The 72089-nt window shown below is 40.2% G+C and overlaps 4 protein-coding genes across 6 annotated transcripts; all 4 read right to left on the bottom strand.

Annotated features, from left to right (window-relative positions):
* Window positions 1-13501: 13501 nt before the first annotated feature.
* LOC133403223 (uncharacterized oxidoreductase YjmC-like) lies at window positions 13502-25172 on the bottom strand. Its single transcript, XM_061677927.1, has 11 exons — window positions 25041-25172; window positions 20958-21106; window positions 20280-20468; window positions 19355-19416; window positions 19223-19276; window positions 19048-19146; window positions 18617-18752; window positions 17917-18035; window positions 17361-17456; window positions 15369-15479; window positions 13502-14125 (listed from the first exon to the last, which is right to left on the bottom strand). The coding sequence occupies exons 1-11, from the start codon at window positions 25046-25048 to the stop codon at window positions 14060-14062; spliced, it is 1089 nt and encodes a 362-aa protein (XP_061533911.1). The 5' UTR covers window positions 25049-25172; the 3' UTR covers window positions 13502-14059.
* A 2642-nt stretch (window positions 25173-27814) lies between these two features.
* Window positions 27815-35996, bottom strand: ifitm5 (interferon induced transmembrane protein 5). 3 transcript variants are annotated; one of them, XM_061677924.1, is made up of 6 exons: window positions 35977-35996; window positions 35604-35672; window positions 34472-34545; window positions 33143-33173; window positions 32764-33018; window positions 27815-30671 (listed from the first exon to the last, which is right to left on the bottom strand). In XM_061677924.1, exons 4-6 carry the CDS (start codon window positions 33149-33151, stop codon window positions 30450-30452), a joined length of 486 nt encoding a protein of 161 aa, XP_061533908.1. In that variant the 5' UTR covers window positions 33152-33173; window positions 34472-34545; window positions 35604-35672; window positions 35977-35996; the 3' UTR covers window positions 27815-30449. The 3 variants fall into 3 exon arrangements, with proteins under 3 accessions (XP_061533908.1, XP_061533909.1, XP_061533910.1); XM_061677925.1 differs by lacking the exons at window positions 33143-33173; window positions 35977-35996 and having other exon boundaries at window positions 35604-35962; XM_061677926.1 differs by lacking the exons at window positions 33143-33173; window positions 34472-34545; window positions 35977-35996 and having other exon boundaries at window positions 35604-35962.
* A 1488-nt stretch (window positions 35997-37484) lies between these two features.
* cat (catalase) lies at window positions 37485-51548 on the bottom strand. Its single transcript, XM_061677923.1, has 13 exons — window positions 51375-51548; window positions 49953-50124; window positions 48160-48270; window positions 45123-45253; window positions 44282-44386; window positions 42788-42913; window positions 42398-42589; window positions 41769-41921; window positions 41165-41303; window positions 40301-40431; window positions 39605-39712; window positions 38306-38389; window positions 37485-38152 (listed from the first exon to the last, which is right to left on the bottom strand). The coding sequence occupies exons 1-13, from the start codon at window positions 51438-51440 to the stop codon at window positions 38090-38092; spliced, it is 1581 nt and encodes a 526-aa protein (XP_061533907.1). The 5' UTR covers window positions 51441-51548; the 3' UTR covers window positions 37485-38089.
* A 1409-nt stretch (window positions 51549-52957) lies between these two features.
* Window positions 52958-69844, bottom strand: syt12 (synaptotagmin XII). Its single transcript, XM_061677922.1, has 8 exons — window positions 69451-69844; window positions 61808-61868; window positions 60672-60865; window positions 59498-59896; window positions 57102-57317; window positions 55779-55899; window positions 55030-55163; window positions 52958-54947 (listed from the first exon to the last, which is right to left on the bottom strand). Exons 2-8 carry the CDS (start codon window positions 61851-61853, stop codon window positions 54774-54776), a joined length of 1284 nt encoding a protein of 427 aa, XP_061533906.1. The 5' UTR covers window positions 61854-61868; window positions 69451-69844; the 3' UTR covers window positions 52958-54773.
* Window positions 69845-72089: the final 2245 nt, after the last annotated feature.

Below are 72089 nucleotides of genomic sequence, written 5' to 3'. Positions count from 1 at the left end.
GCCCCAGATTACTAGTCTTCTCTGGATTTATTGCAAGTAAAAGCAAATTATTATTTTCTTTTTTTAAGATTCTGTTTGCTACATTCACACATGCTGGAAATATTCCTATCAAATAAAAGTGATCCTTGTTTTCATGCAGATATACTGTAGTACGTGTAAAGCTTTCCAAGAATCTACGTTTTTCCCCTCACTCTGGGGTGCGCTCCTGACCCCAGTTTGACCAGACTTTAAGGACAAAAGAACTCTGCTTCAGCTCCATCACCCACCCGCCGCCTCCCCTCAAATTGGACTCATTTTAAACTCCCTCAGACTCCCCCCGCCGCCATACTACCAAACACTCACAACAACACCCCCATCTTCCAAGTGCACCCCCAGTGTGGTTAAAAAAATGCCATTAGTTCACAGACAAATCATTGTGTAAAAGCGCCGTGCCAAATCATATCTTCAAAATTAAGCCATTAAGCCATCTAAATAAAATTGAATCTAATTCAGGTTTACATTCAAATAACTTCGCTATTACAATCATGGTTTTTATGTATTCAGGAAAAATGTTTGGCTGCCTTATAAAAAGATGGCAAATTTTTTTATTTTAAAACATGCAAAATTAGGGCGTAGTAAAGTTAGCGTGCCAAGCTAGCGACTTCTGTAAGCCAAGCGCTCCAAACAATGCTTTGCAATTTGGGAGCATTTTAAGAGGTTTATAAAAGAGAATATTTATGTTATCATATTTTTGTAGATGTTTTTAAAATCTAAATGTGGTTTTAAAAAAAAAAAAAAAAAGAGCAGTGACACACAATCACACTTAGCTAATGTCTGCTTATGCCAGCTAGTCGCCTAAACGCCTCGCCGAAATAAACTTTTTTTCAGTTTATATCAAATATAGAAATGACAGCATGGGGGAAGCAGATAACACACCCGAATCCAGCGTAATCTTAGCTAACGTCTGCTAATGGTAGCTAATTTACTGAAGAATGCCTCACAAACAATCATACATTTTTAAGGACTTATCTTGTCTTTCACTCTTTCCACGTGGAAAAAGAGCTGCGGTTTAGTTGTCCCCAGTGCACGGCGTGCTAACAAAAGCTAATGTTACCAAACATCAACTAATGTCATCTTAATACCTAAACCATGTTACACAAACATGATTTTTTTTTCTTTTTAAACTGCTTTAACAGGCTTAAGATTTTTGTTTCAGATGTAAAGGGTGAGCATAGCAACATGAGAGCATGCGCTTAGCCTTGTCACCAAGCATATTAGCTTGTTAGCGCCGAGTCAAAAAGACAAAATTATACAATGAAGTACACTGACTGTTCTAGATAAGCGGGGGGAAATAGTATCTAAAATACAATAATAAATATTTTTGTCCTTTTATTTTTTTTTTTTTTTGTAACTCGAAACTGTCGCTGATACTTTTCTAATCATAATTAATTGAATAAATGGCTGACTGAGCGATGCAGAGGATCCGTTTTGAACTGAACTAAACTAAAAACTATCATTTTGTTTTCGAACCCTCCATCTCTTGCAGTTTGCAAAACAAATTTCATTTTGTGAAATGCGCCAAAATGAATAAATGTGTTATATTTCTTGGCTAAACCTCCTGTAATTAGTCATAAACATTATGTAGGTTTAAATAAGAGGTGGCCTTTTTCATATTATGCTGTACGAGAGACACATTTTCCAATTGGTTGGACCCAAATGTTCCAAGGAAGAAAGCTTTAGCCACGTCCCATCATTTATTAATAGGCTTGGACATTAAAAAAACAAAACAAAAAAAACACTGCCTGTGTGGGGGAGCATGTGTTTAAATGGATCACTTTTGGCGGTGATGTCATTGGCCCGCCCCATTCGCCCCCAAAACACACTGACATAAACACACCCTGTGTTTCCTTGGTAGCACTGACCAGCTGTCTCTCCTGCTGCTCTCAGCTGATGGAGCACTGAGATGCAGTTGGGGTGGGGGGATGGCGGGGGTCCGACAGCTGAGCAGATGCAGAAAGCCTTGGTGGGTTTGCCGAGGAGGAGCTTTTTCCCCAGCCACCCCGCAGCCGTGCAGCTGCCCCGCCACCAGCTGTCAACGGCGACCACGGCAAACGTCTATCTGCCCCACTCCAGACCAAAATCATCTCAGCGCTAACATGCCTTAAAAGCACCTGCCCCCCAACCCCACCCAGCAACCCCCTTGAACTATGACCCCGGGAGGTGACAAAGAAGTGATATGTTTGTAAATAGATAGTGATCAGCACATTGAGATGGAAATACACAACACAATATGATATGTTGTAAGAAAGAAGGTCAAGACACCAGCTATTTAGACTGTGATGTCATCACAGATATCAACAAGAACACATAGACACAGGAAGAGAAGACCTCCGCCGAGGTTTAAACTTCTTTTACATGCGCTTACCATACATCACAGGTGTCAAACTGGTGGCCCGGGGGCCAGATCCGGCCCGCCACATCATTTTATGTGGCCCGCAAAAGCAAATCAAAATGGCTCATTGTGTTCTGGTGTAATACCATTGAGATATTTGCAAGCATTTTTTTGTTGCCAATCCCCCTTTGAAAATAAATGTAATAGTTGAAAAATATGTTTTTTATAGGCTTCTGATTTCAAAACTGGCTATTCATCAATGTGTTGTGTGAACTGTATGTAATTACAGTATAGGTCTTTTATTTATATGGGTTCACAGTTGTAGCGGCCCTCCGAGAGAAGTCATAACTACGATGTGGCCCGTGACAAAAATGAGTTTGACACCCCTGCCATACATTAATGACACGTAATTATTATATTATCAGAAGGTAAGCATATTGTCTGTTTTATTCAAGATTTCTTTTACCTCCTGTAAACATTTCTTTTTAAACCTCACTTGAATTAAAAGTATTATATTATGAATGTACAGAAGGTAAGGATGTTGTCCGTTTTATTATATTTATTATTATTTACCTCCTGTAAAGAATATTTGTTTTACCACTAAACTATGATGTTTTTCATGATGTAATTATATTTTTAGTTAAGGGAAATACACCCATTGCTCTGTGCAGTCATTGTTTTTATTTTGACATTTTGAGTTTCAGTTAAAATGTTCCCACTGTGCAATATTTGTAGAAATACATCTTGTATTATTTGTATTTATTGGAAATTATAATATACGTAATTAATTATTACTTATTTAATATTAAGGTGTCATTTAAACAGAACAGGTGTCATTTAAACAACTTTTATCAGTATTTTTTCTTTTTTCGTATTCATTAATTCTTTTTTTTTATTTTAATTTGGAAACGTCTTATTTTGGATAGATGTTTCTTTGTTGGAGGTAATTAAAATATGGTGCCGACTGTCATTGCATTAGCATTGGTTTGCCAGCAGCAGCACAGTTGATTATCCATCCATCCATCCATCGTCTGTACCGCTTTATCCTCACATACATATAGCGTTTTTTTTTGTTTTTTTTTTAAAGTGTGCATTCTTAACATTGCCCACAAAATTAATGGATTAACACAAATACAAACTATTAGACTACGACAATGGATTTAAACCAAATAAAATTATATATGTGCTTCTCTGAAAAAGAAAAAAGTGTCAAGATTGAACCTCCCCCCCCCCCCGAGAATTTCTTGGAAACAAATGTCAAAATATACAATATATCATTTACGGAGGGCCACTGGTGGCTTACAGTTAAATGGTGGTTGCCACAGCTCGGAAGCGAAACAATGAAGACCACTCCACACAATGCTAAATGCATAATGACGCGTCCCTTTACTGGATGGTAGTTGACGCATCATCGGCATTCATTGAAAACTCCCAGGACTTACTGTCGTCTTTTTTTGTGCCTTGTACTGTGTGCCAGCTACTCTATACTACTACAATCCATCCATCCATCCATTTTCTGAGCCGCTTCTCCTCACTAGGGTCGCGTGCGCGCTGGAGCCTATCCCAGCTATCATCGGGCAGGAGGCGGGGTACACCCTGAACTGGTTGCCAGCACATACAAACAAACAACCATTCGCACTCACAGTCACACCTAGGGGCAATTTAGAGTCTTCAATTAACCTACCATGCATGTTTTTGGGATGTGGGAGAAAACCAGAGTGCCCTGAGAAAACCCACGCAGCCATGGGGAGAACATGCAAACTCCGCACAGGCGGGGCTGGGGATTGAGCCCTGGACCTCAGAACTGTGAGGCAGACGCTCTGACCAGTCGTCCACCGTGCCGCCTACTTCAATCCATCTGCAACTATTGGTCTGTCTATAAAAAAAATACAGTATGTTTTAACATACAGTATACAGAAAATCTTACATTATTTGTCGAATTTACTCTGCTTTTCAAATAAAACCACCTACACAGAAGTAACATCGGATTTGTGTTGCCACTTACAGGTGCTTCATCAAACATTATAGTGCATTGTTACCGTCGGTCCTATGTCCAAATTTGGTCCATTTTGTATTTTTTTCCGCAAATCAATGCTATTGACCAATCTAAATGATTAAAAATATCTTGCTCTCTTTGAGCATGTAGTGTTAATGGCTCAACAAACATTCTATTTATTTATTTATTTTTCCCCTGTTAAGTGATGGTTTTGGAGATGTGAGGATTCTGGTCAATGCAAGCGATATGGTAATATTTACAGCATTATAAATGTATTTTAACAGCAATTAAAATTATGTTTAAAATCTGGTATACATACAAATATTGACGCTCTGTCAGACTGGAGGATTCTGTTTCTTTGTGTGGGTGAGGGGAGAGGAAATGTGATTAAGTGACCAAGTGAGAGGAGAATATTGTGTGTGGGCGTGCGTGTGTGTGTGTGGGATGGAGGGCGGGGGAGAGTTTGGGGGTCCCAGATGGATCATGGATGGGAAGTGGCTGGGACCCAGCAGCGAGCCAGAGGGAAACTGTGGGCTGCTAAAACAGATGTCCACCTGACACCCAATTATGTTAGACTATGTAAAGTAAGGTTTATCAGCGATTGTGGCACATTCCAAATGCTACATCATACCATCCAATAAGTTGGACAGTTTTTTAAACCAATCCCCCCCGCTGTTGACGATCGGTCCTCTAGGGGCAAAAAGATAAATGAATCCTCAGTAGAGCAAAAAAGCATACTCATTTGCATGAAGTCTACCTGTATTCAAATGCACTGTAGTATTGAGTTATAGTCCAGCCAGACATGAATTTAAAAGAATTTCTTTTCAGGCCCTTTTATACTGTAGTCATGAGCACATTCCTAACACTGTGACCTGACCTAACCTGCAATGTGACTATTTCGCACAAGTACAGTAGATTGCGATGACGATCCCCAAACGTTAAATTGTGCTGCCCTAGCGTGTACTTCGCTCTAGCAGTTAGCAGTGATTAGCTAATATAAAAATACTAGCAGCAGTGCTTTAATCCTCTTTGACAGCAATCGAGTGGTTGTTTTGGCTCAGAGTGTTCCCAGAGTCTGCCTGGGCCCTCAATAGATAATTTTCAGATGGGCTCAGTTGTACCCGTCCATCAGAGAGGTCCCCCGACACTGTACACCACCATTCTCTCTATCACGCCGAAAGGTGAACTACCGTATCCCCATCCCTCCCCTTTACCTGCTGCCGTCGTCACGCATCAGCAGTCCAGTGACTCCCAACTACAAAAAGACGGGAGCAGCTGGCCATACTGGACACACACACACTGCATACAGTGTCACCTTGTTAGTGTGTTTACTGGTGGTCCCAACTGACACTTATCCTCTCTACTGTAGAGCGCTCTTCAAAGCAGAATGGATCGTGAAGGAAGGCTTTGCTAGGGCCAAATGTGAATGTTTCCACTGCCTTCCTTTTAGTGTGCATACATACTGTATGTTGTGTGTGTGAAAGAAAGTGTATGCGTGTGGGAATGTCCGTGTGTATGCGAGTGTGTGTCCATTTGTTGGCTGTGTGGGTGGCATCGGGTTTGTTTTGCTTGGTTTTGGTGCGTAAAGCCCTCTGTGCTGTATTTTAATGTATGAAAAGTGCTAAATAAATAATGTCTGATTGATTGATTGCTTGCTACATCTTGTAACGTTCTACTGTAGTTCAACTATTTTCTTTTGTAAATGTATCCATGCAGACATGCTTAACACTAGGCCACTGGAGTGCCTGTTTCAAACAAGTCAATGTTTTCATGTGTGCCTATTTTTTCAAAATGTGAATCGTCAATATACAATAAAAGTAAGCCGTCACTATTGAATATTTTTAGAATCGATTACTTCATCGATTAATCGACTATCCATCCATCCTTCCATTTTCTGAGCCGTTTCTCCTCACTAGGGTCGCGGGCGTGCTGGAGCCAATCCCAGCTGCCATCGGGCAGGTGGCGGGGTACACCATGAACTGGTTGCCAGCCAATCGCAGGGCACATACAACAAACAACCATTCACACTCACATTCACACCTACAGGCAATTTAGAGTCACCAATTCATGCATGTTTTTGGGATGTGGGAGGAAACCGGAGTGCCCGGAGAAAACCCACGCAGGCACGGGGAGAACATGCAAACTCCACACAGGCAGGGTCGGGGATTGAACCCCGCTCCTCAGAACTGTGAGGCTGACGCTCTAACCAGTCGTCCACCGTGCCGCCGATTAATCAACTAATCAGATAAAAAATATTTTGCATTAAATTTTTTCGTGGCAGCACGGTGAGCGACTAGTTAGCACATCTGCCTCACAGTTCTGAGGACCGGGGGTTCAAATCCCGGCCCGCCTGTGTGAAGTTTGCATGTTCTCCCCGTGCCTGCGTGGGTTTTCTCCGGGCACTCCGGTTTCCTCCCACATCCCAAAAACATGCATGGTAGGTTGACTGAAGACTCTAAATCAGCCGTAGGTGCGACTGTGAGTGCGAATGGTTGTTTGTTTATATGTGCCCTGCGATTGGCTGGCGACCAGTTCAGGGTGTACCCCGCCTCTCGCCCGAAGATGGCTGGGATAGGCTCCAGCGTGCCTGCCCTAGTGAGGATAAAGCGGAACGGTAGATTAATAAATGTTTTCGTGAAATCATTTTTTTCAACTGCTGTTTACTAACTAATTGTTGTTTATTCTGTATTGTTTAATTATTAAACAAAACCAAATTAACAAAAATTAAGCAATATCACAGAGAGGGGGTGGTGCTCAAGTCACCAACCTTTTTGAAACAGGCTACTAGTTTGATATACAGTATACTCTTCTGGGGCTGCCTCGGGTTCAACTACGTGTTAATTAATGGTTATTCATACTACGGCTGCAAATAAGGATTCTATTTTGATATATTAAAGTGAATATACATTTTTCCATAAATTGATTATGATTCAGGTACTGGTTTGATCCGCAACGTCAGAAAATAGGCAAAAATGTTGATCACTGTTTTCCAAAGTAAAAGCAGACATTTGCAAATTTCAAATTTTTATTTAACACAAAGATAAGAGAGTATTTTCTGTTGAGAGACTGAAATCAGGATTTAGACAATTTTGAGCTAATCAGTGGCTCTAAACGATTAATTGATTATCAAAATAAATAGTTGTCATTTGATCTGATAATCGATTGATTGTTGATGAATCACCTAATCGTAGCACCTCTAAAAAGAACATTGTTAGAAATATAAAATACAAACCTAGGGGGGGAAGGGAATGAAAGCCTTTGATTTATTGTCAATACTTTAATCACATTAGCAATCAAATCAATGAGCACTGCCTTTGTCATTCGCGTCTCAGGCTGCACCAATTTATTTTAAAGAAATTGTATTGATGCAATTGATTTGCGCTAGCCCCGGGAGCACAACAAGCGATTTTAGCAGCTGCTCAGAAAATGGCGGATTGATTTTCGTTTTCGTCACTCGCCACCTGACCGGTGGCTTGAAAACCCGCAACACGCCACCGGGGTCGATCAATAATGGCGCCCAAACAAGTCACGATCAGTTTGTCGCCCGCGTCGTAGCCGTCGCCCCGTTTACAGGACTGATTCCCTAGAGTGCCGTCGAGGGGATCGGGGCATCGGGGCATCGTGGCGCAAAGTCGCAACAGAGTGATGCCCAGCCACGCTTCTGTTTGACAGATCACACAACACTCAAGAGACAGAAGTTGGGGGGGGAATATATATACTCACACTCTGTACTCGAGTAGAATTACAAATGCGTAAAAAAACATTGTGGGTCAAATTAGAAGTACAGTGGTGCTTTAAGATACAAGTTCAATTTTTTCCGGGACGGCTAGAGGATCATTAGCTCGCTAGCTATACATATACTGTATACTGCTGAAATCCATTCACAACATACCGTAACGCACTCATATACTGAAATACAGTTGTATTCAATTGTGTGAGCGTTTCATTAGTGTAGGTAAAGGCATTTTATTCCTTTCAGTTGTGTGTCTGAATTACGTCCCCGCCGGCCTCTCATCGGTGGCCGCGCAGCTGTGAAAGTGTCATTAAGACCTCACAGGCAGACAAAGGCCAAGCAACTCCTCAGCTGAGTTCTCACGCGTTGGCGTGAGAACGCGTGACATGCAGAGGTGTGCAAAGCCCACACAGGAAATGAATTTTGACAGTTTGACCAAAGGGACCTCGCACCAAAGCACCTGGACAGACGAAAAGCGCACACGTAAGGTCCTCCTCACACATATTAGAAACTTTATTACGGGACTTTCACAATGGCGGGAAAAGCAGCTTTTGGTTTTAAAATAATAATAATAATAAAACAGAAAATAAAAATAAACACTTCTCAAGGGCATTCCAATGAGTAGTTAAGCGGTTCCCAAGGAACAATGTTTGGTAATCTGAGTGTAAAAAGGGACTCTGAGCGCCTTAAAATGAATCATGTGATTCGTCACAGGCGATGACAAACCAAACGCATCGTTGAATTTCCAGAAACAAACTGTTACATGCCTATAATTGTAAAATAAATACATATTTGAATCTGTCAAACTTTCTGATTTTAATTTTCAGTTCATATATATTTTTTAATTGATTTTAATTGATGATTTAAAAAAAATACAACTTTGAACTACCTTGTATTTTAAGGTGCCCTATGAAGAAAATATTCACATCTGTAGTCATTTTTTTTAGGTTTCAATATATATGCATTATTTAAAAAAATATCTTATCTAATAACACATACTGTATAGTCTGTATCCCTCAAAAGTTTCATATAAAATGACTTTTTTTGATTGGCCATAGATGCTTTTTGTTTATTTACGCCCTAAACCTAACCTGCCATCCATGCATGAAACAGGAAGTAGCCTGCTAGCAAACAAACAAGGACAAACTTTGAAATTTTAGAACAAGGCATACCAGATGCTTTGTTGCATCTCTTTTTTTGTTTTGTTTTTTTGTTCACAGAGACATTTCCAGGTATGGAAGCAAAGAAAAACAACAACAACAACAACAACAACAACAAAAAGAGTCAAAGCAAAATATGTGGACTTTGTGGGGCGACAACAGCTGGGTGGAACCAACCAGCAAATCGCTCCACTTCATTAAAGACCCAGCAGGGGAGCTCCGCCTACCCACAAGCACCCCCCCCCACCCACCCAGCTAACCTCCCTCCTGCAACGCTTTCCATTAGTCCTCCTTCTGAGCTGTCATTTTACTCGCAAATATCCATCCATCCTTATGTGTGGATATTCCTAATTCTTGGTAAAAGCGGGAAGCTCCATAAGCTGCTTTGATCTGATCATTAAGACATCAATGTGGAAAAGTGTTGCTGTGGAGCAGCCTATAATCCGATCCCCCGCTGCCATGACGACATGACCGTATCAACCTGATTGTGCCTAGTCATAATTTTAATTAATTTAGTTAAGTTATTTCCGTGTGTCTTTTCATTATACAATGGTCAACCAAGAGCGGCTAAAGAAATGTTAAATGTTAAATAATTTTTATTTTATTTGCATACTATAATTTTTATAAATGTAGAAAATAAATAAACATGGTATTTACACACCATACTTTAATTGTTACTCTTTGTATTATTTTATTTACTATTTATGTTTGATGTTTTAATGTTTTAATTATTCATTTTACATATTTATCAAATAAGACTATATAGTGTTTTTTTAATTTCCAAAACATTTTTTGTATACTCTTTGTATGTTTTATTTATATAATTTATACTGTAATTATGTTCATAAAATCTCATTTTATTTTCATCTTATTTCATTCCGTTTGATTTCATTCCAAATTATTGTAAATATTTACAACTATGCATGGAAATAAATCTTAATCTTTTTGATAAAATGATATTCCAGTTCATATTATTTTGTTATTTTTTACTCAACTTCAAGTTCAACTTTTGTCTTGTCAGTCTATATAATATTCTCCCAAAAGTCTTGGGCATCATTCAGATTATTATTATTTTTATTTATTGTTTGCAAAAGTGAAACGAGCGTTTATGTTCTTCTTGGTCAGCAGTGGTTTTGGCCTTGGAAGTCTGCCATGGAAGCCATTTTTGCCCAGTCTCTTCGTTGTTGTTGTGTCATGAACACTGACCTTAACTGAGGCAAGGGAGGCCTGCAGTCCTTTCGATGTTGTCCAAGGTTTCTCTGTGACTTCCTGGATGAGTCGTCGCTGTGCTCTTGGGGTAAATTTTGTAGGCATTCCACTACTGGGAAGGTTGACCACTGTTTCCATGTTTTCTTCATTTGAGGATAATGCCTCTCACCGTGGTTTACAGGAGTCCTGAATCTTTATAAATTACTTTTGTAACCCTTTTTCAGACTGATAGATGTCAATTACTTTATTTCTCATCTGTTCTTGAATTTCTTTCTGGATCGTGGCACTTTGTTTTATCTTTTTCAGATCTTTTGGCCGACTTCGTTTCGTCAAATTGGTCCTCTTTAAGTGATTTCTTGATTGAACAGGTCCGGAGGTAATCAGGCTTGGGTGTGGTCAGTGAAAATGAACTCAGCTTTCCAAAAAAAGTGATTAGCCACAGTTAAGTCATGATTTAACAAGAGGGGCAATTACTTTTTTCACACAGTGTCGTGTAGCTTTGAATTTTGTTTTTCTTCACAAATAAAATCATGTTATCCTTGTGTGAGAGAAGGGGACATATACTTTTTCACAACACTGTATAAATGCAAACCTAAATTATCCTGCAGGTCGAACCCAGTTTTCATTATTTTCATGAGAAGACTTAGGCCGGCCGGCACGGTGGGCGACTGGTTAGCACATCTGCCTCAGAGTTCGAGGGACCGGGGTTCAAATCTCAGCCCCGCCTGTGTGGAGTTTGCATGTTCTCCCCGTGCCTGGGTGGGTTTTCTCCAAGTACTCCGGTTTCCTCCCACATCCCAAAAACATGCATGGTAGGTTAATTGACGACTCTAAATTGCCCGTAGGTGCGAATGTGAGTGCGAATGGTTGTTTGTTTGTATGTGCCCTGCGATTGGCTGGCGACCAGTTCAGAGTGTACCCCGCCTCCCGCCCGAAGATAGCTGGGATAGGCTCCAACAGACCCTAGTGAGGAGAAGCGGTAAAGAAAATGGATAGATTTTGGCCCCAAAATAAACATTGCCCCAGTCATTCTATGCCCCGCCCCTTTTGGCATCCCTGGCCCCATCAGCAATGTTCAATCACTTCATGATTGGGTCACTCAGTGAGTGATGACCAGTCACCCCTCAGCGTCACAAAAGAAAACACCTGTTAGAATCTTCTTAATCCCCAGCAGCAGCCCTGTTCTCGGGCCCCCCAAATCTTAATCCATAAAGGGAGCACGGGGCCAAGACCCGCACAGATTAGACCACCCCCACCCCAACACTCATATTTCGACTGGGATTTCAGTCGGCCCCTTAATCCTTGGACTCGGTGGAGGGCCACATATCCACCTCCCCCCTCGGTGCAAACCTAATCGACATGCATCCCTGTGGACCAATCACAACCTTTGCCCAGGCCGACTTCATGTTTTTAGACTAGAAAGCCTAAGTAGACTGAAAGCGTATTGATTTGTTGATTTCTCTCCTTTTGTCTGAGGGCGGTGGAGTGTTAACGAGACAACTAGGGTCCGAGTACAGTGCCAGGATTTTTGGCATGGGAGATTATAGGCCTGATCTGGGCGTCTGTCACGGCCCCTGTCACCCCTCATGTCTCCACAGAAGTCGCTTCCGAGTTCATTCTATACAGTGCAAACCTAAAGGTCAAATATTTCCAACTGGCTCCCTCTAGTGATACACGAAAGAATCACAGATTTATATGCGCAAATTGTGCATAGTGTTAGAGTGACTTATTCTTTTTTTAATTCAATACAGTACATTTGTTAAGTACATTTCAGTTTTATTTAACTTTAAAAAATATATAATTTGTAATTTTTAGTGTGTTTACATATTTGCTTATTGTATTTTTTTTACATTTACTATTCAATTGAATATAGGCTCGAGCTCACCCGTGACCCCAATGAGAATAAGTGGTATAGAAAATGGATGGATAGGTGGATATAAATACAAACATTTCAATTAAATCAAATTCATGAAACTTTTGTCATTGTTATTTAATTTTAAGCAAACTGCTCTGTATATTTACAGTCCGATGTCTGGGGAAATAAACAATAATTGTTTATCTCAATTGGGATAAAGAAAATACTGACATGAGGGAAAGACTGAAAAAAAATAACAATTCAGCGTGTCTTAACTTTGTATCACGGTTATTCATTACCCCTATACGTACTTTGTCTCCATCAAGTGGCAAATATTCACAATACAGTAAACGCCTCATTGACTACAGTAATTATCGAGAAAATGACATTGCAGTTCTAAATTATGTACAGTACGTATACATACAGTATAACTTTTTGCAATGTACTACATTCATTTTTTCTGGTTACTTTTTCAATTTCCTTGTATCGCCCTAGTACTATATGCATACAATATATAACTTCTTGGTAATGTACTACATTAGGACTCAGCGGCACTAAAATCAATGTAGTACTACCATTCATTTATACATTCTTTGTCAGGTGTATTTATTAATTTACGTATATTTATTTATACTTATTTATGAAGTATTACTTTTCCACCTCAATTTTTGATTATTTTTTATTTCATAATTGTGTGCTAATTAACTAATCAATGAATCCACCCATGAATAAACATCATTCTAAGTTAAATAATGTGTAAATATTAGTATACTATACTGTATTTTGATGTTTTTATTTTTTTACATTTTTTATCATCTCTTTGTATATATTTTTTTGTCATTTATAACTGTGTATTCTATTTGCATTTATGGTTTTGTATATATACATATATATTAATATATTTAATCATTCATAATTGTGTTATTTTATATTCAGATAGAGAACAACAGGTTACAACAGAGCTGCAGAGAGACTGGAGAAGTCACAGAAAGGCATAGGCGTGGATATACTTTGAAATCATGGCTCAAACACCTGTTGTGAATTCTGTCATTCAGCTCCTTCGGAGCAAGTTGTACACTGGTGGGAGCGTTGTTCCTTAGTGTACAGTGCAACCATTTAAACAGCAGTAAAATCCGTTATATGTCATGAGATAAAAGAAACAATGAGGACAAGTACATGTTACATAACATGACTTTTTACTTGTAATACTAAGGCACTTGAAATATTGCAGGCAAAGGTCTTTATACAGCATACTGTATATACAGTGTGTGTTATATGAAACAGTCTCTTCATTCAATTAAAACAGATGTCCTGTCTTAAAAACATCACATGGGCACTTTCACAGTGCAGTCACACATTTGTAATGGCGTTGGCTCAATGAGTTGTCAAGTGTTGGACAGTATGCAGAGGCAACTTTTAGTCTTCATTTGCTCAGTCGTCAAATCGAGACACGTAAAGTAGTCAAAGGAAAAGAAAGGTGCACAATGTGTGGTCAAAGTAACATGTTGCATTATATTAGTATGCAAGACACACTAAATATGACTAAAACGTAATTTCACGCAATTTGGTGATTCTTGTCTTCAGACACCACAGAAAGAATAGGTTTCATTTGGTCGCAGTCTTGAAAAAAACAACAACAACAACAACACCACCACCACCACCAACCAGGCTGCCGGCACTGACGAGGACACTCAAAAGAAGCTCAGACGATGTCTTAAAATCCAAATGGTCATTTTTACTCTGGAATGATTTTGTCACAAGGCAGCAGAGGACTGACCCCCACCTTCTTGGCGCATTCATTCTGAAATTCAACAAAGAAATGTGTTATCCCAGAATTGGAGGACATTTTCTATCCCCTCCAAATGGAAATGCTCAAAATACAGAAAACAAATGCAAATGTTTTGTAAATTATAGGTGTTACTGAGACAAAATGGAACAGTATCTGTACTGAAAGTAACCACTATATATTATTTCAAATACCAAATAGATCTTCAGCACCCCCTAAAACGACTTTTCCCCTCTTGTCCCTCCCTCTTAATAAATAACTTAAGTATAAAATACTGTAGTATGCTCTGAAATTGCATCCCATTAACATTATTATTATTATTATTATTTGCCATCCAGAGGCAGAGAAAGAAAAAGTGAGTGACATGACTCAACAGAAATGACATTATCAAACGACTTTCTCTGACAGTGGTTAAGGTAAGTCCTCTCTTTATATGTATTTTATTCTTCATATTTTTTTCCTGTGTTTTCAGCCGTGCGTCATCGAAACCAACGCGAGCATTTGTGCGGTTACTCCATAGCTCCAAAAGATGGCAGTGTTGTTTAAAAAAAAAACACACATTTTTTGGGGTAATCACTGATTCAATTGTGAAAAATTGCATCAACGCTCTAAAAATTAATATATACACATTTAAATGCACATTTAAAATCAAATATTGTTTATTTTGATGTATTCATACCTCATAACTGTGTTAGAATTCATCTCAACTCAACTTTATTTCGAGAGCACTTTAAAAAAATGTGCTGTACGAAATAAAGATGAAACATAAAACAATAACTAATATTAATAATAATAATCATATTTTCAAATTAAAATATACTTCATAAAAAGACTCCTGCAGCGCCTTCACTGTGTCTTAGACCTTAGCTATCGATACATATGATATGTCTCATATTGATATAAAACGTACATATAGATAACATGAATAGATAATATCAATATATAATCTTTATATTTTTTATATTGTTTTTATATGTACTTCTAATTGTGTTACAATTATTATCTGTAAACACATCCTTTCTAATTATGTGTATCTATATCAATATACTGTATAAATTAGTTTTTCTACAGTATTATATATGTATATTTTTAAATTGTTTTAATGTAGTCATATATTTGAGATTTACTGTTTCTATTTACCCATTCGTTATCATCTTATTTTTATTTATTCACAATTTACTGTACATCATTGCATTTCTTGTTTCTCTATAAATCAAAATCCTTATGGTGTTGATTTTAGCACGCGCCTTGCTCGTACCATGTAGTTGACGACATTGACGTGGTAGGAGATGCCGCCCATCTTCTCGCACTTGGCAATGTTGGCCCTCTCGGGATCTCCGGCGGTCAGAACGGGAGCGTCGGCCTCAGCCTGCAGCACAAAAACATCAAAAATGGATAACTCCAAATGTATGTTGTTCTCTTTTTTTTAAAGATGTTTTTTATTTCAAAATGTATTTGTGACATATATTTATGTATTTGTCCATATTATATTACTTTCCATCCATCCATTTTCTGAGCCGCTTCTCCTCACTAGGGTCGCGGGCGTGCTGGAGCCTATCCCAGCTGTCATCGGGCAGGAGGCGGAGTACAGCCTGAACTGGTTGCCAGCCAATCGCAGAGCACATACAAACAAACAAACAACCATTCGCACTCACAGTCACACCTACGGGCAATTTAGAGTCACCAATTAATGCATGTTTTTGGGATGTGGGAAGAAACCGGAGCGCCCGGAGAAAACCCACCCAGGCACGGGGAGAACATGCAAACTCCACACAGGCGGGGCTGAGATTTGAACCTCGGTCCCTAGAACTGTGAGGCAGATGTGCTAACCAGTCGTCCAGCGTGCCGGCCGGCCTAAATCTTCTCATGAAAATAATGAAAACTGGGTTCGACCTGCAGGACTCAATCAGCCCGGTGGACGGGAGGCGCCTTGGTGGGGCCTCCCGTCTACCGGGCTGTTTGAGTGGGGGTCCTCAGCCTCCACGGTGCGGGCTCAGCAATTACAGGACACGTCTGTCAGTGTTTGTGCATGTAAAACGGTGTCAATTCACTTGCATGTGTCCGCAGGCACACACCCCTGGGACTCTTTCACTGGGTGTGGGGCTACTCATTTATTGCGACTAATAACTCATGAATATGCGAATTGCTTGTGTATCCCCTCACCCATACTCTCGTCCTGTAGATTTTTTAATAATTTGCATAGTTCATCCCACCACACTTCAGTTGTACAGCTGGGTTCACCACCCTTGTCCTGCTCGCTTCTTCTCCTATCCTCGTCCTGTTCTATATTGTCCTGTTCTTCCCTCACATGGTGTAGCACTACAGCCCGATGCAACACTCATATTTAATGTTTCATTGTTGTAGATAATGTAATGACTTACTTCTCTCCTCCTGTTTACAATTAGTGCTTTGTCTTCTGTCTTCGTTTCTCTCTCCCCTCGAGAAACTTCGTTCTGTTCCACTCTGATTCTCAATAAACTTCAATTATAATAATGACAAACCACAGCGGAAGCTTAAAAACTCCACTGTGACACAGTAAAACTGTTTTGGCATAAAAAGGATGCAGATCCTCCATTCTGCTTCACCTAACAGCCGAACAGGACAAAACATTTCGGGATTCATAAATTTAAAAATGGGATAAATGTAAACAATTGTTTGTCTTCATTTTTTGTTACACTTGTTAAGTCTTCCTAATTTTTTTTTCTAAAGAAAATACGTTTCAGGTGTTAGAGTGTGGCGGCACGGTGGACGACTGGTTAGAGCGTCTGCCTCACAGTTCTGAGGACCGGGGTTCAATCCCCGGCCCCGCCTGCGTGGAGTTTGCATGTTCTCCCCGTGCCTGCGTGGGTTTTCTCCGGGCTCTCGGGTTTCCTCCCACATCCCCAAAAAATTTATGATAGGTTAATTGACAACTCTAAATTGCCCGTAGGTGTGCATGTGAGTGCGAATGGTTGTTTGTTTCTATGTGCCCTGCGATTGGCTGGCAACCAGTTCAGGGTGTACCCCGCCTCCTGCCCGATGACAGCTGGGATAGGCTCCAGCACGCCTGCGACCCTAGTGAGGAGAAGTGGCTCAGAAAATGGATGGATATATACTTATTTTTTAGTTATTTAAAAATGCCATAAATATGTTGAGTAGTTCTTAAAATATATCGATAACTAAACATCCTTATGCTGTATTTGCACACGAGTCTGTTTTTGTGCTCTGCCGCCTCTCCCAGAGCGCCGTGCCCCTGAATCCAAACACTCACAGGGTCCAGTCCTCTATGGATGGCCAGGAGGTCCGCCATGCGGTCGGTGAACCCGGGAGCGAAGTTCTCCAGGTTGATTGCCACGAAACACTGACCCTGCGAAAACATACACACACACACACACGTGAGCCACACGGGTACTACGCTGACGAGTTGAACGACCTAAATGCAAACAGCATAAACAATCATTAGGTTAAGGCAACATGGCTTCGGTTGAATTTGCTTAACCCTTACATACGTTTCCTTTTCCAAAGTATACACGGAGTTGGTCTCAGCTCCTCAGTAAGCGGCAGTAATACTCGTCATTCTTCTCAGAGGATAAAGAATATATACCTGTGAGTATTGTTACATTATGTGTGCCTGGCTGTATCGTCTGTGCTCAAATATGTGTTGCTTAAAGGGTTATAACACATGTATTTTGATTATTGTGCAAATGGGTCAAATTACACCTGAACACTATGTAAGGCTTAACAGCTGTTACCGCATCAAACTGTGGTGATCACATAGCTAAAAGTAATATTGACGGGCATTTGCCGCGTCAAACTGCGCAACCTACCAGGTCTGCAACCCTTTCGGTCATTTTCCATCTGCGGATGTGATTGCTGTACTTGGCACCGGCCAGTATACCGCAGAACACCTCGACCATCATTCCCAGTCCGTAACCTTTGTACCCTCCTGGACGACAACAACAACAACAACAACAACAACAATGCAAACGCACACAACAGCACAATTCCGTTGGTTTCACACTCACTGGACACTTCATTAGGCACACACAAATGACAGGTGTCCAAAAAAACACTGTCTTTAATGCTTTTAATCCCAAACCCTTAGCCCCGAACCCTAAACCAGATTTAACCCCGAAAAATTGTCTCAGAAATGTTTGGAAAATTGAGCCCCTGAAGCCTGTTCCACTTAGCAAAACGAAATCCTGTGAAGACCCACGAAAAAGTCTCAAGAAGCTGTGCATGAAAAGACACAGGAAGTCTGTCATTTTGGTTTGAACGGCCGTTTTAGGATAATTTTGTTCATTTCTAGGGGTCCTTCAAAGGCAAACTTTTTTAAGAGATTTCGCCCGATTGCTACCAAATTTAAATCACCAGCCAGATGGGCGACACTAACTTGTGAAGAATTAGAGTTTTTGTCATTGCCGATGTATTGCCATTAAACATATTCATTCATCACTTGTTCACGTCACTAAAATTGTATGGACAGGAGAATGTTCAGCGCAAGTTGACGAAGACATTTGGGCGGACCTGTGGCCTCGCTGCCGCCGATGGGAACCAAGCCCCCTCCGCTCAGAACTTTCTTGGGGTCGGCAGTGATCTTGCCCTGGGCGTCGCACCCCCATCCCTCGGGGATAGTGTCGCCACGACGCTCGTGCAGCTCCACCTGTGTACACACACAACAAAAATGTGTCGCGGCAAACACAAGCATTTGTCCTTGTGAAGTCAAGGAGATGGAAAGCTTCAGTGGTAAGGCCAAACAGTGTGCAACTATTTCAACTTGGTATCATTGAAAATAAATATGGTAGGTAGTTATAATCCCAAGGAGTGTGAAGAAGGTGGTTTTAAAACTGTGACTGTTAAGAGAAGTGAAAGAGAAGCCATTTGATTTATGACCTGCCCCGCGCTATAAAAAAAAAACGATGAATGGAAGTTCCTTGCTTTTGCCTCGGAGCACTCACTTTTCCGAGGGCGACCGCAGATGTGGCCATGTCCAGGACGAAGCTGTCGCCATCTTTGGATGGTGCTGCCACACTAAGGGGGTTGGTGCCTAAGGTGCACTACAAACAACAGCTCGACTCACTAAAGACACAACACAAAATCGTCTATTATAATCGGAAATACTGTATTGCTCACCTCTTTACCACGTGTGGGGACCACCAGAGGGGATGTGTTGGTGAAGGCCATTCCCTTTGTTGGAATCATGGCGGTTAGATAAACCAAACAAGACAGCAGTTGGCCTTAAAGACATTTGTTTTTTCCACTCACGATCATGTTCTCCTTCAGAGCTTGCATGGCGTAGTAACCGGCGATGCCATAGTGGTTGGAGCCTACAACAGACAAAGACCGTTTATTGTACTTACTTATGATAAGGTGGGGGGGGGGGGGGGGGGGGGTCGACATCTCAACGCATCACATCGTCGCCTGTTTCGTCGATACAGTATTGATGCATAAGCGTAAAATACAGTATCAATATTATTGCTGTTTGACGTCCAAGTATGTCCACTTTTCAACCATTTTTGAGCTAATACGATGTGAATCTCTATATTCTTAATGTTTTGGAGATCGTTTTCTTCCTATTATGTGCCTTTGTGGTATTTTCGTTTGGACTTTTATGAACATGAGCCCCAAGCAGTTTTTACCCAACTGCAGTAAATACACTGAACAAAGTCGTAAACTGACTAATGCTGCTAATGCCCGATACTATTATCAAAGGGTTTGTGCAATTTGACTTAATTGTGACTTTATTATCAGAAAAATATTAATATCAAAGTTTGTCTTTTTATTAAACAGCTAAGTCTGTTCTTGAGCAGTTAGCATAGCAGCTAAACACAGCTAGCATGTACTCTTGAGCAAAAACTGACATAAGCATCGAGTTGCAACCCTGTTACTGTAATTACAGTAACACTCAAATTTAATTAGTACTGTATTCAAACCAAATTTAACTTTCTTTATTTGGAACTATTTTTGAAATATATGTTATTCAGGTGCCCAAGTACCTGTGAAAGGGTTGCGCCAAACGCAGCAAAATATATGATATGACAAATAACATCTTGTGAAAAATATACTATTGATTGATCTGGACAAATCCAATTATATGATGGTACCTGTTTTTCTTCAAAACATAATCCCAAAAAATTAGCCCTCCTCTAACTGGAATGAACTTTTTTGTTTTTTTTCAAGGCTAACTCACCGTGCGCAACCACCCAGCCGATCCCCACTTCTTTGGCCTTCTTGATGGCCAGATCCATGCAGAAGTTCCCCACCACAGGTCCCAGAAGGTTCCTCCCGTCCACTAGCGCCGTGGCGGGACTCTCCTTATCCACAACCGGCTCCCCATCCTTGGCGCAGATTCCAGTCTGAACGTCTTTCACGTACATGTCTGTCCGAAAAATAGCACAAAGGGATATTTCAATACTGATGATACGAGGTCCATTTAAGGAATAATGGAACCTACAAGTGTAATGAGAAGTTAACCTGTATTAAAAAAAAAACTAAAATACAGTGTTACCTTGACTTAAAAGTTTAATTTGTGACCACGCTTGTAACTCAATTCACTGGTATTAAATCAATCAAAACCTGTGTTGCTCCACCTTTTGTGTTTAAATAGCTGTTGCTTAATGGCTTATAACACTGGGAATATCGATGCTAAGTGTTAGCCCGTCAAAGGAATTTTCCATTATGTGTTAGCCTTAAGCTTACTGTGAAGTAGCGTTGAGTGCACTGCCAACCATACAGCTGTTGTATCTCAAGTTTGGCTCACAAGTAATTCGCAAAACAAAATTGGCCAAATGACAGCTCGTATCTAAAAAAAATAAAGTCAGGTCACTCGTATCTCAAGGCACGACAATTTACTGTAGGCTAAACCGACCCATCCTGTTCAGTCCGTGGCTGTAGTGACCCCTGTGGTCGCCCTCCACCAGAACCTGTGCCAGGCTGCGGGCATGATGCTGCTTGGTGCCCACCGCCATCATGCAACTCTCGATGAAGCTCTGCACCTCCAGCTGGCTAATTAAACACCTGCGCAGAAACAGAGAGACAGACATTCAACGCCACGATGTTCAAGTTTCAAATATTGGTTTTAAAAGGGAATGGAGGTTTTTCTCCAGGTACGCCGGCTTCTTCCAACATTCCAAAACCATGCGTGTTCGGTTCATCGAAGTCTCTAAATAGTTGATAGGTGTAAATGTGAGTGTGAATGTTTTTTTGGGACGATACGTGCGCTGCGATTGGCTGGCGACCATTCCAGGGTGTACGCCACCTTTTGCCAAAAGTCAGATGGGAAAGGTTTCAGCTCACCCACGATCGTACTAAGAATAGGTGCAATAGAAAATGAATGGAAAGCTCTTTTTGTGTCACTTCCTGGAATGACTGTTCAGCCTTCTGATTGGCTCTAATCAGAAGGCTGAACAACAACAACAAAAACATTCACAATATCACCATTAGGATCTGACCGATTAATCGGCCAATATTAGCCTTTTTCAAACCCCCCCAAAAATCAGCTGATTTTTGCCATTTTTTAATATACACAGACACATTCCAGAAGAAGAAAGATAAAGACATTCAAGCAACCATTAAAAAAATAAATTGGCAAAAATATCGGACGATTTTTTTCTCGGTTTTTCTCTCTGTTGTAAAGTTAAAGAAATACTCAAGGACAAAGTATTGTAAAACAGTTCAATGTTGTGCCAGTAATTCATATCCATATTGTTGTAAGCATGAAGGGACTTTATTCTTTCATAGATTATTTTTTTTATTAATCATCCAATTAATCGTTTATCTGAATTTTATTCTGCCAAATAGCAGAATTGGCATTGGCCTCATAAAAGCCATACTGGTCGGGCCCTAATCAGGATATGCGGTATGTGCTATAGAAAATGGATGGAGACTTTTGAACGTTATGAATTTAAACGTGGAGACAGCAAAGCTCAGAGGTTCAGGCCTTCGGTCGACAGTTCCCATGTGTTATGTTTTAAATGTATCCTCTCCCCTCCACGTTTCACAAAAACAAGCTTGCTTCTCTTGAGGCGGTCATAAAACGGCTTCAGTTTCTCCCAGCCGTCACATGCTTGACGAACGCCAGTTCTCCTGATCAGGAGCAGATGCTGCCTGTTATGTCACGAAGAATAACACTTGAGAGATAAGCATTTTAAAACAACAACAAACCAAAAGATAGGTACTAGGAACCAACAAAATGTGAAGCTGAAACCCTTCAACGTCTCTCCTTTTCCATCCTTCTATTGTTTTTTGGACCTTTTGGGGGCGCAAGGGCATGTTGTAACTTTTGGGAATGCGCACAATTGCATCCAGATGTGAATTGTGGCAAACGTTGGCAAAAACCAGACCAGATCGTCTCTGACAAAACATTATGTTCTCTGCAGTGTTTCCGCTTTATTTTAGCTTACTGGTAATCGTGTGACTTTTGAGTTTTTCTTTATTGGCTCATTGAGGATTTCCCCGGATGAATAAATGAATACAACTAACAAATGTGCTAAGGAGTGCAACAAAATGACATTTTGTGTGTGTGTGTGTGTGTCTGTGTGTGTGTGAGAGAGAGAGAGAGAGAGAAATCTGTGTCACCTCTCGGCAAAAAAACAACAACACCCCCGCTTCCTTCAATTCTTAGTTGCTTAATTTTCTGTGGAGGGACGCTAAATAATATAGCATCAGGATCTGATGCTTTGTATTGTATTTATCAAAGCTATCACAACAGACGTCTTTTGTTGTTGTTGTTTTTTTGGGTGGGGTGGTGAGGGAGTTCAAGCTTCAAGTTGTTGCGTGTTTTTTTTTTTTTAATTATTTTATTTTTACAACACCATCAAGAAGGGTTGTGTGACACAAACAGAATGCACAAATGTGTATGCGTGTAACATGAGCCCCAGCAGGATGGGCTTTATTTGGGTGGGGGGATTCTAACGCATATAGCAGCCCTTCTGACACGAGGAGGCTCCCAGTGGAAACCTATGCAATATCTTACGTAAGGAAAGAAAGAGGTAAGGGCTCAGTCACACATTTTATGACTTCCCAGAGAGGAAGGGCAATGTGAACAAAGAATTCATGGTTGGATTTTTTTGGGTTTTTTTAAGGACTGTGTCGGTATTCCCCGAGGATAGGGTGTGACACACCCAACCCGTCTGACACTGCTGTTAATTAGCAAAGAAGGAAAATTAATATCGCATAATGGTGTGAAACTCTGAAAGAAAATGGACAAACACTCCATGTTAAAAAACGATCATATTTTTAGAAATATTTTCTTCATACAGTATACAATAATGCTATGCAAGAGCGCAATGCAAAATTCAACCTAGACACTCATGCTAACAATGCTAATGCTAACTGGAGTTTTTTTGTATGTTTGTTTTTTACAGTGGTGGTAAGTAAGTAACAATCTACAAATACTTTGTTATTGTATTTGAGAAGATTTTTTTTAGGTATCGTCACATTACCCCCTGTAATTCCTTTATTTTTCTAATGACTCTCTATATTTAAAAAAAAACCTCTGTACTTTCTAGTCTTCACTTTCTCAAAGTAGATTTTTTACTTTACTTTAGGACACAATTTTAAAAAAGAGAATTGTTTGACGTCGTCACGTCACGTTGTTGGGAATACGCCGTTTTGAAACTCGGGACAATGCTAACAAGCTGCTGATTTAAAAATAAAAACGCAACAAAAAGCGAAGTGACATGATTTATTTTCCTTTCCTTTCCTTTTTGACAGTATGTCAGTTAATAAAAGAAGGAAACTAACTGTGCTGAGATTTTTTTCTTCCCATTGTGCCAAGTTATTAAAACAGGTATTGACAGTATACTTGTAGTACTGACAGTAAACATTTATTTGAACTTTTATACTTAAGTATATTTTAAGAGTCCGTACTTTTTTACTTTAACGCAAGTAGAGAAGATGCCAGACTTTTTTTTACTCAAGTATCCGAAAAAGAGAGTGACATATGCTGGCTGACTTGTGGAGCTCAATAACCTGATTCTCGACACAGGCTCCCTCTTGTGGTATGCAAAAGAATGACTGAATTAAATGTTCTATCTTTGCATACAGTAATGTTACACTAATAGTTTACGCTTTGTTGTGTTTTAATCCAGTACAGTACATTTGTTAAGAACAGTTGTAAACTGTATTTAACTTTTAACACTATATTTGCATTTCATCTTTTAGAACTTTGTTTAAGTATTTACTTATGTACACGTTTTTTAAATTTCACTTATTTGTGCAATACATTTTTATTAAATCTATAAGTGCAGTTTTTGTACTATCCTATTTTTAAGAACAGTGTTAATGTTTAAAATGTGCATAAAGTTACTGTGGCTTACAATTTAATTAAATATACTTTTTTTGGAAGAAAACCTCGTCTTTGTTTTTCATGAACACTTAGGCCTACTGTATTTTAATGAGGTGGTACTTGGTGTGAAACTTTTGAGAACCACTGACCTAACACACACACACACACACACACACATATATATATATATATATATATATATATATATATATATATATATATATATATATATATATATGCATGATATTACTAAACTGATAACATTGTCAATTATACATTGCTTTGTCGGGGCAACACTGGACTCTCACGGAGGTCGTGCAGGTGTTCCTAATGTTGTGAAGCGGATTGCGACGGGAGGCAAAGCAACACTCAAGGACTTTATATAGGTCATTCAATTAGAACAAGGACTGTGTGTGTTGTGCATAAGAATGTATTGTGTGTATACACAGAGGAAGCAGAAATAAGGAAGTTTTGCATTCGAAGCATGAAAATGAAACAACCAAGCACTTTGGACAGCATTGTTTTCACTGTCGAAGCAAAAAAAAAAAAGTTTGAATAAAAAGCTAAATGCAGGAAGTGAACAGCGACTACATGCATGCAACACATGTGACAAATTTAGAAGAAAAGCTTGGTTTGACCTTGAAAAGACAAGCGGCTTCTCACCTGCTCATGTTGCCTGTCGTGTGTTGTTACGCTCCTCGACGCAAAACCAAGAAAGAAAGACTGGTGTTCCCTTCACTTGGTTCCAACTTGCCCTTCCAGCCCGACAGACCTTGGCCACACCCACCCGGGGTCACGTCTATCAGGTATTTGTGTTTATGTGTGAGTGTGGGGCGGGGTGTGTGTTGCACGTGGGTGGGTCCCATGTAGGAGGGTTTTTACACCAGTGGGCCTGTGGTGTGCAGGCGTTACATAACCTGGAGCTGCAGTTGATCGATAAGAGGACACTTCCCCTTTGACCAAAACGCATGCCGAGGCGGCGAGGCCTAACTGACGTCACCATTTTGTTTACATCCTCAAATAATGATTCAAGAAGACTAACTTGGAGAATGCAAAGTGCTTCATTTAGACTTGTACTGTAATTTTTTGGTTTTGTTGTCGCAGGGAACCAAAGTTCAGAAATATTTGATGTCTTTTTTTTTTGCCAGTTTTTTGGCACTGAGGCCCTTTGGCAGTAGAAGTTTGAAAATGTATTGTGGCGCCAACTGGTTGACCTAAAGCTCATTACATCTTGTCAAAACATTTTCTTTCCGAAACTATCTACCCCCACCCGAATCAAATGAAATTCGATGCAAAAAAACAAAAACAAATGAATGACAATATCGGCCTGGAATAAAATCAAATTGTAATTTTTAGATCTAATACAGGGTTAATATATATAATATAATATATATAAATATATAAATGAAACAAAATTATATATAAATGAAACAAAATTATATATATATATATATATATTTGAGGAAACAGAGAGACAAAAGATGCAATTTCAAATGAACTCATCTGTAAGAAATGCTTAAAAACGGAAGAAGAAAAATGTCACATGAAGAATATGAATGATTGTGCAGCAACACTTTTTTTTTTTTTTTTAAGAATCGACTAAATGGGCCTTTTCATTGGAATGGGAGCGCAAAGGAGCAATTCTCCAGTTAAATGTGAACAAACGAGGTTTGGAAATAGAGCAGAAAGCCACCATGAAATGTCAGTTTCGAGTTTGTCTACACTCAAAGCATCAAAACTCAGTGGCCACTTTATTCGGTACATCAGCACAATATAATGATATCCATTATCAAGAATACTCCCTTTACAACGATAATAATGCAGTTTTGATTGACACTGCGAGAGGGATTTGTCTTTAAAGCTACAGTAAGTTGTTTATTTGAAAAAGTTTGACTGTTTTTTAAGTTTAAATATTGTACCTTTCCGTATGATTGCACAGTAACACTGCGCAGGTTTAGCAATTTTTTTGGGCTTATAAAGAACATAATTATAACAACTGAAAAATCATACAAATTATACCTTATTCATAGGCCAGTATAATGAGTAGTACAATGACGTTTTTTGCAATTGTTTTCTAAATAATATAAAATAATTACATACATATATTTTTTTCTATATATATATATATATATATATATTTATATATACACACACACACACACAGTATCTACTTTTTCACAGAAAATATTGCAAAACAATTATTATACTCATGCTGGTTTTTGAGTACGAGTAACGATTTTTTCACTCCTTAAAAAATACATAATTTAATATACACTGACTTATATGTGTGTGTATATAAATATATATATATAAATGAATTACTGCATCAAATGTTTATATAAATAATTAAAAAACAATTGCACAAAAGTAATGATACGCATACCGTTCAGCCACACCATTAGGTACACCTCCACAATGTCAATGTGTCATCATACTGAATGTTTTTTTTTTTTTTTTTAATGTTTTCATTATACAAACAACACTGTCATTTCAAAGTGTTGTTTTCAAATACTGTACTCACTTTTCGCCCCAAACTTGTCCTGAGGGTATTTCCTTTCACCAGGAGGGGGCACACATGAGATGAGAGCGGGCTGCGTGGGAGTGTGCTTCTTCTTTTTCTTTTTTTTTTTGTCGCTTCGGGAGAACGTGGTGAATGTGTGTGTTGACCTTCAGCTATGTGGAGGAGTGAGACTTGACAAATACAGCAAAATTCCTCTCATCACTATTGCTGTGAAAACTAACAATGCTTGAGTGTTAACATGTTTGCACTTACCATCCTATGATTCTATTTTGATTCATTTAAATGGATGTGAATATAATGCAAGTTGTGCATATCTTCTCCCAAACATTGCCGGACAACACCCAGGAGCAGCATTCGAACAAGCTCCCCTCTGCCAGCTGCAAGCCTGTAATTCTCCTCACGCCAGACATCTGCAACAATTTTTCCAGCCGCCGCAAAAGGGAAAAATAGAAAGCTAGAGGCCCGAAGCTGTCATTTGCCATGTATAAATAAAGAGGCGAGCGTGTGAAAGGTGGCTAATATGAGGGGGAGTTCCGGACGGTGGGAGGTCGGAGGACATGTCGTAACATATTAAACCTTCACAGCGTGGCTGAGCCACTTCAATTACTCTTGTTTCAAATCACTTTTCCCCATTGAAATGAATTGACATGCCAGCTCGGGCCGGCACTATTTAATAGTTATCGACTCATCGGAAAACCAGACGAAAATATATTTGGCATTAGCTTCTTGCAAAATCTGTTTGTGACAAAATTATTAAACTAATCCAAACAAACAACAACAAACACGAGATGGCGTGATGTTATATTCAACAACCTTTTTGAAACTGAGAGTTACTTCTTGAGTAAAAGGTGCATTATTTTAGGAATAATTCATCATTCAAATTAAGTATGAATATTTTATTTTTACATGTCACTATTAACACCAGCTAACTTCTTGATTGACTTGTACAAGCATGAGAAATTCTGTTATTTTGCTGACATTGACATTAAACGTGAAACTATAAGGCATTTATGTATACTAAGATCCCAGCGGACCAATTTCAGGCCTCCGTGGACAAAATAGGATGGCCACGAGACAACGCGACAAACTGACGTGCCGTGAACTAAACTGAATGTGGCAGTACGAAGTCAAACCGTATCAACCATATCAAAACGTGGAGGCGGTCCGTAGTGGAATGGAAAAGTTCAGGTACATGAGATGGATGAGGGAATGATTTGTTGACAGGAACCTATTATTATCAGACATTTGTTGAGAGGCAGTATGTTTCCCCCTCGCTGACGCCGACTCTGGAGGGAGGCAGGGGAGCTTCTTTCGAGTGGGCTGAGGTCACAAACGTGCGCCAAAGTCCACGTTTCATCCACAAAAAGCCTTGACAAAACGTGAGAAATCTTAGCAAGACGTGTTACGAAGGGGCAAAAAATGGCCAAACTCCCACAGCGCTCTACGTTTCAGGAAAATGGGGGCTGCCGTGGCCACCGGGAACACAGTGTAAACATAGCTTCAACGAGTCGGTCAAGCTTCCTCTGAGCAGCTAACTCTCTTCAGCTGGCCGGCCCACAGCTTGCAAATGTTCTGTGTGTAATCTAAAGATATATATTTGGACACGGCCGGGATGAAAGGGAAGGAGCGGACCCGCCTGGGAATTACAACCTCCCGGGATCAGTAACTGGCGGTTTAAAAGCAGGGTGTAGGTGCACTGGCAGAACCACAAGAATACAGGTTTTACATCGAGTCCAGTCCAATTAGAAAGGAAAGGCGTGCAGCAAGAAACGTCAACAGAGAAGCTGGCGTGAGTCAACAAGTTGAATTTAAAAAATGTCTTGAAAAGTTTAAAAATAAATTAATGAGTTTTCAAACTTTTTTTTTTTCTTTTGTTCAGCATAACACTGACTTCAGCGGATTTATTCAAAGTGATCCAAAAAAAAAGAAAGGAAACAAAACATAATATACTGCAAACAGGGTATCCTAAAAATTTGACACAATTTATTAGTCTAATAACGTAGCCAGTTGTCGCTCAAATGATCTCAAATTTGAACAAGTTGTGTAAAATCTACATTTCATGTTTCCTCCGCTCAGTATGAAGACAGAAAATCACAGTACATTTGCTATCGTGCTTGTTTTTCTATGCTGCTAAAATTCGAGTGAAATTAGATTAGTGTCTTCGTAAAATCGGTTATCTATTGGAATTTTGAGGAATAAATCTTGTATTTTTCAACACAAGCCTATTTAAAATTTGCATGCCTAGCAAATGTAAGATATTCATATTTTAAATGTTGGGGGACACTCTGTATATGCTATCACAATGAATACCATCCATCCATTTTCCGAGCCGCTTATCCTCACTAGGGTCGCGGGCGTGCTGGAGCCTATCCCAGCTATCATTGGGCAGGAGGCGGGGTATACCCTGAACCGGTTGCCAGCCAATCGTAGGGCACAAACAAACAAACAACCATTCGCACTCACATTCACACCTACGGGCAATTTGGAGTCTCCAATCCATGCATGTTTTTTGGATGTGGGAGGAAACCGGAGTGCCCGGAGAAAACCCACGCAGGCACGGGGAGAATATGCAAACTCCACACAGGCGGGGCGGGGGATTGAACCCAGATCCTCAGAACTGTGAGGCTGACGCTCTAACCAGTCGACCACTGTGCCGCCCACAATGAATACATACAATAATTTGACTGTAGTGTTTCTCTTTCCTCCCAAAAATGATTCCTTACTTGAATCAGCTGCGTCTCTTTGAATTACAAACCCACCCACAATGTAAGACGTCGTTAAAAACAAATCTTTGAATACGACCAATCACAAGTTGTCATCATGGATAAAAATGTTTCCAAACAAAAGTCAGAATTGGGTTAAGTCGTGTGAAGGTAATTCATAGGCGACCGGGCTGAATAAATACAATAAATAAAACAACAAACATACTTCAAGAAACGCAGCTTCAAAATTTACTACGATAAGGATTGCAACAATCCAAAATAATGCAAAATTTGGTTTTAGGTCATTGATCTTAATTTGTCCTGAATATTTTTAAATGCTGCTGTCTGTGCTAATGTTTCTCCCGAAGATGGTGACTCTGAACCCCTGCATATTTGCGGTTTGGCATTTGTAAAATTTGACTAATTGCGGATTTTTGGGCTACCTATCCTCTGTTATTTGTTGAGAAAATATTGCTTTGGCACCATCTAGTCGCTTATTTATGTTAAACTGCGGGGTGGAGCTTCATTTAGTCAGTCCATAGTTTTGTCTAACAGAAAAATGGTACTTTGCTGCCCCTTATATGCAATTCCAAACATTTTTTGTAAGTGTCAATTAATGGTGGCTTTTCCCTATCCCACACATAGCGGGTGTTTCCTGTATATCGTGTTACTGCCGCATCACTCGCCATTATAGAATCATCCGAAATCTGATTGGGTGGCTCAGCACAAATCTAGACCTCCAGGATGCTGAACTGCCTGCAAATGACGCCGCGGTGTCGCTTCTCCTTCAAATCAAATCAAATTGGGCGATGAGTGTGAAAACTTGGTGGGTTGTTTTATCCCGTCCGTCTACCAGCTGAAGAGTTTCAGGAAGTTCTGTAGGCCGTCTTCTCCGAGGAAGTCGAAGGAGCCCTGAGAGGAACCCAGGTGGACCAGCAGGAGTACGAGCAGGACGACGGCCAAGAGAGGAATCAGCAGGTTCCAGCCGGCCGCCAGGATGTTGTACCACTTGGCTTTATCGGAGCACTCCTGGGCCAGCTGCAGGTTACCCTGGGTCTTCTGGTCCCGGGCCTGATTGGTTAGAACAGTAACTGCTTGTTACGTTTTCCAACCTCCTCAGATGAGAACCCAATGTAATAAAAGATGTAAATAGAGAGAGGCACAATGAATATTAAAATGTCTACACACCCCTGTTTAAATGCCAGGTTTTTGTGATATAAAAAACGAAACCAACATAAATGATTTCAAACCTTTTTCCACCGAGTGACTCGTACAACTTAATTGTTTTTTAATCTTTCCCAGAGAAGTAAAAATAAACAACGCAGACATTGTGGTTGCACAAGTGTGTTCATTTGGTGATGAGCAGTGTTGTGTAATGGTAAAACAAAAAAAAGTGTCATTGTCTGATAAAACAAAGGTTGAATTTTTTGGGCCATAATTCCCAAAGGTATGTTTGATGCGAGCACAACACTGCTCATCACCAAGAGAACCAAGAGAGGTTGGGGATAGTCTCGGGGTTCTGGTACGGATTTGGGTTTGTTTTAGGGTATGAGCTAACAACATGCTACTACTGCTATCCGTTTAGGGTAAGGATAATGTTAGTTTTAGGACCTGAGCGAGGGCTAGTAGGATTAAAAAAAATGGACAGTGAGGGGCTTGTCTAATGTCCACTGGGTGGTCAATTCAGCAGTTGCATTTTAGAACCAACTGGAGACGCTTGAGGGAAGACTGGCTGACTCCAAAGGAAAGTGGATTGCAGTAATCCAGCTGAGATGTGATGAAGGCATGGAGTAAATGAATTAAAAAAATAATAATGATTATAATAATGAAGTAATACATTTTCATAAACCAATTTGAGGACGGGGGGGGGGGGGGGGGTGTATTCATGATCACGAGACTGTTGCTAAGTATGCAGTGGCCATACTTTGCCCACCCCTGGGTTAGGATCTGGGTTCAGGGTTAGTTTTAAAACTACAGTTAGGGTTAGGACTTGAGTTAGAGTGAGCCAGCAACATGGGTTTGGGTTTTGGGTTAGGACTAGTGACATGCTTCTACAGACATGGGGTTAGTTCTGGGTTTAGGCTTTCTCCAACCAATGAACCCATTTCAGTCATTTTTAACCACTGCTCTTCTGACGCCTCTCAGGTTCAATGCTGTTACAGCTGTTTAGTTTTGGAGCAAAGCAGGCTTCTTCTTCTTCCCTCTCTAATTTCTCTTGAGCGCTCGCCCACCAGGAACATGGCAATTACGCCATTTTTAACCACCCAGACGAAGCCACTCAGCGTCTTTAATTAGAGACTCGTGGCCAGTCCACTGCTGGTGCTTGAAAATATTTCTACACCCTGTAGTTTCTTCTTCTATGTAAATCGATTTATTGGCTCCATTGGTTGTATTTTTGAAGGCTTAATGTCTAGGATCGTTTCTGATACATTTACTGTTAGCCTAGTAGCATAATTGCCTATGTCATTTTAAACTTACTATAACAATAGCAATACAAAATCTCAATTGGCTTGCTCATAATTGCGTTTTTTTCTTTAGGTCTAGATTCTCAGTCATCCAGGTCATGGCAATCAGTCGAGACAACTGGATTCTTCTGGTTTGTTGAACCTGCTGCTTTTTTCCATCCATCCATCCATTTTCTGAGCGGTTTCTCCTCACTAGGGTCGCGGGCGTGCTGGAGCCTATCCCAGCTATCATCGGGCAAGAGGCGGGGTACACCCTGAACTGGTTGCCAGCCAATCGCAGGGCACATACAAACAAACAACCATTCGCACATGCACACCTACGGGCAATTTAGAGTCTCCAATGAATGCATGTTTTTGGGATGTGGGAGGAAACCGGAGTGCCCGGAGAAAACCCACACAGGCACGGGGAGAACATGCAAACTCCACACAGGCGGGGCCGGGGATTGAACCCCGCTCCTCAGAACTGTGAGGCTGACGCTCTAACCAGTCGTCCACCGTGCCGCCGCTGCTTTTTTCTTGTTTTGAAAATGTTAAAAAAATACTTTTTGCTGTCAGGCTAACAACATGAATTAAGTTTAAAAAGAATTGAAGACCGCAACAATGCAACGCAAACCCTGAAGTAAACTATGGATGGGGAACATGTTTTCCACCAGTTCTCCAAGGGTCTTTCTTACATGCTATCAGAATTGTCTTCCTACCTTGATGGAGTACAGGAGAGCCATGAATCCTAGGCAGCAGAAGTTCACATACAACGTGTTGCACAGAGACCAGAAGATGTAGTCCCGAGGCGGGTTCTTGCCCATTTGGCCCATGTTGACCACGGTGGAACCCGCCGGTTTGCGGGCAGACTTGCAGTTGGTGAGTGGGTTGCAGTCGGAGGGGAAGTTGTAAGAATGGTTGTACGAATGGTTGTCCATGGTTTCGTCCGGTTGACACTGCTCGAGCCTGGCTTTCTTTTGGGGAAGCAAGCAAGGAGATTGAGTGGAGAAGACTTCCCCCCGCCCCCCAAGCAAGAGGCTTATATGGGCCGATGAAAAGGGAGGCGACACATGGGCATGGGCCTTTCATATACTGCACCTCTGTCATTATGTGGTGAGCCTGACAGAACCTAAAATAAGCAGCAGCCAACAAACAGAAAACTTTGAGGGAGAGGATGGAATTTGTCTTTTTTATACAGGTTTAATGTGCAGATGGGAGGAAATTCAAACCATAATCGGAAAAGGCCTTAACTCTTCTGCCAGTCAATCACATACATCAATAGAACTCAATAAGCCATTCAACTGTCCATCTTGTCCTTCAATTATTCAATCCACCCATCCATCCAGCCACCATCTATCTCTTGTTGTACCGTTCTGTACCATTCATTCATCTAGCCATCTCTTTTTAGTTATAATCTGTCCATCCATCCAACTGTCCTTCAATTGAGCCTCTCATCTGGCCATCCAGCCATCCTTTTTCAACATCCTTTTGTCCATCTGTCTGCCTTGTCTTTCTATTCATCATTTCAATATTCCCTTCTATCTGTCCATGTCATTTTATCCATTTAAATGTCCATCTATCAGTGTCATTTATCCATCCAACCATTCACCCACCTTTTCATCCATCCAGTTGTCAATACACCCTTTGATACACCCTTCCGTCATCCAACCATAGTCTTTTAGCATATACCCATTCACCCATACAACGTCCATTTTCTGTCCTTGTAGTATTCAACTGTCTACCCCTTCATCTATCCATATATCTTTCAATCTTTTATCTATTTTTAATTCGTCAATCCATCACACCGCCTATCTTTCATTTATGAACTACTACCCATTCCCTTAACAGTTTATTTGGAAATATCATAAATGTCACAAATAAACGAGAGTAAGAAAATAAATGAGTAAATAAAAAGTTGAAAGAGGTTTGCAGGACCACCACCCCTTGCTGGTCGGTTAGAGTCAATTTCAACAGTTTCTCATACTCTAAGGTACGTACGGTACGTCTATAAAATGGTAGTTTCGGTGGCAGAGCTAGACTTTAATCCTTGGGGTGGCCAGGGGGTGGCCAAGGCTATTTCAGGGGGTCCACGGACTATGACAATGAATTTGTTTCACAACCAACGAATTGCAATCAGTCTCTAAATGTTGCAATGTACATACTAAGCATACAGGTGAGGTTTGTGCACATAAATTAAACATTTTTAACAATGTTTACAAGACAATGTACACACAAACACAACTTCAAAAACTGCAACAATTTTGTCAATAATCACAGAGTAACCCGCTCACAGTTATCCACTGACACACGTACACTCACACACACACAAGCCATTCACTCACTCACACACACACACACACACACACACACACACACACACACACACACACACGAGCCATTCACTCACACTCTCTCTGTCCACCTTACCGTTGCCTGACTTGCTTCTCTTTAAAAATAAGTTATGTATCTTGCCCCCCTGTCTTTTCATTTCTCAACGGACCCTATGAAAAAAAAATGGCCAGTTTTGTAACTCTTAGCATGACTTACAATTGCACAATGTTATCAAATCCCCACTTCAAGCCTAAAACATGTCAGGGGAAATAGACCACTGTAGTTGTAAGTTTCATATTCAAACATTCAGCTACTCAGTGGTTCCCAACTGGTTTTGCCTCGGGAGCCAAAATTTAACTTAGTCATTAAGTCGCAACCGACATTCTTTAGCAACTCAAAATTATTTCATTTTTTAATGAATAAAAACGCAGACTTCTTTTTTTTGTAGTTGAAAAAAATGCAGATTTCTTGAATCGAATAATAAAATAAAACAGAATACATACTTAAATAAAAAGGCAGAATTCACTCAATTACAGGTAGGCTAATCCGATTTTAAACAAGCTAAATTGGTGACACAATCAAAAAAATCACAATCTGAAATATAAAGGTAGAATTACCTTGAATTGCAGTATTTATGCTTTTTAAACAAGTTACACATGTGAAGCTCATTAACAGCACTTTTGTGATGCCCTCAACTCCTGAAGTTTTCTTTGAAAGCACTCCACTAGTTTGTCTTAAGTGTTTTTAACTAGCCTGTTGTGCGGTACATTTTGCATGAAATAAGATGCTGCATAGAAGAAAAGAAAAAATGTAACAGCAACACTTTTGACACTGTAGCGGTGTCAGTATTAAAGCTTTTCAACAAAAATATCAGCATACCAACAGTTTAGACGCATAACAAAGGGCAAAACGTGAAGGATAAAAACCCCACCCTCCTTCACGTCATATTTCATTGACGCCAACAGAGCATGAAACAGCTAGGTGGCCGATTGTCTGCTAGTTTCATTCCTCTAAAATCATTGGAGAAACACGTCAATATAAGCAGCGACCCCAATTAAATGTGCACGTTCATGTGGAGTGGAGGTTGGAAGCTGACACCGGTCATGTGTAGACGCCATGAGGCGTAACTTAATGTTAACTTTAGCTCGATGCCTGTGGCTTCTAGCAAAACCTATCTGAACACACGTTTTTAAACAGTGACTCGTTAGGACACCACCGTAAAACATACTTTGGAATGACGTCGTAGATTGGCTCTGGGGGCAAATCCTCTTCTTCTGTGGCGATTCTTCTTCTTTTCCTAATAAACGTGGATTACAACTCTTTGTGGTACATCGCGCCAACTGTACAGGAGGGATTTAGCAGTCCAAAGGCATCACTGATTTCAAAGTGCAAACGGTTCCTTTCGACAAGACGTGCAATCCCGTGATATGTCAATCATCTGGCGGGTGACGTGTATATTCGACGTAGGAAGCGAAATTAACACTTAGCTAACGTCTTAGTAAAGAGAGTTTTGATATGGAAAATATTAAACATTTAAAATAAACATTCCGCTAGGGGAGGTTAAAAGTGATCATAGCAGAGGATGGTTTCGATCCACCGACCTCTGGGTTATGGGCCCAGCACGCTTCCGCTGCGCCACTCTGCTCGATGCTATTCAAGTTGAACTGTACACCAATATATCTGGTGTATAGTTCCAAATTATAAAAAAAACCGTGGACCAATTAGGTCTTCAAAAGTAAATTATGTAGATAAAATAACTATTTACGGGTACATAGTTCTGTGTGATTTAGATCATCCTGTGCTCTGATTGGCTGCTGGTAACATGACGTATCCTCTGACAGGCTTTCGATGGCACCCAAGCGTCCTGCATCTTGGAAGTCTTCTGGTAGCGACCGTTGCGCCAGAGGAAGATGTATGCTTCAGGAAGGACGGAGTTACGCTTTTAATGTGCTGAGAACTTTATTCCCGTTCACTCCTAACAAAACAACTGGCTATGGTAGTCCTTAAGGCATTACTTCCATCTAGGGGTATTAACAGCACACAGCACTTATCAATACTGTACAGTATTTTCCTCTACATTGTCTTGCTTGCTCATTCTTTTTTTGCGTTCAAATATGTTTACAATGTGTTTAAAAACGTGTGTAAGAGGTAAAACCATATTGAAAAACTTTTCTTTCATGGATTTTCACCTATAGCGTCTGGGTCTGTAATGTATCCATTGTGATCAAGGGAACATTTAATAGTTTTATATTCATGGCCTGTTAGTGTTTTCCATAAAAATAGGTCCTGCAATTATGACTAATACTGTTAACTTAGGTTAGTGATAGGCTACTACTGTGTTTCGATTTAGCGGTATGTACAAATTTGGGGTAAAGCGCGGGCCCACTCTTCCCAACAACCTCAATCCATCCACCTCAACCCAAGTTGTCTTTTAGCCAGAGGCTCATTAGAAAACAAAAATGTAGGAATAAAAGTGGGAGGTGTATGTGTATTCATGCACATTACAAACATTTTTATTGGATTTGAATTAAATATTTTCTATGAAGTCCCCTTAAAACTTAATAGATAAAAAATGTCCAAACTAACAACAGAAAACATTTTTTTTTTTAAAAAAGCAAGTCCCAAGCAGAACGGATTCCCCATGGAGACGAAGGAGAAGAGAGAGTAGATGATGTAGTCGTGCGGCCGCTGCGAGGTCACGTTGACCGGTGCCCCGGCAGGGGGGCCGAGGTACCCGTCAGAGCTCACTGTCTGCATCGGGACTGCCACAGAGGGGTTGACTGCTGGGTACATTGCTGTGTGCGTCTCAAATGTCAAGTCAAATACAAGTTTCTTTCTTCTTTTTTTTTGAATGCTAACAGGAAATGAGGTGGCTGACTTTTTGACGCAACTATAAAAGGACACAACATTGAACATGGTGAACACTCACAATGTGTTGCAACACGTTCTGCTGGCAAAATTATTTCCCAATAGGAAATATTGTGAATTCATTCAGCACAGGCCAATGTTAAACCCTGAATACCTGTCAAGGTTATGTTTGAAGTTATGTTTGACATGTGTGCATATAGACACACGTATATATAAATAAAAGATAGGACAACTAAAAAGATGCTGATATGCATTTTATTAATAAAAGCACTGTTTTATGTCCCAATCAAGAAGTGTTAATTAGGCAACATTACAAATACACGACCATCACTATTTTTCACCCATCTCACACTTTAAAATGTGACAGACAAGGCACTGTGCTGTACTTCTGAACATATTCCAAGATAGATGAAGGTTTTTCTGGCAAGCAAGCGTTAAGACGATTATGGCATTTGTATTCTGGCCAGCGGTTCAGTCAGGTATGAGATCAAAGTACGACTTTTACTATAAGAATGGCATTTCTTCATAGCATTTTTTAGACCAGGGGAGGGGGTGCTTTGAATATATTTGCTTCCTGTAAATGAACAAGCTTTCTTGAGGCAATGGATGGGGTTAGGGGTCCGCTAACATTAGAACTGCTCGTACAGAGACGATCAACAACAATCATTATTGTTCATTGAGACCGACGAAGGCACGAATCCAACAAAAGCAGAAATCAGTGGATTACTTTCATTTCACTTGAAGCCTTGTTAGCATTTTCTTGGTTTATGATCTGTTGATTCTTGTCCTTTGTTGTAGTTATTATTGTGACTGCTGTCAGGGAATGAGCTCCCGCTGGAAATATGTTTACATCTTGGATGAAGTGGTGACGGCCGATGCTCCTGGACGGCTGTACACATGAACAGCGTTCTAAGAGACAAAGAGCGACAAAAGTGATATAAAGTCATATATAATACATAATATAACATAATACATTAGCCTGCTAAAATGCAAATTAATAGTACTCCAAGTACTGAGCAAATTGGCATGTAAACTAACTGTCAATCTTTAGAGTGGTTTTACCTTCTGGGCTTCCGTATTGTACTTGTTGAGAAGGCTCTGAACCCTGTTTGCGTAGTCTGGATGGACGGCTTTCAGGCTCTCCACCTGAATGATCAGAGAGCACAACTTAAGAGAGATCCACACCAGGGGGCGATTCGAGAGTCAGAGGTTTAGGGTGCTGAGCTCCTGGCCAGGCACGACAAATTTAGAACATTTGCACATTTTAACAATTTCAAAGTAAACATCAGAACTCAGCACTCTAATGTGCAAACAAACAAATACAATTGCTTATATTATAAATAATTACTATACAAATACTATATGTAGTTATACTTTTAACCTTAGAGGCCCCTCCTCTTGGCTGACGTATACGATAACGTATTAACTCATTTCTGGAAACATTCGGACTGTCCTGTGTGTGGCTGTGTGTTACATTTTCTCTCTAGACACTAATTTGCTGTTCATAATTGGTTATTCTCGGCTGTAACAGCAGATTTCTGTGAAAAGTGTACTGAAGCTCTCAAAAGCACTAATTTTAGTGTTTCGTGGCTACATTTCACAATAGCTTAGCGGTTTAGCACGGCTAAATGGTCTTCTGTTAATTACTCCTCGTCCTACTTTTGTGAAAATGATACTTTTCAGAATGGCAGCTTTTTCGCCACCATGGAGGCGATGATTAGTGACTTTAAAATGGGCAGCTGAGCACCGTGTCTAGCCACGCTAGTTAGCCAGCCGCAGCAGTGGAGCTGCCCGCACGTTCGTCATGCGTGAGGAAGATTCGATGAATCATCCAAAAACTTTTTCGTAATTTATTGGTAAGGGCAAAATCTTGTGGCAGCCAATTACAAGCCGCTGTACTTGGAGTTCAAATGCGTGTTAGCCACTCTCTCTCTCACTCCCTAACACACTCCAAGTGAACCTATCGCGTAACATGTCCTCTCCGGAACATTTTCGACTCATCTGGAACAGCGGAGCACGTGGCAAGTGGCCATAACAAAATATGGCCAAACCGGAACACTTGACACCTCTGGGTATATGAGTATAAAAAGTAAATCGCAAAGCGGTAGTAATGGGGAGGTTTGTTGCTTTGATTTTCGCTAGTTTAAGCCTGACTAATTTTGGTAATTTTCCTTCTAGCCATGTATAATACGCACCCTCGATTTCTACTGACATTTTAGACCCAAAAAAATAATTTTATACATGAGAAATTACAGTGTTATCAATATTAGCTATTTTACATGTACCATTCATCTAATTCAAAATTAAAATGTGGCCCTTAAGCACTAAAGTTTGCCCATCTCCTGAACTATATGCACTTACCAGGCGCTTCTGGATGAAGAGCTGCGCCCCCTTGAGGTGGCCCGCTATGTTCTGACAAAGTCTCTGACGCTCCTTGTCGTTCAGCACCTGCGTGTAGAAGGCACGAACCTGCAACGGGGCACACGACCACTTGTTAGTCAGAAGTGGCTCAAATCTGACCGGAATCCCGTTGTCCAGCCTGAGATCGGCAAGGAAACACGGGGGACAAAACTAAAGATTTTACTTTTTCATTCTGTGCTGAAATGTGTGTCAGAGTCTTTACTTTTTCACTTTTACTTAAGGACAGGAGGTGAATCAGTTGTATTTTAGTTTCTGAGTTATTTTTTTTTAATTTTTTTTTACACAAGTATCTTCTATTGAAGTACAGAGTGAGAGTACTTTTACCACATCTGTTTAAACATGGCACAATGGTTACCTGGGTGACTTTAACTTAATCTTCGAAATATTAACAAATATTTCAATATTTATTATCAGAGTAAAAGCTTTACAAGCATTGCTAGGTATAAACAATTATGATTTTTTTTTTAAAAAGTACTGAAGTTGGTTTAGTGTTTACCTATAGCCTGAACATAAATGGAGTAAATATCTCTGAGTGAGTAACATTTAACATTAATGTTGTGCACTTAGTAGGTTATGGCTGTATGCTATTTATTTGTACTTTTACCACATCCTGTTTAAACGTGACACAATGGTTACCTGGGTGACGTTATCGTCATCTTCGCTGTTGTAACGCGCCACATCGGTGGACACTTTGAATGACGACTCCACAAACTGAGGCTGACTGTCTGGAGCGCTGAAGCTGTTGGGATAGTAGTTTGGAGCGCCACCTGGAGGACAGACGGCATATGTGTAATCAGACATGCTGCCACAGGGCCAATAGAAGACTTACCGGTACATTTGCGCATATCAATGATGAAACAAAATTCATTGCTTTAGACACAGTGACGACAATGTGTCTGAAATTCCCCGCATAGGGCCCCTTACTTGATGTGTGACACAACTGGAAACCCCCTTTGACACTGCAATGACATGGTACGCTCTGTAACGGGCATGCTTTTTTATTTTATGCAGGCTTTCTTTATGTCAAGTATTCAATAAAAAAATTTATTTGCTAATAAATCATCCTCGTTTCGGTTCTTTTTCATACAAAGACGTCGCTATAATGTACACTCATTATGAGTGACGTGAGGTGAAAAAAAACCTTAGTAGCAAATGGCGACCTCTACTGGATATCAAGGAGTAATGCATGCATGAGAAAGCCTCATTAAAACCATCTTCACTCTGTACTTGGGATCAATGAAGGATATCTTATTCAGCATACATACTACATTGTTTGAAACACCCACATCGCTCACGGGTGCAACAGTCCAGGATTCACATATTAGTGTTAGCTCATGATAAGTGGTGATTGCTTAATTGCTCAGGGAAGTTGATACCTGCTGTTGGGCTTTTTTTTTTTTTTTTTTCACAATTTCAACTACTTTCCCTATGGAAAGTTGTCTTACCCATTTTTTTTGTTTGTTTTTAGCTAAAATGCAGCAAATTATTGAGTCACCTGACCTTGGTTGTCAAGCACGCACATTGGGCCGTCGCGCTGGTAGTTGGCCACACGGGCTCTGAATGGGCAGTTGACGGGGATTTGCAGGTAGTTGGCGCCCAGTCGGTGCCGATGAGTGTCCGGGTAGGAGAAGAGGCGACCCTGAGCGTGGAGACAGGTGGGCTGTGAGACCAATAAAGGCCGCTTTGAGTGCTGAATCGTATGTTGGCATCGCCGCTATGTCAGATGCGGGAAAGTCACCGAGGAAAGACGACTCAATCGTGTGCTGCTTGGAGCTGTGCCGACCGTTTTAACTTCCACAGTTAAGACTGAACAACAACGTTTGATTGTATTTGGCACAATATCATTTTGCGAACAGAATGCGCTGACTTTGTGGGTAATAATATGAAGTCCCACACGTAATACTGCAGCTTGTCGAGGGGAAACTAACCTCCAAACAACAAAGAAGTCTCTTATTTAACGAAATTATCCTGACGTAACTACACTGATTGTTGTTAGTTGCTTAGCTAACCTTATATTATCATAATATGTAGCGTTCCCTAACATAAAGGGAGCGCTCACGATACCACCAATTCTCAAGTGTATGTACATGTGTGCTGCTTGTACCTGCAGCATCTTGTCAGGACTGGGCTCGATGCCCGGTGGCATGTTGCTGGGGTCGAATGCCAGCTGCTCCACCTCGGCGAAGTAGTTGACCGGGTTCCTGTTCAGGACCATTTTGCCCACAGGGATCAGCGGGTATTGTTTATGCGACCACACCTGAAGGAGAGAGTGATTTGAACTTTTTTTTTTTTAGTTCAGTTGTATTCAAGTTAAATACATTTGCATTTAACCTTTAAGAACTGATTAAAGCTCGCCATTTTACTGTGCGTGCTACGTCTGGCATCTTCGCAGTGTGAGTAGTTTTACTTTATTTCAGTTTTATTATTAAATGGTATATTCGTTTTACACTTGCATGGCCATTAAAGATTATTAAAATGTTCAAATATGGCCTGTCGAGTGATTAAAGACAAAATGAATTCATTTTACATTATTTCCTCTGGGAAGTTAACAAGTGTTACAGAACCGATGCTGATGATTTTGTGGGTACCTAAGAAGGTAAACATTGGAACTGCTCCAAATTAGCATCGTTAGACCTTGTTGAAGATCTGCGATCTACTCTTGTCCAAACGCACAGCTAATGGTTAAACTAAGTTTTCACATGAATTCTTATTTTTTAATAAGCACTTTTGTACCTTTGTGAGGTCAAAGGGGTTGAACTGGAACTTCTCGGCCTGCTCAAAGGTCATGACCTGGATGTAGAAAGTCCAGGACGGGTAGTTGCCGTTGGCGATGGCGTTGAACAGGTCTCCGATGGCGTAGTCCGGGGTGGTGGAAGCCAGGCGGTCTGCCTCCTCCACAGGCATATTCTTTATTCCCTGGTCTGTCTAAAACACATCAAATTGCAAACTGCATGAGGTTGTGTTGGAGGTTTAAAGAAAAAAAATGAATTCTTAATGGCTTAAATATCAAGAGTTGGGTCTCTGGAGTGCCTGCCCACCCGTCAAGAGACCTAGGAACTCTTGAATTGTGAAAGAAAAATGCATAATGTCTCCTGTAAGGGTGAGTTTAAGGCTTTAAGTGACCTTGTAGTGGAACTTGCAGTACACGCGCTCTCCGTCGGCATTGACCAACTTGAAGGTGTGCGAGCCGTAGCCGTTCATGTGGCGGTAGCCGTCCGGCAATCCTCGATCGCTGAACATGAAGGACAACTGCACGTAAAAAGACAAAAACATGTCATTCTTTTATTTTCAAAATTAAACCAATATCCAAACGCAAACCAGATTAAAAGACACATATGCTCCACACAGGGTATGGATAAGGGGTGATATATATTAGACTTTACACCGACCTGATCGGTATTGGCCGATAATTAGCATTTTATGCTGATCGGTCGATCGTTTTTCATGTCATAATTGGCCGATCCGATCAATGACGTCATCGATCGACTCCACAAAAGACATTTTCTCCACGTTGCTGTATGAATCCAAAAGCTAGTTTATTTTTAGCCTTGTCACATGTCTTGTGGTGTAGTACTGTAACTATCTGGTGGCGAATAAAGTTTTTTTTCAATCTTGTCGGTGAAAAAACACGTCGTCGGTGTGGGACTATTTTGCGGTGTCAACACGCAAGTTATTTGCAGTTTGTCCACAACTGAAGTACGTCGTGGGGAACGTCATCTAAATGCTTCAACACAACAAATTTGATCGGGCACCTGAAGAATGTGCACAAGGAGGAACATGCTGCGTTACTTGAACGCAGCATGGAGAGAACCCCCCCCCTCAAAAAAATAACAATAAAAAGGAAAAGCCAAATGGACGCAAACGCTGGACAACACCGTCCATATAGCCGGGACAGTGAGAAAGTTAGAGTAAGCAAGTCATTAACAGTATTTGTTAAAGTAATTTAATTACAATACACTAATTTAATTACAGTAAGTTAGCACCCATTATTTTTGTCATGTTGTAATGTACATTTGACCTAAATTTATGTCAGTGACCAATCTTGAATGCCCCCTAGAAGTCATTGATGTTTTAACTTTTGTCTAAAATGCTAGACAATACTTTTGAAGATACTCAGTATACAGTACACAAGTATATACAATAAATACTGTATATACTGTAAATAGACTCATAGATTGGTGATCGTCCCCAAAAATCCTGATCGTGTAAAAGCCTTACACACACATATATATATATATATATATATATATATATATATATATATATATATATATATATATATATATATATATATATATATATATATATATATATATATATTGTTGTACTGCCATGAAGACAAAAATAATAAATATATATATGTGGAGATTGTACATATAGTATAATAGGCACGCATGTATGTAATTCATTTTGCACCTCTTCATGGACAATTTAACTTAAAATGTATGATTTAAATTGGTTTTACTTTCTCCAACTGCTTTTCAGACTGGCAGCACAAAGTGTTTCAGAATGGGATAATATTAACATAAGTTTTTCATTTTTTCTGTACTGCATGTTGATGCATATAAATGTTCACTCAATCAAACTATTTTGCCTCTCGCGCCGCATGTCGCTGACCTGATGGAGACTCTCGGGCCTCAGGCTCCAGAAGTCCCACATCATGTCCGGGTCCCTCATGTGCGTCTGAGGATTGCGCTTCTGCGTGTGGATGAAGGAGGAGAACTGCACGAGGGGGCAAAACATCACCGGTCAGTACCTGTCTTCCACTGCTGAATAGAATGATAGCGTATGTGTGTATATTCAATATATTGCATTTCTTTTTTTCTCTGTAGTGGGCACTCCAGCCTCAAGATCAACAGCCAAATACAAATGCTAGAATAAGTTAGTGGTGAATCAATGTAAAAAAAAATATTTTAGCCTGTAAATACAGGACAATTAGTTTATTTTACACTATAGGGTAATGCATATTACCACTGACTATTATATTTTAGATGACTACAAATATGGTAAATAAGGGGGTAGGATTATCTAGGTTTCCTTTTTTGCAATACTAATTTTGATATCGCTTATTTGGGATGTTCGGAATTTAATAAACTACAACAACAACGTAATAATAATAATAACAATCTTTCAGGAGGGGCATCTGTCGATAAAAAATAAAATATAGACCAAAATCTCTTTAAAAATAAAAATCTTGGAAAAAGAGAAAGACGGTTGATATTATAAATAAACTATTTATAAATAACCTCTCTGGAAAGAAAAGCATAATTACACTAAAAGATTAAAGATGTTATCAAACGAGGGAAAAAAAGCTGAATATTTTCATGATAAAACATTTTATATTTTAGATTACAGTCATCATTTTATGATATTAAAATTGTCATTCCAAGAGAATAAAGTCATAATTCTACATGAATAAACTCTTGTATTGAAGTCACATTTTCGAGATAAAACTCACCAGCATGGCATCCTTGATGAAAAAAATGGGTGTGTTGTTGCCCGTCAGGTCCCAGTTGCCCTCATCCGTGTAAAACTTGACAGCGAAGCCTCGAGGGTCCCGCACAGTGTCCGCTGATCCGGATTCTCCCGCTGGAATACAGTGGAACTCAACATGACAGATACATCTCAAGAAAATAGAATATGGTAGAAAACTCAGTTCTCATACATTATATTGATTCAATAAACACTTTGGAAAATATTTTTCAGAGGGCAAATTCCTGCCTAATTTGTACAATAAAAATAATTTGCATTGTTTCTTGATTGTTTGTTACGTAATAGTCTAGTTTCTAGATATGGTAAATTTGGGGGTTTCATTTGCTGTAAGCTATCTTCTTTTCCTTTCGGCTGGTCCCTTTAGGGGTCACCACAGCGCGTCATCCTTTTCCATGTAAGCTCTCCTGCATCCTCCTCTCTAACACCAACTGCCCTCATGTCTTCCCTCACAACATCCATTAACCTTCTCTTTGGTCTTCCTCAAGCTCTCTTGCCTGGCAGCTCCATCCTCATCATCCTTCTACCAATATACTCACTATTTCTCCTCTGGACGTGTCCAAAGGAAAAATAGTCTGCTCTCTCTAACTTTGTCTCCAAAACATTGAACCTTGGCTGTCCCTCTGATGAACTCATTTCTAATTTTATCCAACCTGGTGACTGCGAGAGAGAACCTCAACATCTTTATTTCCGCCACCTCCAGCTCTGCTTCCTGTTGTCTCTTCAGTGCCACTGTCTCTAATCCGTACATCATGGCTGGCCTCACTACTGTTTTATAAACTTTGCCCTTCATCCTAGCAGAGATTCTTCTGTCACATAACACACCTGACACCTTCCTCTCCCCGATCCAACCTGCTTGGACCCGTTTCTTCACTTCCTGACCACACTCACCATTGCTCTGGACGGTTGACCCCAAGTATTTAAAGTCCTCCACCCTTGCTATCGCTTCTCCCTGTAGCCTCACTCTTCCCCCACCAGCCCTCTCATTCATGCACATATATTCTGTTTTACTTCGGCTAATCTTCATTCCTCTGCTTTCCAGTGCATGCCTCCATCTTTCTAACTGTTCCTCCAGCTGCTCCCTGCTTTCACTGCAGATCACAATGTCATCTGCAAACATCATGGTCCACGGGGATTCCAGTCTAACCTCATCTGTCAGCCTACCCATCACAACTGCAAGCAGGAAGGGGCTCATGGCTGATCCCTGATGCAGTCCCACCTCCACCTTAAATTCGTCTGTCACACCTACAGCACACCTCACCGCTGTTCTGCTGCCCTCGTACATGTCCTGTATTATTCTAACATACTTCTCTGCCACTCCAGACTTACGCATCCAGTACCACAGTTCCTCTCTGGGTACTCTGCCATAGGCTTTCTCTAGATCTACAAAGACACAATGTAGCTCCTTCTGACCTTCTCTCTACTTTTCCATCAACATCCTCAAGGCAAATAATGCATCTGTGGTACTTCCTTCTAGGCATGAAACCATACTGTTGCTCGCAAATACTCCCTTCTGTCTTGAGTCTAGCCTCCACTACTCTTTCCCATAACTTCATTGTGTGTCTCATCAAGTTTATTCCTCTATAGTTCCCACAGCTATGCACATGACCCTTGTTCTTAAAAATGGGCACCAGCTCACTTTTCGTCCATTCCTCAGGCATCTTCTCTCGCGCGAGAATTCTATTGAACAAGCTGGTCAAAAACTCCACATCCACCTCACCTAAATGCTTCCATACCTCCACAGGAATGTCATCAGGACCAACTGCCTTTCCATTTTTCATCCTCTTTAATGTCTTTCTAACTTCCTCTCCTCGGTCCTCTCAGCGTCCCACTTCTTCTTAGCTAACCTTTTTCCTTGTATGATTTCCTGTAGTGTGAGGTTCCACCACCAAGTCTTCTTCTCTCCTTTCCTGCAAGAAGATACACCAAGTACTCTCCTGCCTGCCTCTCTGATCACCTTGGCTGCAGTGGTCCAGTCTTCTGGATGCTCCTCCTGTCCACCGAGAGCCTGTCTCACCTCTTCCCGAAAAGCTGCACAACACTCGTCCTGTCTCAGCTTCCACCACATGGTTCTCTGCTCTGCCTTCCTAATCTTCCTCTCCACCACCAGAGTCATCTTACACACCACCATCCTATGCTGTCTAGCCACACTCTCCCCTACCACTACCTTACAGTCGGTAACCTCCTTCAGATTACAGGGCTGCATTATTTGCTGTAAGCTATAATCATCAAAATTATGCACACAAATAAAAATAAAAATATTTCAGTCCGAGTGTGTTGTGCATCTCTGCGTTTCACTATGAATTGAACTCCATCCATCCATTTTCTGAGCCCCTTCTCCTCACTACGGTCGCGGGCGTGCTGGAGCCTATCCCAGCTATCATCAGGCAGGAGGCGGGGTACACCCTGAACTGGTTGCCAGCCAATCGCAGGGCACATACAAACAAACAACCATTCGCACTCACATGCACACCTACGGGCAATTTAGATTCTCCAATTTATGCATGTTTTTGGGATGTGGGAGGAAACCGGAGTGCCCGGAGAAAACCCACGCAGGCCCGGAGAGAACTTCACACAGGCGGGACCGGGGATTGAACCCCGATCCTCAAAACTGTGAGGCAGACGCTCTAACCAGTCGGGCCACCGTGCCAATGAATTGAACTACTTAAGTAAATTAAGATTTTGACATTGTTTGAATTTATAGAGATGTAACTGTACCTACTTTACTTACTTTTACTATTACTCTAAGAATAATTATTTATCCTGGGTGTGTCTTGACTGAATAATTATTAAGACACACTGGAAACGGTTTAAAATTGTTAACATGTTTGATTATATTATTCCTTTAAAGGCTTCTGACTTGTCCCGAGCTTCACTCAACTACCAAGTTTGGAAAAATGATGTTTATGTGTTATCCTAACTGTAACCTCCAAACAACTAAAACATAAGCTCTGGCTGTGCTTGGGGGAGGTAACCAAGGTTTTTCGATAGACATGTACACGTACCCACTGTGGAGAAGCGGACGGCGATGGGCGTCACTTTGCCCACGTGCTCGAACACCTTGGCCTTGCAGTAGCGGCGAATGTCGTGCGTCACCTCGAAGTAGCCAAACGCTCCTGTGTGCACACAGAGAAATGTTCTTTGAATCATGGTTAAATCCTTTCAGACACAGGTGTCAAACTCAAGGCCTGCGGGCCAGATCCGGCCTGCCATATTATTCTCTGTGGCCCACGAAAGCAAATCATGTGCGTCGACTTTGTGTTTCTTGCTAAAAGACTAAAATTCCAAATTGTCTTCACTTCTAATAATCAGAATCATCTTTATTTCGCCAAATCTGTCAAAAACACACGAGGAATTTGTCTCCGGTAGTTGGAGCCGCTCTAGTACGACAACAGACATTCAATTGACAGAGAATACTTTTGAGACATAAAGACATTGAGAAAAACTGTCACTGAGCAATAAAAGGTTGATAGTAACCTGGTAATGCCGGTACAATTTTTATTGTTTTTTGACAAGTGTGCAAAAAGTTGCAGAGTTCTCTAGCAACGAGAGCAGTTGGAATGACTAATAGATAGTCAGGTGCAATGACCATTGTGCAAAGGTGAGATATTGCAAGCATTTCTTTTGTTACCAAAGCCCCTTTAAAAAAATTATTGAATTGGTATTTATCAAACAATTTTTTACTGGCTTATAGCTGGGATGGGCTCCAGCACGCCCACGACCCTTGTGAGGATAAAGCGGTACAGAAAATGGATGGATGGATGGATTAAAATGAGGCAAATATACATTTATATGGGTTCACAATTATAATGGCCATCCAAAGGAAACAATGATGTGAGCCATGACAAAAAGGAGTTTGACACCGACATGTCTAGATGCTTTAATTGTACTTGAAATTGGACTTCATTACTAATTGGAGTAAAGAAAACTTGTCTGGGGGGAGGGGAGAGAAAAAAAAAAAACATTCTCTCATTATTCTGGCATTTAATCAACAGAACTATTTTTGGTAATCCTAACTGAACAAAAACAGGAAACGTTTAGTCTGAGAAAAAAAAGCCTTTTAATGTATAAGGAAAAAAAAAAAGTTTTTCAGATAGTGTATGTAAACATCTAATTACAATTCTGTAAACATAATCCTTGATGAATTAACATTTTGTAATGCTCAATAATTTATCAAAAGGAGCTGTAAAACTGCACGGCTTGTGAGGCAAGGTGATTCTGTAAAAATAGGTATGTGCGACTTGGTCGCACATACCTCGGGTCAAAAGTACCAAACGTGAATAAATCACTCCTCTTGCACGATAGAAAAAGGCACCACATCTTTGGCAATGTTCGAGACTGACTTCGGACAACAAACTTAAATTGATTCAGCTCATGTTGTCTATTTTTTGGGAATTAAAGTCACTAGTCTCTCTTTTTTTTTAAAAATAAATAAATAGTCGCTACAGGGTTCAGAAAAATCACTATATATAGCGACCAAAGTGCTAAGTAGTGACGATGACTGTTCTTTTGTAAACTAGCACCTCTATGTGCAGGAGCTATTATGTTTTTGTAAGCAGTGAATGACTGCAAAACCTGAAAACAAACAAACAAACAAAAAAACATCTTGAGAAATAGACTCGAATTATTTGAATAAAATCAATGAATTGCACCATATTAGGCTGTAGGATTAACGGCACCTCCATCACTTGTACCTTTACAAAAAAACAAAACACAAAAAGCCTCCCCCCAAAAAAACACAGCTGTGTCAAGTCGCACAAAGAGCCAAACGACTTTTGAAGGGAGTCGGTCATGTCACCTGCCCCTTTGGCGTGCACCACTCGCTCTGGGATGCGTTCCCGATCGAAGTGGGCTATCTCGTCTGTGAAGACCACATCCTGGACCAGGAGGGGGCCCCTCGGTCCGGCCGTCTGCAGGTTCAGCTTGTCTCCGATGGGATGGCCGCCTCCGGTGGTCAGCTGTTCGGGCCTCTGATGCACACAGCATTGACAGTAGGAGTCTGTTTCATGCAGATGTTTGCGGACATAACCCAAATAATGTGCTACGATAACATTTTGGACATTTCAAAGACCCACATACTTGCTTAACAGATAAGAGGCACAAAGGCGTAGTGTAGATTTTTCAGGTACATTTGTACTTAAGTATTTATTTTTCAGACAACTTTTTTATTTTGACTCCCTAAATTTGAGAGCTATCTGTACTTTCGACAATTTTTTTCAAAATAGGCAAATTACTTTTTTTTTTCTTTTTTTTCCAACAACAAAAACAGAGCGGTAACGTCAACTGTCGTTGAGATCTTGGAGTCTTATAAGATGAGAAGAAAACGGGAATAGCCGCGACATGCAGGAGCGTGACCCAGGGAGCATGAACTATGATGGCAACAGATTCGGAGGAGCAAGATAGTTCACATCCATGGCCTTATTTCAGAGAATTGCCAAGAATGATTAATGCCAAACGTGTTGTGTCTTGTGCCTGCCTAAAAAACATCATCTTCTGGCGCTTAAAAATGGTCAATCGAATCTGAAAAAACACAAAGTGTATTTTTTCCAGTTGTTATGAGCTAATATAGCATTTTTGTAAGCAAAACTATGGGTCCATGTTTTGATTAGCCCGTTAATAAAAGAGGGACACTATTGAGATTATTTTTTTTATTATTATGTGCAGAGATTATTTTTTTTCCTGCTGTGCCAAATGCCAAGTTAGTAAAACAAGTATTCATTTTTTACTTTTGTACTTCAGTACTATTCAGTATGTCTTTTTTTTTTTTTTTTTTTTTTAATATATATATATTTTTTTTTTTTTTTACAAAGGTACATGTACTATTACGTAACGATTTTGAGTACTTTTGTCACCTCTGGTGAGTAGAAGTGCTCAAAGACGTAACAATTGGCTGCTTGGTCTGTTTATATAACGGACAAGGTTGAAGTCCGTTGGTTATGAATACCTCCGGTCTGGACTACGAACTACTTGTTATTCTCTCAATTACTTTTCTCCGGTTAGCAGGTCTGTCATTTGTTATTTAGGCCAGAATAACTGCAAAACAGCTAGCTACGATGCAGACAAAGGCACGCTACACAACACTGAGTGCAATGACAGAATAAGTGTCACCATCTTCGTAATATTGGATGTTATTTTCATATAAATATAGGCTAGCGACGCCTAACAACTGACGATGATCTGACAAGGGTTAGCTAGTCACCCATTTCGACCTGGTACGAACCTGCGAGGCTCTATTTTGTTTCCATGTCTTCATTTGATCCGATGCTTTGTCCCTGCTGTCAGCCATGTCGAGGTTCTTCGTGAACCAAAAACCAACAACCGCAGTGTTTACCTCAAATGATCCTCACAGGCTTGTCGTCTCATATATTTATTTATTTCTGTTTCCGGACTTTGCTCGATCTTGTCCCGCCCCTCAGCGGCCCTCCTCGCCTCTGATTGGTCGCCGTGCAGGACGCTGAGCTACTTTTGGGACGAGAAGAAAAGCAGCAACCCAAATATGACGTCACGTAACTTTCATGACTTCAATAAATGACTTGCTCGATTGAACTGTTGTCCGAGGCTCAAAATGAATAACCTCATGTCAGTTAGATACTTTAGATGCCTTAAGACAAAGGTCTCAATTGTTTTTCATTATTTTTATTATTAATTATTATTATTATACATTAACAATGTAATAGAGTGATTATTTTAAAAAGAAAAAGAAAAACTAACAAATGAGATAAAAAAAAAATAATAAATGGAATTTTAAAACACTAAGTCAGATACATTGGATAACTAGCAAAAGCTAGACAAGGGTACTTATTTATTGTAATGTTTAACATTTATTTGAGTGATAATTCTAAATTAACCAATACAAAACAAATTAGACTTAGATTTAAAAAAATAACATGGAACTGTAAACTAGCCAGTGAGATAGTCGAGTACAGCTAGACTTTAAGTACCTATTGGACAAGAATGTGTATTTGTTTATTCACATTTAAAATGTCTTCTTATAAACTAGCTAGTGAGATATAATAGATAGCAAGTTAGTTTGATTCTTTTTTTAATTCGTAAAAAAATTTGTGTTTGTTTATGTAGTGTTATTCTAAATAAACACAAAAATGGAAACTAAATCAGATTTGAAAAAAAGGACATTGCAAAATAGCTTGTAATACACGGTGGATTGCTAACCAGCTAAACTAGGTAGACTTTAGATACATATTAGACACAAACATTTATTTACTATACTCATTTTCAAAATTTATTTTATTTAAGGATTGTATTGATGATCAATACAAATAAAAACATAAAAAAATGGAATTGTGAAATGAGATACGGTAGATGGCTTACCAGCTAGCTAACAACAATTTCAATCCCTATTAAACAAGGACATCGTTTTTTACATTTATAATTGTTCAAAAGAAACAAAAATAAAAACAGTTATAACAAAATCTAAATATTTAAGACATGTTTTTACAATATGATAATGTAAAATAAGTGGTTGGAAACAACAAATAGTTAGCCAGCTGCTAATCAAGCTAGCTAATTAGATACTTATTGGTCTTTATCCTGTGAGTCTTCTAAATTAACACAAAAATAATTCAATTAAATCATGTTTTTCATTAGATTAGATGTAAAAATATAAATTGAATTTCCTTTTTTTTTTTAAATATCTTCATCCTATTTTTTTAATGAATCTTCTGAATTAACGAAACTAAAAACAATCATCCCATCCAAGGAATGTCTAATTTTGTCAAGATTCGTATAATTCATTGAGTTAAAAAGAAGTACATGTCGAGACCGCTTCTGTTGAATCGCTTTTATTTCAAAGAGCATGTACACAAGTTGGCGCAATTCTCCGAGCATAAGAGCTTCATGCATGGTCGTGGTGGAAGCAAACAGAACCGCTGGAGAGAAATGGAAAATGCTGCTGTCATTTGGCACATGTGGAAATATTGCTTAATGTCGTGGTTGCGGTGCTAAATATTTTTGAAGGGAATTCAAATGGAGGAACGCATTGGAAAAAAGTCAACCATTAATGTGACTGGTTAAAAAAATAAATACAATTTTCTGAGAATGTCAACAGATTAACAAAAAACAACAAACCTATTTGAATAGCTGAATCAGTTTTACATTCTAAAATGATTCCCAGTGGTGTTTGAACACTAAAGAAGTGACCAGCAACACGAGCACAAAACTGTCGCCGGCATAAAACCTTTATTAACTACAGCTGATGTTTTACATAATAAAACTGAAATAAAAAAATGTGATCACATGATCACATTTGATTACGTTTGATCATAAAATTTACTTTTATCGTACAATTGACTTTTTTTCATCCTATTATTACTTTTTCTTTGTCAAGCACAACTTTTTCATTTCGTGTTTTGATGTTGATGAAATTCTAACTTCATTATAAAAGTAAAATTAAGACTAGTAAAATTGTGATTTTTTTTGGTAATATAGCAACTTGATGCTCATAACTTTTTCGTATAAAACTTTAACGTTCTTGTAAACAAAGTTTTTCATAATTTTACTGCAGTGTTAAATTATATGCAATGCGACTGCTTCCATTCAAATTTTAAATGTCAGCATTTTTCTCTCCTCTGATTGGTTGCTAAGAGCTAAACTGTTACACTCAACTTCAACAAGCAAAACACGTCTGTAGCAAACTGCACACACTATTACATTTGAATTTTTTAGTCCCACAATGGCTGATGGAGCAGGAAAAAATTGACTTGGTCTTGGACATATAGGGAACCTCCGCATATTCACGGGTCGTCATTCGCAAATTTGTCATTTTTATGGTGTGTGTGTGGTGGTGGGGGGGGGGGGGGGGGGGGGGGGTGGAACAAATCTTCTGTTATTCGCTGAAAATCCCGTCTCCATTTGCCGTTTTTGTGCTCAGGCCAAACCACTCAAATGATTACTTTGGGGCCATCTCGTGGACATTGATAGTGTTTTCTTTTCGTGTGGGTATGAGATGTCCTGTTTTGCTGCCAGTCCTTGAACACACCTCATGCTGTTAAAAATGGCAAATGTTCCCTAACATTTATTATTATGTATAATCACTGTAAAATGAGTTTAATGACCTAATACAGATCACAAAAGGTGCCAGTGCGCATATTTGTTTGCCGATGCGTGATATCATGTTGGTTTGTGCTAGCGTGTTATTTAGGCTAATATACTAGCTAATAATACTCCTGATGAGCCTCATGTGAAGTTAGTTTGTTTGTGTCGAATAATTTAACTAATGAATATTTGTTTATGTTACATGGCTTCATGATTGTGTACATGCTCGATGCATGGAGTTGATGCTTTATGGTCTTTCAGTTTTAATCGCTTTGCTGCCATTTTTGGCATCTATACACAATTAAAAATTCCTTTTAGGAGGGACGTCAATTATTTGCGGATTTCCGCAGGGTTTCACTGTACTTAAAAGTTTATTTTCAAGGTGGACTTTTCCGGAAAAGCTAGACATCAAGAGGTATCGCTTTGGTAAAGTTTTGCGGTATTTAGAGGTGGATTAAGTCAGGTAAGTCGGCACTGGCATACTGTTTCTCATATTTTATCGCTAATTAAAGTCACTAAAATATCAACGATTTAGCTTCTGTATAGGATTTGAGTGTTTCACTTCAGGTCAGACCCTGCGCAGCGGGTGCCACATGGACACGGGCTTCCTCAGGGTGGCCAGCATCTGGTTCCAGTGGGTGATCCCCATGCCGCCGGCCTCGGGGCCGATGACCACGTGACCCATGTTTTCGCCCCGCCCGTCGTCGGACGCCTCGGCCACAGTGACCCGCAGTGAGAGCTCCTTCCCCCCCAAAAAAAAGAAATTACAATCCATCATTACATAAGCACGATTCAACATTTTATATCACTTCACAGCGTCGGACCTGCAGAACGAGGGAGGGCACAGAGAAGATCATGGCCTCGTTAAAAATGGGGTTGGTGTCGTCCCGCTTGGTGGACGTCTTCTTCTTGCTTATCTTGCGTCCATCTTGCAGGAGGTAAACTTTGACGAATGGGTCTGCAGGGTTAGAACGAGGGAGAGTGTGTATTACGAACTTGAACGAGCTACAATAAACAGGCACGCAAACACACACAGACAAAATCAAATTAGCTTTGAATGCTAAAGACAATGTTTCAATCCCTACATTTTAAACACGTTTAATTTGAGGAAGACTTAAATTCCACATCTCATTACAGTTAAGACACAAAAGTTAATTAACATCGAATAAGCACTAAGGCGCCAGGATGTCAGTTATTCATTAAATAGCAATGAGAGAAACACGCAGGTTGAAGTGTGATTCATGAACTACAGTGCAACATTTGCGTTAATGTGTAAATGATGAGGGACGAGCATTCACAATGGCAAACAATGAAAAAAAAAAAGTATTTCATGAATGTTGAGAGACACATAGTAGTGCTAATGCTACTGTTTGGCATCATATGTACAGTATTGCGTGAATGCTAAGATCTAATTTAAAAAAAAAAAAAAAAAAAAAATCTGATATAAATAAAAGAGAATTGTGAGAATTGTCTTGAAATGCTGTGACGGATTGACTCGTGTCTAGTTGATGACATGCACTTGTTTACGTATTATTTATATACAAAAACAAGAAATAAAGTGTGTGTGTGAGACCTGCAGTGTTCTTGCCCTTGGTCCACAGCAGGTTCTTACACTTGGCCACCACCACTGTGAGGCGCTCTGCCGTCGGTAAGTAGCTGAGAGACAGCAAAATCTCCCCGACTGCGTCCACCGCCTAAAAGCAGTCCAGTCCCACGCATGACATATGTTGGTATTTTCACATTTGTTGTCAAGTGTGAAACACTCCGAACATGTTAAACAAAATGCACCTATCACAATTTTGGACATAATCGCGATAAAGACGACATTTAACAGAATATTCAAACATTTTAATAATAATAATGCGAATTTGTGTTTGTCACTGTCAGAGCGGTATTCTTATAACAATATGTTTATTATTGTAGGTGGGAGCTGTTACTAACATTTCACATTTTATTATTTCGTAACTTTGACATTTCCAGTGTACTTAATTTTTTTGGCTGGTGAGTATAGACATTTAGTAATAATAAGTGTATATTAGATTTTTCATTTTTATTAGATTTTTGAATTTTTAAAGGAGATTTTATAGAATATTGTATAAAAATATTTCAGGATATCTAAGTAAAATGCAAAACAATAACAGTAATATTTTTTACAGATACAATTTTTCATTTAATTTTTATACATAAAATTACATTATACCTTTTCCCTAACTTCTCCAGGTTTTGCATAAACCCTAATAATAATAGTAACATTTAGGCCTCGGACTCGTCTTCTAAATCGCCATCCGCTAGTCGCGTTGACAGTAATGAATGACTTCCGAATCAAGAGTCGAATCATTACTCCTCGTACGGTTCTGAAATAAAGACATGCAATTGTCCAACAAATAAAAAATCCTATTTGATTATTTGAAAATTCTATATTGAACCGGAAAGAGAGTACGCTTGTGGGTTTTGGCTGCCGCTTCTCCCTGTAAATGTTTACATTTTTTTTAGTTTAAAATGGCTTACTGTAACCAGGATCCCTCGGCGTACCGTGGCCAAAAGTAGAAACCAGGTCATTTTTACCTTGGTCTCGGTGGCGTAAAATCGTAAATACACGCTAGCTGGGAAAATCTGACTTTTCTGGTAGTTAGTTGGCTATCTCTTGTCAATTATCTGCCCGGCTGTGCTGAATCTTGCTCAATTCTCCCCCATTCATTCTGCCGCAGTAAGTGTGGCGTGGCATTAGTTGCATCTCTAGTCAGAATAAAGTAAGTGGCATGATATTCTAAGATTCGTTCTGATTCGAGGCATTCGATGATCGGTTTTATTATTATATTTGAGATATTAATGGAGGAAAATATTTGCAGCAATAACAATCATAGTACTAAAGACATTGTGTTACAATTTGACTCACTTTGTTGACGTCCTGGAGGTAGAGCCAGGCGTTGAAGGGTCTGATGGTGAGGTCCAAGTCTGACAGCTTGAGTTCGGCCACGCCGGCGCTGATGTTCCTCTCATCGCTGTCGATGCCGAAGGCGGCGAATCGGAGGCTGCATTCCTCTAGGGCGCACACGTCAATCGCCACCGAGAAGCTCTCGTCGAAGATGACGGTGAACGCGTTCGTCTTCACCTGTCGGAAGACGGACGTGACATAGACAGATGATTTGAGATGAAACTTTGGTGTTTTTGCTTAGACAATTCTTAAATGATTGAAAGATGCGGTTGAAAAGAAACATGTTTTGACTCTTGATCTCAGCTTAGTCCCTCTTCTGGTTAATAGCATTTAAAATCAGTAGCTATTGCTTTGACGGAGGTTGAAAATGTGACCGCTCCAGTGGAGTTGTCCTCAAATCGCGCGTAGAAATTGTCAAACAGCTGTCTCCTGCGTTCGACTGCTCCCATCGTGCTGCAGCTTCCCGCATAACAATATCCAATGTACATCACTTTGTTTTCAAGCCCTTGGAAAAAGTGCATAGCTTTCATTGGAAATGCCCTCGTAAGCTATGATTAAAAGGCATGTTGAGGCTTTTGACAGTGGCTATCATTAGAATGTCATTGTCCCAGCTGTTAGGATTTTCACTCATGATGCAGAATACAAAGCACAGAGAAGCTCAACACGTGCGTATTTGGCTGGATCACTTTGGAGTTTGAGCTTGGTAAACGTAGCTTCACAACATCATCTAGCAAGCGGGTGCACTTTGGCTGCTCGAGAACTGAAAGAAACAAAGAAACATGGTTTGACCTCAGCCATCTTGGCCATTTTATGTTCAAGACTACTCAAAACCACGACACTTCTTGATATTTTATCTAATCTTAAAAAAAACGACAGTGGTCATTTGTCTTGCGACAGATTTTCTGCCCTCGGAAGCAAAAGCGTGATGACAAATAAAAGGGAGTGATGCAGGTTACCAGGCAACAAGTAACACACATGGGAGGGGTGTGCGGCTGTAATTATAGCATTTTATCTTACACCAGAGCAAAAAGCCAATGTTTGTGTCTACGTGTGGCGTAAGAAGAGCGCCTTGGATGGAAGCCCACCGTAGGGCTCCTATTGATATTATTGATGACTAGCAGCACTTAGGCATTGAGAATTCACTACACAGACTGGACAAATGGGCCCGCAGAGAGGTCGGCCTTGGACTTTGCCTCCCATTTATTTATCCCCAACTGTGCACTAAAGGCTGTTCTAGTGTGTATGGCAGAAAGCAGCCACGTGTGTGAGGAGGAAGGTTTGCGAGCCTGAACAACAGCGCAGGAAGGGAGTGACAGCTAGCAGATTAGCTGTGAGACAGATGAGCGTGGAAATGAGCGTAGGGGATTGGAAAAGAAGAGACGGGTCCGCAGAATGACGGACAGCTCAGAGGGGAAAACAATACAAAGTGTGGCCGCCAAGAAGGAGATGCAGTAGATGAATTATGATCATAATAAAAATGAAATGAGAGAGGGCTAAGAAGATAGCTGACGTCAGCATTTTCTGCCTTTGCCAAATGTGGCTGAGAAAGAAATGCTGTTTAACGCTTGACCTCTGGTACTCAGCCCATCCTTTTTGTTGAAACCACACTACAGAGTTGCCTTGACAATTCTCAAATGATTAAAAGAAGCTGTGGCTGCTCAAGCGCTGAGAAGAAACATGATTTGAACTTTTAACTCCGCTTCTTCCGCCACCTTGTCTGTGATCCTTAAAATTAAAATTAAAAGTTCTTGCTTAGACATCAAGAAATAACGAGTGAACGTTTTAGCTATAATGCTTATAATGCCTGTGCAGTGTGTATGTACTGTATGTAAATGATGGACTCCTTTGTATGTTTTGGTACAAGAGATGGATTAGCGATTTAGCCATTGAAGAAAAATAATAATATCAAACATTTATTGAGCGGCAGTAAAAATGTGCCCCTCTGCGCTGACGCCGACTCTAGAGTCAAGTTAGACAGAGGAGCTTCACATGACTCTGCCGGGGGCAACAAACGTGCTCCAAAGCTACACCGGCGTCTGCGTTTCATCCTTATAAATCCTTGACAGAACGTGAGAAAAGCGAAGAACCCCAGCAAGACCTGAAAGGCCAGGAGGAAATGAACTGGCATCCGGGGTAAACCTCAGGTCAAACCGTAGCGCGGCGAGGAGTCTCCAGGACTCAGAAGCCCCCGTCACCGATACCGTGATAGACTGTGGGAAAACTTAGTAAGACTTGAATACGGGAGAAAGAAAATGCCAAACCCCCATCATGCACAACATTTCGGGCAAATGGGGTACATAGTGTAAAGGTGGCCTAACCGACAAACCGAACTTCCTTGGCGGAGGTAGCAATCTTACCCTCGTGACTCCCACATTGAGCTCTTCTGGGCCCAGAGAGATCCTGATAAAGCACCCTGGGAAGTCGCCCTCCTCCCTCTCCAGCAGGTCCTTGCCCTGGTGCGCGGTGATGCGCAGCGTCCCCTGGCCGACGTGCCGGGAGGTCTCGAACTCCAGCGTCACCTCCAGCTGGCCCACCGTGAAGTCGTGGCCGAAGTTGTTGGCGACAGACGAGATAGAGCTGAGCGAATCGGTGGAGACGGAGCGGTTGACCTGCGCCGCGCCGCTCAGGTCCAGATCGCGGCCCATCAGCTCCAGATGGCCCAGCTCCCTGAGGGCGTCCGCCGTGTCGCCCAGCGCCAGGCTGGGCTTGCGGCTGGACACGGTCGACGTCCGCCGGTGGTTGTTGGCCGCCGCCCGCTTCACAGAGAACACACATTGAAAAGATACTCACACACTGTTCGGGTCAAATTTGACACTTTCCATTTTCTCTGAAACATTGATTAATGATTAATTGCCCGTTTATTAACGTCGAACATGCTATTAGCACATTCTGAAAAGATCTGCAGTTTATAATTTCCTACTATGAGGATGTTCTCGACTTGGGGCAAAATTGACGTGGAACATACTATTGTATGTGTGCATGGAAAATGAACAGTATTTAAGGGTTAATCATGTTAACTGCCTGTACATTTCTTCACAATGACAATGTTTCGATTAATCGATTACGTCCACAAAGGACGATTTATTTAGTGCTTTTATTTTAGTTGGTGCAGAATTATTTTTCCCAGCCTATCCCAAACAACCAAGTAAATGACCATATTTACAATAACAATAAAAATATCATAAAAATGTATCATATTTATAAAAATCAGGAAGGAAGGAGCCAAGATTCAAATCCAGAACCTCTCGATTGTGAGGCAGACGTGCAAACATCTACCTCACCATGCTTCCTAAAAATATCTGTCAAATATTACTAGACAAAAAATATAAATACAAAATATTAAAATATATATATTCACATTTCCTTTTTTTTTTTTTTTTATTTTTAAATGACGCAATCACAGCAGCACAGTAGTATGTTTTTGTAAATAAGAACTTGGCAACTTGGTGTGTAAATATTCACATAACCAGGAGTGGAACCCTGTTGAATGAGACCCAAACGATCATATTCCATGGTCGGCAGTTGGCATACCTTCTGTCGTACTTCTGAGAAGGAGGTTCCATATTTTTCCTGCAGATATCTGTAGTCAAAGTTGGGAAACGGGGACGGAGCAGGGAAGGTGCCAGACTTCCACAGCTTCCAGATGTTCAGCCCCGCGACGGCCAGCAGCACCACACAGCCCACCAGGTAGATGCCCACCTCCCAGTCGGGCGGATTACGCACCACTGCCGGGGCGGCACAAAGTAACCAGAATACTCTTAGACGGGTATGAAAAACAGATTAAATAGCACAATCAACGTGCCGTTCATTATGTAGCGTCATAACATGGACGCATAATTGATTTCATCATTTGGTAAAGAAGAGCAGCGTGTGTGACTATTTTGCTCCCTAAATGGTGTGCAAAAGAAATGCTTTTTTTTTTTAAATAATAAAAAAAAGTTTTTTACTTTTATTTAAAATACAAGGAATTTTTTTTCATGGCTAAAAATAATAATCGATTTAAAAAAAACAGTTTACATTGGCAAGTTAAATTAGAGAGCTTTCTTTTTCTTTTTTAATAGAATTTTATGGCCTGACATAATTATTATATAACATAAAAATGTATGACATTATTTGATATTATACTATAAAAATGTAGATATTGATATGATACTTAAAGAAATGTAGTTTAAGGATGGTTATTTTCTTATTTCATTGATTTTCCAAACGTATAAGGTACACCTAAATATTGTTTTGACTTCAGATGTATTATTATCATAAATATAATTATATAACAGACATGGAACGAAAGAAAGAAAATTTGAAAGAAAGAAAAGAAGGAAAGAAAGAACCCCACAGGAACCATGTTTTGTGAAACTGAATCTGTAAGACAGAAAGAAAGAAAAGACAAAAGAAAGAAGGAAAGAAAGACATAAAAACTTAAATTTATCCCATGAGGATAATGTTTTTTCAGAAACTGAAAGGCAAAAAGGGAAAAAAAGAAAGATGAAAAGGAAGGACAGAAAGAAAGACACAAAGAAAAAGGAATTGAATCAACGGATGTGCATTTGAACACATTTTCAAATTTACAAAAGATAGATGGAAACATAATTTTCCGTTCTATTGTATAGTTGTAATATTTTTGCACGTGTACATAACGGACTCGTGAGCAGTTGTTGTCCACTCACCACTCAAATGGTAGCCCGCTACATCCCCATTCGAAGGAGAGGACATGGTGCAGCAGCCAGCCTGAGAAGTTAAAAAAAAAAAAAATTGTAAAAAAAGAAACATCCCATAATAAATAATGGGAGGACAATCGAGACAATATCTCGATCTGCAGCAGATGCAAAAGGCTGGCTTTGCAGTAACATTGTTACAACAAATAAATGAGGTCATTATCCAGAATGTCATTTGGTTTTTTTTTCTACAAATTATCATCTTCAGTTTTGCAGGGAAAAAACTGCCAGTGGAGTGTACGGTTGCACATATCCACATATGCATAAAGTGATAAATAACTATCATTGAGGGAAAGAACTTTATACGATTGATTCGCAGCATTCGTATTATAACAAGGAGGAAAATATTGTTTCCACACAATGGCATTGGAATGAGTATTTGTCATTCACCATTTGGACAATGAGACTTTTTAATTGAACAATAATATCAGTGAGAATGTTCATCTCCCAGCATTCAGACAATGGTATGATTTTTTATTTTTGTATTTTTTATTTTTAAGAATCCTCCTGTCTCAGTATAGAGAAAACAATATTTTTGGATGCACATATAGCCTGAATGTTTGTTACACTGCATTCAGATAAGAATATCTTGTTTTAATGAATAAAACATTTTTAAAAAATGGATTGGTGAGAATGATTTTCGCTCAGCATTCAGACAATAGCTAGTTTTCCTAATGGACATACTAACATTAGTGTTAATGATTGTCTCCCAGGATTCATCCATCCATCCTTTTTCTGAGCCGCTTCTCCTCACTAGGGACGCGGGCGTGCTGGAGTCTATCCCAGCTGTCATCGGGCAGGAGGCGGGGTACACCCTGAACTGGTTGCCAGCCAATCGCAGGGCACATACAAACAAACAAACAACCATTCGCACTCACATTCACAATTTAGAGTTGTCAATTAACTTACTATGCATGTTTTTGGGATGTGGGAGGAAACCGCAGTGCCCGGAGAAAACCCACGCAGGCACGGGGAGATCATGCAAACTACACACAGGCGGGGCCGGAGATTGAACCCCGATCCTCAGAACCGTGAGGCAGACGCTCTAACCAGACGCTCTAACCGTGCCGCCTCCCAGGATTCAGACAGCGGCTATTTTTGGGTCGCTAGTTTTTTTTGGATGGAAAATTTTTTTTAGTGTTAATGCTTGCCTCTCGGTATTCAGACAACAATATTGTTTGACATATGGGAGCATCAGTGTGAATAATTGTCTCTCAGTATTAAGAGAATAGCTTGTTTTTTGGATGCACAATTGCGTTCGTGTGTATGTCTGTCTTTCAGCATTCAGAGATTAATATTTTTTTACACATAGCATCAGTGTCAATGCTTGTCTCAGCATTCAGACAATCACTTTTTTTGGACACACACACACACACACACACACACACAATAGAGTCACTGTAAATGCTCGTCTCTCAGCATTCATAGAATGCTAAAAAAGTATTATGCATAAGCGTATAAGTGTGAATCCTTTGTCTCTCAGCATTTAGACAGCTAGTTTTTGTGATGCACAATTTTATTTGTGTGAATGCCTGCATTCTCAGCAGAAGAATACTTTTGGACACACAGTAGCGTCAGTGTGATAGCTTGTCTCTTAGCATTCAGACAATAATATTTGTCAACACAGTAGCATCAGTGTAAACGCTTGTCTTTCAACATTCATATAATGTCTAAATATTTTTCTGAGCATAAAACTATATTACCGTCACTGCTCATCTCTCAGCATTCTAACAAGAATATTTTTTGACACACAAGCGCATCAGGAAGTTTGGCCTTCACGCTGCGAGAAGCAGCAGTTGGACAAAACGCCAGCGAGTTTCAGCATTGATCAAGAGGAGAAGAATTCATTTTCTGGCTCGTTTTTTAAGGAGACAGAGAAGAACAACACAACACAAAGTCAATAGCACACACTGCCGAGTGACTCATTCCTCCCCCAAGAAGCTTCTCATCCTTCCCCATGGCTTCTGGAATCTCCTTCCAGCAGGCAGCTGCTTGGGGGAAACCGGAGCATTACACTAATGATAGCAGTTGTGGGGGGGCACCAGACAAGTCAGCTGGAGCCATGCAGCCAAATTAAAGTGGCTGACGCAGTGCAGAGTCCACTGATGGCTGCTGATGTGCCGTTTGGACCCGGAGCTTTGGTGTATCTTAGCCTGACTGCCGATAGATGAGTGTGTGCGTGTGTGAGGAAGGAGGGATGATTCATGGAGATTTCACAAACAACAAACGAGGCCGCGTGGGCGCGCCGGCTGTGTCTCGGTGATGCCAAAAAGCTGAAATAGAAGCCAAGCAGACAAACATGCTGTGCTTGCTTGTGTGCTGCTTGTTGGCTCTTTTAGGATTTAATTTCTTTTAGTTACAAACATGACATTGCAGTTTTTTTTGTTTTTGTTTTGTTTTTTAAAGCTCCTTTGTTGGCAGTTTTGAGATTTATTTGCATAATGAACTGCTACTGAAGTGGTGAAATGAGAAATTGCGACAGTTTGGAATGATCCACTTCCATCCATTTTCAACACCGCTTATCCTGGTCAGGGTCGCGGGGCGCCGGAGCCTATCCCAGCTGACTACGGGAAAAAGGCGGACTACACCCTGAACTGGTCGCCAGTCAGTCGCAGGGCACATATAGACAAGGACAACCATTCACACTCACATTCACACCGTCACTGAGTGGGAACTGAACCCATGCTGCCCGCACCAAAGTCAGGCGAGTGTACTATTACACCACCAGTGACTAGTTTGGAATTATGTACAATAAAAAATGTCTAAAATATTCATGTTTTATTTAAATACTTTGGGAGTATGGGGGAATGAGCTGGTAATAAAAAAATGTAGACAAAACAAGTAAAGTGAAAGAAATGTGCATGTGAACAAAAACATTAACATATTAAGCTGCTTAAAGCCTCTTTTTTTTTTTTTTTTAATTGTTCACTATATGCCAAACTGCTCCTTGTTGTGAAGTGAGGAAGTGAGTTAAGTTGACTGCCACCACTTGAATCTGAAAGTTTTGCTTGCAAGTCAAAAGCAAAAATATTTTCGAAGATTTAAAAAAAAAAAAAAAAAAAAACCTCTCGACTCGGGTCACCCGTATCTCAAGACACCATTGTAAGTTTATTATTGTGCTTGCACTGCAGTTTGCAGCAACTGCATCATGCTCAGAGCTGTTCCTAATATTTTGGTCACATTCCGATAGGCCTGAGAGGGAAAGAAATATTGACACACTATTGGCTTATGCTAGGTGGCAGATGCAGAATAGCGCTCTGGGAATTTGTGAAATTTTAATTTTCCGGTGGAGCATCGAAATTGAGTGGAAAATGAAACACGGAGTGTGTGCGTGCGTGTGTGTGGAGGGAGGGAGAGGGTGGCGCGTCTGAATATTCCTACAAACAGCTGATCAATCAAATCCACTTCAGTTTGGCTCAGATGACTCATAATCTAATTAACAGCCTGGCCGCTGCGCTCAGTGAAACGCATAAAACGTAGTCATACGTCTTCTGGTGCACAGCTGTGATGATTTTAGCGGAAGTGGTCACCATGTTGAAAATCTTGGCTTTTACTCTTCTGTGTCAGAGGGAATTTTCATGAGACCCTTGTAAAATCTTATTCACTGCAACAAGGACCAGGAGGGTTAAACCTTTATAGAAGATGAATGTACCTAAAATACTTCCCTGAAGAACTACGCTCAAAATTACAACTGAAGTCGCGAAGCCTTGTGTGTAGCATTTTTTTCCCATTCTAACGCAAGGGGACTGTGAGGAAATTTACCAGAACAGGCTTTACTTCGTGTGATCAGATGTCTTCGTCTTGGTGAAGCATCACACACACACACACACACACACACACACACAAAGACATGGTTCACCCAAATCAGAATCACACAATGGTCATTGCGCCGGACTATTGCAATATTAGTCATTCGAACTGCTCTAAGTGCTAGAGGACTCTGCATCTTTTAGCACAATCGTGCCTGTTTTTCTCAAAAGTGTTCTGTGTCAATTGACTGTCTGTTGTCGTACTAGAGCGGCTCCAACTACCGGAGACAAATTCCTTGTGTGTTTTTTGGACATACATGGCAACTAAAGATGATTCTGATTCGGATTTATGTGGCTCGTTACCCAAGGTTATTATTGCGCGTGCCCCATTCCAAGCAATTGTAAACTATTTTGCTTGTGATCACGAGGCAATATTTTTGGTACAAGTTTCCTGACAGTAGAATACAGCAAAACCCCGCTATTGGTAGGGGATACGGTCACTTAATAGGGACAATAATGGACACCCCCACAAAAGTATTTACAATTGGGTGGATTAAACTGTAAACATAAAACAAACTTTGATCCTAAAACACTTTCATTCAAACTCATCTGATAAAATGACCCTTAAAAATAAATGACTTAAAGTACATCCACATGTGGCGAAGAGAGAGAGAGAGAGAGAGAGAGAGAGAGAGAGAGAGAGAGAGAGGCAGCGAATCCCCTGACAAAGAGTTGGCCAATATCTCAGTGAGTGAAGAGGTGGGAGTCTCTGGGACAGAAGTGCACGTAAAAACACCCAAGTTCACCTTCAGCATTATTAGCAAGGGCACACGCAGTCAAGGAGATGCACTGAACAAGAAGATCCCCAAATCAGTTGTTTTACTGTATATTAGTATAGTGCTGCCTTGAGATGGGAGTTTAATTCATTCCATGACCACACTCATATCTCAAAACTATTGTATCTCAAAATCCTCTTTTCTTCCATTGAAATGAATGAAAATGTCATTAATCCCTTCCAGCCTCCCAAAAAGAACAACAAAAACGTTTGCAATGTGTGTGTGTTTTTTATTTATTTATTTATTTTTAAAAATAAGAATATCATCACTCTATAATATTGTAATTTATAAAATGGAGAGTAATCCCTCATTTATCACATGGGTTAGGTTCCAGACCACCCCCGCAAAAGGTGAAATCTGCGATGTTTTTTTTGATTATTTATACAAATTTAAAAGCTCTATGAGACTCCACAGACTGTTATTCTTTCAGACACTCCTGTTAACCACTCCCATACTATTATAAACAGTCTACACTCTTAAACACCTTTTAAACTCTTCCAACATAGGGTGATGTACAGAGAAGGTCAGAAGGAGCTACATTGTGTCTTTGTAGATCTAGAGAAAGCCTATGACAGAGTACCCAGAGAGGAACTGTGGTACTGCATGCAGAAGTCTGGCGTGGCAGAGAAGTATGTTAGAATAATACAGGACATGTACGAGGGCAGCAGAACAGCGGTGAGGTGTGCTGTAGGTGTGACAGACGAATTTAAGGTGGAGGTGGGACTGCATCAGGGATCAGCCATGAGCCCCTTCCTGCTTGCAGTGGTGATGGATAGGCTGACAGATGAGGTTAGACTGGAATCCCCGTGGACCATGATGTTTGCAGATGACATTGTGATCTGCAGTGAAAGCAGGGAGCAGGTGGAGGAACAGTTAGAAAGATGGAGGCATGCACTGGAAAGCAGAGGAATGAAGATTAGCCGAAGTAAAACAGAATATATGTGCGTGAATGAGAGGGTTGGTGGGGGAAGAGTGAGGCTACAGGGACAAGCGATAGCAAGGGTGGAGGACTTTAAATACTTGGGGTCAACCTTCCAGAGCAATGGTGAGTGTGGTCAGGAAGTGAAGAAACGGGTCAAAGCAGGTTGGAACGGGTGGAGGAAGGTGTCAGGTGTGTCATGTGACAGAAGAGTCTGTGCTAGGATGAAGGGCAAAGTTTATAAAACAGTGGTGAGGCCAGCCATGATGTACGGATTAGAGACAGTGGCACTGAAGAGACAACAGGAAGCAGAGCTGGAGGTGGCGGAAGTGAAGATGTTGAGGTTCTCTCTCGGAGTGACCAGGATGGATACAATTAGAAATGAGCTCATCAGAGGGACAACCAAGGTTCGATGTTTTGGAGACAAAGTTAGAGAGAGCAGACTTTGATGGTTTGGACGCATCCAGAGGAGAAATAGTGAGTATATTGGTAGAAGGATGATGAGGATGGAACTGCCAGGCAAGAGAGCTAGATGAAGACCAAAGAGAAGGTTGATGGATGTCGTGAGGGAAGACATGAGGGCAGTTGGTGTTCGAAAGGAGGATGCAGGAGATAGGCTTACATGGAAAAGGATGACGCGCTGTGGCGACCCCTAAAGGGACAAGCCGAAAGGTAAAGAAGAAGAAGAACATAAGGTAATGCAGTATTACTGTGTACTATGTACATCTTATTCTTTGTAATATGTGTTTTCTTTTGCAAATTTTATTTGCAAATATCTATGTTCAAATTATATCCCAGCCTTTTTTGTCTTCACTATCGGAAACTGGAATTATGCTACAAAATGTCGATTTGAATGTAGAGGGTTACAGTAGGCACAAACTAGCCTGCGGTTCACAGGAAAATATGTCAAGTGCAAAGCCATAACAGTAATATTACATAAACATGATTCTACATACTTAAATATCAAACGTACACTCTGAAGTTGAACACCTTCGAAAGTGTACAGTTCAGAAAAAGTATGCTTCTCAAATGTCAGAAAACATGACTTTAGTTCAGCAAGCATCAAATGCTGAACTCAACTGGTTTTGCTTTTTCTTTGGCTTGCTGGGTGTGTGACACTCTTCACAAGGGTTGTCAAGAGAAGACTAAGGACAGATTTCACAAGAAGCTCTCTTGTTGTTAAGGTGGAGGCTTTTATTGTTTTTATGGTTTACAGTGGCACACTTTTATACTTGTTGGCAATTGTCAAAGGGTGAAAAAGGACAAAGTCGACTAGTCTTTAGCAAAGGTGAGTAGTATTGTTTTCTTTAATTACACAGGAATGACTTTTTTTTTTTTTTTAAAACAATTTTATGATTTAAAAATACTTATGTTATCTGTCCATTTAAAGGATTTTTTTACAGCGATAAAAATGGACCACCTAACAGATCATTTCAATTTACATCATTTCCTATGGTAACAATTCGAAATGGGACTAAAAGCATCATGGGAAGTTAAACGTTAAAAAGGGTGACTCGTGAAACCGACTCGCCTCCGGTGAATCCTCCCTCTCAAGACTTCCTAGTGTTGCAATGTTCTACTGGTGATCACTAAAGAACAGAAAATGCTAGAATTTTTTATTTTACTGTTGAAAGAAGAGTCTACTGTTTCTTTTGGTACGTTGGGTGCTGATATTGTCACGGAACACAGTATTTTATAGGTCTTGAAAGATCAGATGGCAATATGGGGAACTCTGCTGCGAAAACAGCTGGCAGTGGAAGAATAAATAAACATTTTTTGAAGGTGACAGTTCCTATTGGAAAAATTTTAAACCCGCAAAAAAGTCTCCCGGGAACAGATTGTATTTGAACTTCATAACTAGTTAGCATTAAGGTTATGTCACTAAATTCCAGACTTTGTGATGCCATGCGGACACAAAGCTATAAATGTGTTTTAGGGTGTTGAACAAAATATAAAAGCGGCATCAATTGTTCTAAGTGCAACCTGCTGGAGTCCACCGGATCAATATGTTGGCCCTGCTTGTGTGCAGCACAAACACGCCTCCCCCCGCCCCCCCTTTAATAAGCAGAGCATAGAAGGGTGCTTTCTTACCGGGACTTTCCTGTTTGCTGCAGCGGGAGGAGGTGGTGGATAGACGAAGCAACTCCACCGCTCTCCCTTCCCTTCAGGTGCCGCTCTCCATCCAGTGCCGCCGGATGCTGGAGGAGGAGGAGGAAGAAGAAGAAGACGGAGGGGGTGGAAGAGGTGGACGACCAGGGTTGCTTCACAGGAAAAGAGGTGGTTGCTCGGAGAAAGACGAAGAGGAAGAGCGATGAAGAGACGCAGCCCGCTTGTGCTGCGGCTCGCTGGAGTCTGCAAAGAAAGATGCTGCTAGAGGCATTTCTGTGTGCGCCTTAACCTCCCCCCCCCCGAACACATCCACAGTCTCATTCTCTGCAGAAAAACTTCTCACCGCCTCCTCCTCTTCTTCATAAGCAGCAGGCAGTGAGGAAGACAACGTGCACAGGAGAATTAAAGCAACATTAGACCAAATATGACAATATTTTACATGTAAACTGTGTATTTACAGTATTTGTTTAGTTTAACACACATTACTATTGACATGTGATAGCACCTTAACAGTGGTGGCAAAACCATATACAGTACCAGAATAAACACTAAAATACAAAATATGTAACAATATTGGAATATGACAAATGATATATATTTAATTATACAGCAGGTTAGTTTCCCTCACAGAGGGCCCTTATAAATGTGGAATCATAGAAATGTATAATCGCCTCATCATATCATTACGTATACAGTGGAACCTCAGCTTTCATATGCCCTCGTTTTCGTGTTTTTATTTTGTCCCCGTTTTCGTACATCCGCTTGGTTTTCATACTATTGAAAATGATCAAACTGCTAACTTTCATGTTTTAAAATGCTTGCCATTTTTTTCAACGTATTTAAAAGTGAAGACAATTTGAAATTTTGTTCAGAACATGAAGTCGATGCACAAAATTTGTTGATGCGGGCCACACGAATTGATATGGTGGGCCGGATCTGGTCCCCCGGCCTCAAGTTTGACACCTGTGCAGGCTTTCTGTCTAAATATCTATCTATTGGCTGTGCATACTTGTGCAACCACATTATCTCAGTTGTTTATCTTATCTTTTATCTTTGTGTTAATACGAATATAAAGTTATTGACTTTCTATTTCCACAGCCACGTTCGTCACTTTTTTAAAAGCAATCCTTGCGACTTCTTGTCCACGGCTGCATGTTAAGATTTCCTTGCAAATTCCATGATGCCCTACTCCACCCCACCCGACCCGACCCGCTTTTAAGGTCTGTGCAGCCCTCATTGACAAGGTCATTGATTAAGCAGGGACTCACGTTCATGTAATGAACCTTCGAGAACATTTCCAGCATACAGTATACACACACGCACACTGATCAGTGCAGCCATGCACAGGATGTCTACACTGCAGTGGAAGAAAAGTACAATAACAATTACTTCATAAACATATATATGTATGTATGTATGTATTAACATGTGTTTCAATTTTGGTGGCGCGGTGAACCGACTGGTTAGAGCGTCTGCCTCACAGTTCTGAGGACCGGGGTTCAATCCCCGACCCCGCCTGTGTGGAGTTTGCATGTTCTCCCCGTGCCTGCGTGGGTTTACTCCCACATCCCAAAAACATGCATGCTAGGTTCATTGAAGACTTTAAATTGCCCGTAGGTGTGAATGTGAGTGAGAATGGTTGTTTGTATGTGCCCTGCGATTGGCTGGCAACCAGTTCAGGGTGTACCCCGCCTCCTGCCCGATGATAGCTGGGATAGGCTCCAGTGATGGATGTTTCTATTTTAATATCTGGAAAATTTTAAGAGTCCACTGCAAAATTATCAATTTCTCAGATTTTTCTATTTGCAGAACTGTACAGTCAAATTAACATTTCTGTTTTATTTTATAAACTACTGACAACGTAACACCCAAATTCTAATATTGTCATTCAGAGCATTTATTTGCAGAACATTTTAAAATCTTCAAAATACCCCTAAAGTCTGCTGTTTTTTTTTGTTTTAAATTTGTAGTAATATCCTTTAGCACCATCTGTTGGTAAAGCTAGTGTACTTGCTGCTCCTTAATATTGAAATGTCAAACAATACACATTTAATGAAAAAAATTATTTGAATTATTCATGAACAAAAAGAAAATCTTTAAATCAAAGTTGGATCCCTGTATTTATCTAGCTATTTAACAAAACCTTAAGTTTTTTTTTTTTTGCCCCATATTCATCCTGCTAAGAAATAAGCAAGCACAAGTAACAACAACAAAGCATTACGTACATATAAAAAACATTTTTATTATTTTTTTCCGGCCACTGTTGGTTAACAATAAATGGCCAGGAGGCATTCTGTACATGTGTTGTTCAAGAAAGCACAACGGATGCTTTGCTGTTCTGTGGTGATCTTAGTCATGGTACTGTATTGAATATACAGTACAGAATATATAATAAAAACAGATAACGGATGTTGTTTTAAATCAGGGGTGGGGAACCTTTTTCCCATTTGGGGGCCAAAAATATGACGCATTGAATACACTTATTATTATTATTAGTTATTTTTTGAGTTCCTCTGAGGTTTTACTGGACATCAAATGCTCTAGTAGGTCGTATATACGGCCCACGGGACGGAGGCTCCCCACCCCTGCTTTTAAACTGATGTGTTTAGGTCGTTCGCCCA

Source organism: Phycodurus eques, chromosome 5 (genome assembly GCF_024500275.1).
Source record: "Phycodurus eques isolate BA_2022a chromosome 5, UOR_Pequ_1.1, whole genome shotgun sequence".
NCBI classification, from domain to species: Eukaryota; Metazoa; Chordata; class Actinopteri; order Syngnathiformes; family Syngnathidae; genus Phycodurus; species Phycodurus eques.
The sequence above is the reverse complement of the archived record's forward strand: the minus strand, read 5'-3'. Positions and strand labels throughout refer to the sequence as shown.

Excerpts from the sequence above, each read along its gene's own strand:
- LOC133403223 (XM_061677927.1), bottom strand. Across the intron at positions 18,036-18,616 it reads CGGCGGCAGCGAGGCCACAG|GAGGGTACAAAGGTTACGGA; the intron begins GTCCGCCCAAAT and ends GTTGTCGTCCAG. Across the intron at positions 15,480-17,360 it reads TCCATAGAGGACTGGACCCT|GCTGAGGCCGACGCTCCCGT; the intron begins GTGAGTGTTTGG and ends TTTGTGCTGCAG.
- ifitm5 (XM_061677924.1), bottom strand. Across the intron at positions 30,672-32,763 it reads CTCTCCTGTACTCCATCAAG|GCCCGGGACCAGAAGACCCA; the intron begins GTAGGAAGACAA and ends CTAACCAATCAG.
- cat (XM_061677923.1), bottom strand. The coding sequence starts at position 51,440 with ATGGCTGACAGCAGGGACAAAGCATCGGATCAAATGAAGACATGGAAA. Across the intron at positions 42,914-44,281 it reads GGCCCGAGAGTCTCCATCAG|TTGTCCTTCATGTTCAGCGA; the intron begins GTCAGCGACATG and ends TTTTACGTGCAG. Across the intron at positions 38,153-38,305 it reads ACAATACGGAAGCCCAGAAG|AACGCTGTTCATGTGTACAG; the intron begins GTAAAACCACTC and ends TTTGTCTCTTAG.
- syt12 (XM_061677922.1), bottom strand. The coding sequence starts at position 61,853 with ATGTCCTCTCCTTCGAATGGGGATGTAGCGGGCTACCATTTGAGTG. Across the intron at positions 55,900-57,101 it reads ACCTCCAGGACGTCAACAAA|GCGGTGGACGCAGTCGGGGA; the intron begins GTGAGTCAAATT and ends GACTGCTTTTAG. Across the intron at positions 54,948-55,029 it reads TGCCCTCCCTCGTTCTGCAG|GAGCTCTCACTGCGGGTCAC; the intron begins GTCCGACGCTGT and ends TTGGGGGGGAAG.